This window comes from Pelobates fuscus, chromosome 8, assembly GCF_036172605.1.
Source record: "Pelobates fuscus isolate aPelFus1 chromosome 8, aPelFus1.pri, whole genome shotgun sequence".
Classification (NCBI taxonomy): domain Eukaryota; kingdom Metazoa; phylum Chordata; class Amphibia; order Anura; family Pelobatidae; genus Pelobates; species Pelobates fuscus.
This window is the reverse complement of record NC_086324.1, coordinates 4,641,205-4,710,229: the sequence shown is the minus strand read 5'-3', so window position 1 is coordinate 4,710,229 and position 69,025 is coordinate 4,641,205. Positions and strand designations below refer to the sequence as shown.

Sequence of the window (69,025 nt, the reverse complement as noted above, 5' to 3'; positions counted from 1 at the left end):
AATTCAATGGGACTGTATTCCGACCCTCCTATTGTCAGAGACCTAAAAGTAGCAATTCAATGGGACTGTATTCCGACCCTCTTACTGTCATAGAACTAAACGTAGCAATTCAATGGGACTGTATACCGACCCTCCTACTGTCATAGAACTAAACGTAGTAATTCAATGGGACTGTATTCCGACCCTCCTACTGTCATAGAACTAAAGGTAGCAATTCAATGGGACTGTATACCGACCCTCCTACTGTCAGAGAACTAAACGTAGCAATTCAATGGGACTGTATACCGACCCTCCTATTGTCATCAAACTAAACGTAGCAATTCAATGGGACTGTATACCGACCCTCCTACTGTCATAGAACTAAACGTAGCAATTCAATGGGACTGTATACCGACCCTCCTACTGTCATCAAACTAAACGTAGCAATTCAATGGGACTGTATACCGACCCTCCTACTGTCATAGAACTAAACGTAGCAATTCAATGGGACTGTATACCGACCCTCCTACTGTCATAGAACTAAACGTAGCAATTCAATGGGACTGTTTTCCGACCCTCCTACTGTCATCGAACTAAACGTAGCAATTCAATGGGACTGTATACCGACCCTCCTACTGTCAGAGAACTAAACGTAGCAATTCAATGGGACTGTATTCCGACCCTCCTATTGTCATCGAACTAAACGTAGCAATTCAATGGGACTGTATACCGACCCTCCTACTGTCATAGAACTAAACGTAGCAATTCAATGGGACTGTATACCGACCCTCCTACTGTCATCGAACTAAACGTAGCAATTCAATGGGACTGTATACCGACCCTCCTACTGTCATAGAACTAAACGTAGCAATTCAATGGGACTGTATACCGACCCTCCTACTGTCATAGAACTAAACGTAGCAATTCAATGGGACTGTATTCCGACCCTCCTATTGTCATCGAACTAAACGTAGCAATTCAATGGGACTGTATACCGTCCCTCCTACTGTCATAGAACTAAACGTAGCAATTCAATGGGACTGTATTCCGACCCTCCTACTGTCATCGAACTAAATGTAGCAATTCAATGGGACTGTATACCTGTAGGAAATTGGCATTCCGTGAGATCTTTGTTTTTCACACCAGTTTCTGAAGAAATCGAATCAGAGTATCTTGCAGTTAAAACCGTATATTTATTCCAATATACATTTCATCCGGAAAATAACAACAGTCTGTTTTTAAAATCATATGGACCAATAAACAATGTATATTCACTTCTAGATCTTATCCAAGCTTGATGGTAAAAGTATTGGTAAAAATTCTATCTGCAAAAGGTTTTTTATATGTTTAAATTCAGTTACATAGGGCGTATACACAAAGACATAAGGTTTGCCTTCTTTAAAATAATTGGTTATCTGAGAAAGAAAGGTGGTAACCCAAATCTCTGATTAAAGCCATACGTTATATTATTTTGGTAAATTACACACACAAAGACTTCTATATACATGATGTAATGAATAATTGCCTGTAGAAATGTGAGTCTTCAAAGGAATTCAGGCTTTCAAGGCTAGGTCAAAGGTTATTATCAACAGGGTCCACAAGTCTCCATCCATCATTCTTGACTAGAGCCATATGTGTATAAATTACAGTATGTTTGTAATATATATGCCTATGTATGACCCCTTAATGTCTGGATATGCTTAGAATAATAACTTATAATATTTCTACATTCCTAAAACACATTGAGTACATTTAAAGTTCATAAAAATATTTATCAAGATCCCCTTTGATGCTTTATGTACATATAATGCATCATAATTTACTCCAATTCCTTGTAAGACTTTAATTTTGTGGTCAGAAATTTACATCTGTATTCAACATCCATCAGTTGAGATCGCATATGATTAATTCTTTTAGACATATAACAACTAAATAAGAATAAAACCATAATGATAATTATCAATATTACCAAAGGATGAGTTATGAAGTGTGTCATACCCATAACTAATCCTGTCTTTTGTCCCCCAAACCACCGTTGCCACCAGGATGTGGTTTCTTCAATATAGTCTTGTTTAATGCTTTTAATCATACCTTGCACTGTATGTATTTGTACTAAAGTGTTATGTACTCCAGTCGCAGCTTTATCAATAACTTGTATTAACTCTTCATTGTTCTTTAACTGCTTATAGAAATCAGCTCCGTAACCTATGCTTACATTATACAAAGTTCGTTGATCATACCTCATAATAGAATCAGTCCTTTTTAGTATGGGCGGTATTATATCATAATATTTACCCCTTATATCCTTGGTAGTTACTGACAAAGCAGGTCTCTTTGTACAGTAACTTCCCGGTGCTAAGCTTACTGTCTCAGAACAATTTTTCTCATGTATTTCTGTTTTTCCTTCTATTTGATGCCAACATACCATGCCTTTATTGTATGTCCATGCAGGCTGAATTGGTATTTTATTTAATTTCATTTGACATGTGTCATTATTTTCCCAGCACCATGATACCTCTTCTAGAACATTAACACCATAAGGGCAGACATAATCACCATCATTTAGCAAACAATTTTCTATATTAAGCATGTACTCTACAGTTTTTACTCCCACTAGGATTTTATCATTTTGCTTATTATCCATTTTTATCCATTTGGAATTCACTATTTTACCCAAATCAATATATTTAAATCTGTTGTAATTAAATCCTCTAGTAGGGAGAAAAATAGCAAAAGCACAATTTTCTATTGTGTCTTCCAGACATCCTAACCATTGTGTATGCCAAAAAGCTCTGTAGTAAAAACTTAATTTAGGCACTTCAAGTGGGACTTCATAAGGCCATTGATGGTTAAAAAGAGCTTGCAAGAATATTTTTGCATTTGTATTGATGTCCATTTGTAAAGCTATACAGCCTAAAGCTAAAGAGGTATCCGTTGCAATCTTTTCCATTCCTACACTGATATTATACTTCTTATTAATGAGATTCTTAATAATGGAAATATCTGTTCTGTAGTTGTTGACAACTGTTTGCATCTGTATCTTAGATAATAACAATGAAGCATCCTGCGATTTGCTACCTGCAGCTGCTAGTGTACTCATTCTAGCTGCTAACGATTCTATATTTACTCCATTTAACATACTTGCTCCTACACCTAAACCACCTAATACTGTGTTATACCACTCACGTTTTCTTCGTGTATTCACTGGTCTCGAGAAAGTGGTGTCTTGTTTTAACCAATAATAGAAATCTTGCTGTATTCCTACTGTATATTCCTGACATTGTGGGAATGTACGTGTAATGTCCCATTCTGACATGTTCAATGAATATGTGTATATACTGAATGAAGCCCCAAATAATACTTTGTGGTCATCATCTTTGTATATTCTAATGGGATCTTTCCCCTCCTGTTCTACAATATTACAATCATCTGTTATTCTTTGTTCTGGAGCCCAATTATCATGAAATGTCATGATCGTGAATGCATATGACAGCGAAACAGTGTGTCCATTCCTATTTATTGTATGTCTCATAACAAAAATAGGTGTCCATAACCATGTAGGTTTTCTAGATTTTGGATGCCAAGGCCACATTGTGATTTGGCCTGCACATTTAGCTGGGTTTTGATAAGTAAATGAGCTGTCTTGTGTTTGTTCGAGTACTTTTACTTTAGCGTTTGTGTAAGGATTAACAAGTGTATCTATTAAGTACATGTAGCAATTTAACCCATCATCATTAATACTTCTCACATTAAACATAGTAAGGGTAAGGGTGTTGTCTATACCAGTAGGTACCACACACCTACTCTCAGTATTATTTTGCCTTATATATGTCCGATCCTTGGTAATATTAATGATTAAATCAATTCGTCCGTCAACTGATAGATATGTCATACATGGTTCCTGGTTATCATGAAACATGAGCATACCAGATATTGCATCCTCAGATGTGTCTGCATTAATGCATCCACAATAATCAACATCAGGAGTCTTACAATATCTCACTTTACAATCATATGGAAATGCTGTACATTTAGTAAAGGTATCTCTGCTTTCACAATCTGGAGTACCTGTATCTTGGGCATTGATTGTACCTAACATTATCATGATTAATAACAGTATTACATTTACAAGAAACCCCAATCGGTTTGATTTAGTCCATGAAGTAATGTCTTCTCCAATCGCATCAATGAGAGCAGTCTTTTTGTCCATAGTGTCTTTTAAAAGTCCACACAGTTTGTCCTTTTTAAAATTAAACAGTCTTTGTCCATGAACAAACATTATTGGTTCTGTAATGAAAAACAGATGGCAGTTTACTATTCTTATACATTTGTGAGTTTACATTGATCAATATGCACAAGAATTGCTTTATTACATTTCCTACCAACTTTTGCTCTTTGAACCTGTAACACAGTTTGTCCTAATTTCTTTAGAATAACATAAGGACCTTCCCAACCTGCTTTCCAGGGACCTGGTGTTCTAAATGATTTTACCATCACCTTGTATCCTGGTTTAAATTTATCTGCATAATTCCCCTGAGTTACATCTTTAACCCATTGTTTGCCAGAAGGGGCCATATTCAAAGCAGCAAACTTCAAAACTGACTGCAGCTGTTCTTGTAATACTTTCAACCATTCAGCATGTTCTGCAGCAACTTTGAAAGTACTTGGAACAAAAGGTTCATTGGGGAAAGTAATTGGCATGGTTCTGCCTGTCATTAACTCATGAGGTGACACTTGCGTTTTAGAGTTTGGAGTTGCACGAATAGACATTAAAACTCCTGGTAAGTGTGTTACCCAACTACTCCCTTTATCCTCAAGCATTTTTTTCAATCTAGATTTCAATGTCCTATTCATTCTTTCCACTATGCCAGCCGACTGTGGATGATATGGGACATGAAATCTTTGTTGGATCCCCAACAATCTACACGTTTCTTTAAGTACTTCTCCAATGAAGTGTGGACCATTGTCAGATTCAATGATTCTGGGAAAACCCCATACAGAAAATACATATTTCCACAGCGCTTTACTTGTTGATAACGCCGTACAATTGGTAAGTGCTATACAATCTACCCATTTGGAGAATATATCAACAATTACCAATCCGTACTTTAGACCTCCTGGAGCTATAGGTAATGGTCCAATAAAATCAATTTGTATAGAGTCCCATGGTCCTTTTGCCAAAGGCACTCTCTGCAATTTTGGTTTCTGACCTTTAGGTCTGGGATTAAATTGAGCACATATGAGACATTCCTGCACTATATTTATACACCATTTTTTCAAATTAGGATGATAAAATTTATTTTGCAGGACCTTAAACAGTTTTTCTGTACCCAAATGCCCCAGTGTACGATGATTGAATACAATCAACTCCTGCAATAAATCACTCGGTACAAATGGTACAAAAGTTTGTGTTTCCTCATGTTTAACCCCGTACAAGCCAGTTTCAGTATCTAAATCCATTGTTTCTCTACTGAAAGCTACATCTTTACTCTGATTTTCTTTCAGATCTTGTAAGGGATCTGCTATTGGTCTTTTACTCACAGTTGCAATCATTATATTTTCTGAATATTGCAACGTTCCTATTAAAGCAGCTTCCTTTGCTCCCTGATCTACAAGTCTGTTTCCTTCTGCCATTTCATCCCCATTTTTCCTGTTTTGATGTGCTTGAACTTTCAAAATAGCACAAGTTAAACCTTTTTTTTCTGCATAGTCAAACAGTTCTGTCAAAATACCTGCATGTTTTAAAGCTTTGTCTTGAGAATCTACCATCCCCCGTTTTCTCCATATTGGGAGATGAAGTGTTAAAGCTTTAACTACATAGCTGCTGTCACTGATTATATTCACTGGGTCATATACTGTTATTTCAAGAGCTTTCCTTACAGCCTCTAACTCAGCTCTCTGAGCAGACATATGGCCTGGCAATTTAAATCTTTGCATTTCTTTTGTTTGATCGTCATATATGGCATAACCTGTGTGATGTGATCCATCAGCATAAAATCTCGTACCATCCACATACAAACAAGGAGCCCCTTGTATTGCTTGTTTCTCAAAAGGAGATTTGGATTCAATTTCCAATTCCTTCTGACAATCATGTGGCGTTCCATGTATTTCTATCAATTCAGGAATAACATATCTTTTACTGCTTTCTACTCTGAGTGGTTTATCTTGTAACTTCAATATCCAATGAGCTACTCTCTGGCTATGTACTCCTAAATCTGGACAATTTTGTAACAGTTTTAAAGGCGTATGGGGGGTTTGTAAAATTATCTGTCCAAATCCTACAATGTGTTGTGTGGCTTCTAAAGCCCAAAATACAGCCATGATCTGTTTTACACAGGAAAACATTCCCCTTTCCACTGGAGACATGATTTTAGAAAAATATCCCAGTATTCGTAAGGAGCCATGTTGCCTTTGCATCAAAACTGCTATTAATGAAGAGACACCTGCGTAACATTGAACAATATATGGTACTGTTTCAATGGGAGCAGCTAGCACAGGCGCTTGTGTAAGAGCATCTTTTAACAGATTCCAACTCTTTTCAGCTTCCTCTGTCCAGAGTAGCTTATCTGTATTGGCACTATCTTTTAGCATATTGTACAAGGGTTTTGCTATCCCTGCCATATCATAGATGAATTCTCTGCTAAAATTTACCAAACCTAAAAATTTCCTTAGGTCAGACACTGTCATTGGCCTTGGCAATTGCTGTAACGCTTTAACCCTTGCTGTTCGTGGGGTTTTACCTTCTGGATCTATATTTACTCCTAGGAAAGCCACACTTTCTTTCAAGATCTGCACTTTAAATGTGTTCAGTTTTAACCCATTATCTGCCAGTGCTTGACAGATATCACACAGTATCTTCTCATGCTCTTTCCTTGTAACTGTTTGAACCAATAAATCATCAACATATTGCAAAATCTTGCTCCCATACCCCAGGGGTTCCAATACTTGAGCCAATGCTTTATGAAAATAAGCTGGCGAGGAGTGGAAGCCCTGTGGCAGCACCTGGAACAGATATTGATGATTTTTAAAGGTAAAAGCAAAACGATACTGACTATCTGGGTGTACTGGTATTGAGAAAAACCCATTGGCTATATCCAGGACAGAAAAATACTTAGCATTGCCGTCTACTTGTGCCATGATATCTGGTGAGGAGGCCACTATATGGGCTGCTGGTGGGGTATACTTATTCACCACTCGCATGTCCACAATTAAACGATAAGAGCCATCTGGCTTGATTATTGGCCAAATGGGGGAATTACATTTGGAATTACCCACTCTCAGAACTCCTTGAGAAACCAATGCCTCTATCACCTGACTCACACCTTCTTCTGATTCTTTTGGAATTTTATATTGTTTTACTGCAGGGGGGTCTGGACCTTCAATGACAACTTGTAAATTCATTCTCCCACAATCTTGTTTAGACTTAGACCACACTGTGGGGTATTTTTCTTTAAGATAGGTTACAAACTCATCATCTTGTTGTATAGAAGGTGGCACTTCACTCTGTTTTACAGCCATGACATGACTATACCATCCTAAATCATTAGGTTTAACAACTCCACCTGATTTGCTCTCACCTGGAGCTTGCCACAAAACCAAATTCAATAAATCCACATACAACTTTTTTTCATTGATAACATCCATTCCCATAATAGTACAGTGGGAGGAGAGGTCGACCCATAAGTCACAATTTATTTTACCTCCTTCAAATTCAATGTCATTATCAATGGATAGAATTGCGTGTGCTTGAGCTCCATTAAAGCTTAGAAGGGAAATTGTTGGTGCTTCAATTTTTAAAGGCAAGCTTTTGTTGGTTAGAGACACTGCAGCTCCTGTGTCTACTAAAAACTCTGTTATATTCCCCTCTAGTGTTCCATAAATATATGGCCGTCCATCTTCACCCAGAGTAATATCAGTAAGATAGACCAGAGAACAACTAGGGGTTACACATCCCTATTTATAGGTGTGGTAAGCAGAATTCACTTCTGGACTTGTAACTGCTTCCACCTTCTTTTCAATGGCATTTAACATCCGTCTACACTCTTCATATGGATTTGCTATATGAGGGGGTTTTGAAGATGTATTTTCGGGTTCTACAGCTGCCACTCTCAGTTGATTCTTATAGCCTGGCACAATGCCATTTTCTCTACCTTTCACTGGGTAAGATTTTTCTTCATTTTTAGGACAATATCTTTTAACATGACCTTCTTGGTTACATTTATAGCATACCATAGGATTACTCTGATTAACCCTATAGTATCTATCATGGGATGGGGCCGAATAATTTCTAGTACCTTGGTAATTTTGTGGTTTACTCATAGACCTCCCTCTAAAATTACCATTCCTATTATCATTTTCATATCTTCCTCTACCTTCTTCACGAGACACATAGTTAATAGGGGCCAGACCTGCTGAAGTATCCCTAGAGAAGAGTGTGTCTGTGAAAGCAAAAATCTTAGCTGTTTCTGTGTTTTTCTTTTGCAACAATTGCAAAGATTTCATTATTTCAGTAGCAGCAAAATCAACTGTGGGTGAATCAAAAGCTCTTAATTTTATCTCATTTGGCAACCCTGCTATTCTAGAGACAAATTCAGTAACACTCTGCTTATGTTGTTCTTTAGACATAGCAGACGGTTCTGTATCAGTAATTAAATTCCATGCCTTATTCCACAAATTAGCACAAACACGTATATCATCATTTTTCTCCATTTTAAATGAATCAAGAGTAGAAAATTGAAAATTCTCCACACCAGTTGCACACTGTACCACCATTAGCAATCTTTGTGTATTATTTGGAAACAATTCTTCCAATTCAACTCGGGGCTTTTCACTTGACTTCCCTTCCAACATATCAATGAGTTTAACTTTAACCCATTCACTTAATGAGGTTGGCAGCCAGATCAAAAGACCTCTTGTGGCTACCACATCATCAAATTGTCTTTTATTCATTTCACCTTCAAAAACACTCATATTGTAAAAAGGTCCTCTCTTCTCCTCATATTTAGGCAAATCCTTAATCAATTTAGCTAATTTGAGAATATCCAACTGACCCTTTCCTTGTACATTTCCCAATTTATTTTCTATTTCACTTCTCGCCTGCCCGTTTTCACAACTTAACCTTTGAGCTATTTCATTTTCACTTTCCTCTTTCAAAGTAAAATCCAAATCTTTCTGATTTGTAGCTTTCCACAAAATATCTGTAGCATTCCCCAGATTAGTAATTTGTCTCTGCAATTTGTCAAAATTAGTAACATTTATGTCTAACTCTTTAGACATGTGAGACAGGGTTTGGTGAGTTCTATCTAACAGATCAGTCTGATTCCTAAGCATCTCTTTCATTATAGTAATATCTTCACTTACTTCATCCTCACTAAATCTTTTCAACAATCGCCGAGAATCTTCTATTTGAGTTTTTGCTTCAGTTAACGTGGAGTCTAAGTCACTATCAAAAGAAAGCCTTGGGGGCAATCTCCCTTCTGTTAACAGCTTTTGAGGAGATTTCACAGTTTTGCTGGGGGGGGCTAGGGAAATAACTAGTCCTTGTGACAACACATACATTTTTCAGTTGTTTTAACAAAACATCTCTTTTTTGTTTTGTTGTACTACACACATAACAATTACTGGTCTTTTTAAGTTGACACCATTCATTCATTGCATCATTAGTTTCCAAAAAGCTCTTTGCCAGTAATGCAACTTTTTGACTTTCCTTCTTAAATACATTGCTGTGCTCAATCTCACTTAATCCGTCTAACAATTTCAATAAACAATCATCCCAAATATTTTCAGGATTAACCCCTTTTACAGAAAGATCACTATTAGACTTGGCAGCAATCTTTTGCAACCACTCCATAATTAACTTAAACAGTTAAAACTATTTGTTTAACAAAACAATATATATGTGAGAGCACTTTTTACATATGATTTAAAACAGACACATACCCATTAAGTATTTCGGCTCCACAGATATGGCCACTTTCTGATAGAAAAATACTTTCTGGAGTATGTAGTTATTTCTTGAGAATCCTCCGAAATGCAATCTTCGATCTGCAAGTCGTCACAAATTACTTAATAAAGTGTGGATAAAAAGGATCCAAATTGTCCATCTCAATTATTTATCTTCATATATATATATATATATATATATATATATTTATTTTCCTCCAGCGCTGGAAATACACATTAGCCGCGTTCGAACGTCTTCTCCCCTGCTTCACCTCTGTCTTCGCATCAGATCTGGGATGTTTAAAAAAAGTCTTTGGGATGCCCTCCTGCTGTTTCAATCACTTGTATTTCTTCCTGTTTCAAGCCGGGTAGTACAGCTTTTTCTTCAAGTTACAATTTCAGCTTTTCTTCAGTGATTTTCTTATCTTCTTGTCTTCTTGTAGCTTGTAGCAGAACACCTAAATATTAAGTCAGTAATAATTCAGACTTAAATCAAAGTTGTTGTTGTTGTTGGTGTTGGTGCCCGCATTCTCCACCATTAAATGTAGGAAATTGGCATTCCGTGAGATCTTTGTTTTTCACACCAGTTTCTGAAGAAATCGAATCAGAGTATCTTGCAGTTAAAACCGTATATTTATTCCAATATACATTTCATCCGGAAAATAACAACAGTCTGTTTTTAAAATCATATGGACCAATAAACAATGTATATTCACTTCTAGATCTTATCCAAGCTTGATGGTAAAAGTATTGGTAAAAATTCTATCTGCAAAAGGTTTTTTATATGTTTAAATTCAGTTACATAGGGCGTATACACAAAGACATAAGGTTTGCCTTCTTTAAAATAATTGGTTATCTGAGAAAGAAAGGTGGTAACCCAAATCTCTGATTAAAGCCATACGTTATATTATTTTGGTAAATTACACACACAAAGACTTCTATATACATGATGTAATGAATAATTGCCTGTAGAAATGTGAGTCTTCAAAGGAATTCAGGCTTTCAAGGCTAGGTCAAAGGTTATTATCAACAGGGTCCACAAGTCTCCATCCATCATTCTTGACTAGAGCCATATGTGTATAAATTACAGTATGTTTGTAATATATATGCCTATGTATGACCCCTTAATGTCTGGATATGCTTAGAATAATAACTTATAATATTTCTACATTCCTAAAACACATTGAGTACATTTAAAGTTCATAAAAATATTTATCAATACCGACCCTCCTACTGTCAGAGAACTAAACGTAGCAATTCAATGGGACTGTATTCCGACCCTCCTATTGTCATCGAACTAAACGTAGCAATTCAATGGGACTGTATTCCGACCCTCCTACTGTCATCGAACTAAATGTAGCAATTCAATGGGACTGTATACCGACCCTCCTACTGTCAGAGAACTAAACGTAGCAATTCAATGGGACTGTATACCGACCCTCCTACTGTCAGAACTAAACGTAGCAATTCAATGGGACTGTATTCCGACCCTCCTACTGTCATCGAACTAAACGTAGCAATTCAATGGGACTGTATTCCGACCCTCCTACTGTCATCGAACTAAACGTAGAAATTCAATGGGACTGTATACCGACCCTCTTACTGTCATCGAACTAAACGTAGCAATTCAATGGGACTGTATTCCGACCCTCCTACTGTCAGAGAACTAGTAGTAGAGTCTGTAGCAGTAGAACTAGAATGACAGTAGGAGGGTCGGAATACAGTCCTATTAAATTGCTCGGTTTAGTTCGATGACAGTAGGAGGGTCGGAATACAGTCCTATTAAATTGCTCGGTTTAGTTCGATGACAGTAGGAGGGTCGGAATACAGTCCTATTAAATTGCTCGGTTTAGTTCGATGACAGTAGGAGGGTCGGATTACAGTTCCATTGAATTGCTACGTTTTCTATGACAGTGAATTTAAATGGTCATGGTGGTAGGAGTCAGTATGTGCCATGGATCAGCTTAAAACACAGCACATACTGACATATTGTAAACTGTGTGCGGGGGGGGGGGCTTGTTGCACCCCTAGCACATGTGACTTAAGTTAATTCTCTAGATCAGTGGTTCCCAACCCAGTCCTCAAGTACCCCCTACCAGGCCAGGATTTAAAGAATACCCAGTTGTGTCTAAGGTATTTTTAGAAAGAATGAAACACTTTAGACACAACCGGGTAATCTGCCTACTAGGGGGTACTTGAGGACTGGGTTGGGAACCCCTGCTCTAGATGAACTCGACTAATCATAACTTTACCCTACATTTTGCAATTTGGTTTTCAGTCCATTATTTTGTTATTAGTTGTAGTCTGTAAGGACGGTGAGATTGGGTCTTTAAGGGGGACAAAGGGATTCGGTATGTGAAGGAGGGATTTGGTATGTAAGGAGGACAGTAGGATTAAGTCTTTGGGTCTGTGAGGACGGTGCAATTGAGTTTGTGGGAAGGATGGTGGGAATGTGACAATAACAGTGGGATTGGATTTGTGAGGACAGTAGGACTGTGGAATTGGGTCTGTGAGGAGGACAGTGGGATTAAGTCTTTGAGGAGGACGGTTGGTTTGTGTTTGTGAGGAGGATGGTGGGATTGAGTCTGTGAGGAGGGTGGTGGGAATGTGAGAAGAAAATTAGGACTGTGGGATTGGGTCTGTGAGGAGGACAGTGGGATTAAGTCTCGGAGGAGGACGGTTGGCTTGTGTTTGTGAGGACTGTGGGATTGGGTCTGTGAGAAGGGTGGTGGAACTGTGAGAAGGACACACCATTGTGTGGCAGTCACTGCAAGCCTGAATGGAATGGAGACACCCCCCACCCTACCCTTTCACATTGGAAAGAAGCTAATGATCTGCAGTTCAGTGGGTCACCAGACTCTCTTAGTGTACATAATCATGGTCTCATAATGCAAGAAAAACGCTAATTCCAAACAATACACACCTAATGGGCAAGCTGGATCTTCCAAACGGGAAGATGGCTGCCCCCACGAGCTAACTCACATTCCTGCAAACAAATTCAGTTGTTTCATTCCCACCCATGAACTCCCCAGGAACACACACACGCATTATTCCTTCAGATTTTTATTTGTACTTTGACACAGTGTTAAAATTACATTTTACTAAGAGTATGCAAAGTAACACTTACATGGTAATCCTGTTCATCCAAAATAACACAGTAGCCCTTAACCATTTGAGTGCAATATATATATTGCCCACCTCTGTCTCACAAGGCTAATTCTTTTCACGTCTGCAGTTAATCACAATCCTGCCAATCAGCAGAGGTGGTAAAACAGGTAAAGATAAGAGGAGATAAGTCATCCGGCCAACTTAAGACACAAGGATCAGACCCCGTGTGACCAGCACCAGACCCAAGGATCAGACCCCGTGTGACCAGCACCAGACCCAAGGATAAGAGCCTGTGTGGCCAGCCTCAGACCCAAGGATCAGACTCCACGTAGCCAGTTTGGACCCAAGGATCAGATCCCATGTGGCTTGCCTGAGTCCCAAGGATTAGATCCTGTGTGGCCAGCCTCAGACCGAGGCTTAGATTCTATGTGGCCAGTTTAGATTCAATGATCAGACCTTGTGTGGCCAGCCACAGACCCAAGGACCAGACCCTGTGTGGCCAGTTTAGACCCAAGGACCAGACCTTGTGTTTCTTGCCTCAGTCCCAAGGATCAGATCCTGTGTCACTTGCCCCAGACCCAAGTATCAAACACGGTGTGGTATGCCACAGACACAAGGATTGGACCATTCATGACCTGACTAGGACTAGATTCAGGCCCTTATGGTTTACCACAGACTAACAGAGCCCACACCCACCAGGCCTGCCACAGACTCAAGGATTGGACACCCCATGGCTTAGCAAAGACCCAAGAATCAAGACCAGTTTACGATACTGCACAAAACTTCTGGAGGCTGTAATCAAACTGTGCTTTTCATAAAATGAGAAGCATACACCTGTCCTTTTTATTGCAATAGGGTAAAAGACAGAAAATACTCATTGTGTCTGGTAGTGACCGGGTTAAACTCAGACATAAGTTAGGCTGCAGTATTGATTGCAATAAAGAGAGCGTTGGAATGAGAGAGAGCTTGTGCACACTCATTATTCCCTGAGAATACGATCTTAGTGTTACCACGCTCCATGTGCACAGTCTGGAAAGTAACACTGAGGTAGCGTTGGATAAGACCGGGATAGTTTCTCTGCAGAGGGATACGGCGCCATATGAACATGGAACGCACAACTGAATCATGTCAACAAAGCAGCGAATTACAGCAAGGAAGGAATACACTCACAGGGTTATTCGATACAATGTGGACTCATTTCAAGGTCTAAAATCGGTAAACTGAAAACTATGCCGGCTAATATAAACTATAATTCAAACTTTATTTCGATGTGAACAATCCTGACTAAATATAATTCACACGAAAATAAAAATGCACTAGCAGCCGGGGCTGGGCCTCCCTGGGGGGGAATCTACGGAGAAAAGCAATAAAAGGCGCCCTTGTGGTGACTCCTTACTCCATCTTGGCTGCACACGGACTGTTCTCAGGAGTTCACGCAGCATTGTATTCTCTACAGCAGTGATGGCTATCATTGGCACTCCAGAGGTTTGTGAACTACATTCCCCATGATGCTCCACCAACAAGGACCATCACAGTTGTCTAGCATAGCCTCACAGAATACCTATGGGCTGCCTTGTTCTCCCCTGACGGTTTTGACTTTATTGCTGATGTTTATCATTAGTTGTGCTCTGTTGATTACCATTAGCTTGAAATAAACAGTAATCCTGCACATGAACTACATCTTATATCAAGATTCATTTTTTCCTATTTTGAAACAGATTGTTTTATTTGCTGCCCCGGGTAGCTGGGCATTGGACACGTTTCTCTGCCGGCGCTAGCTGCCATTAGTACTGGTACCAGGTGACATACAGTGTTACATAGGGATAGGAGGGGAAAGCAGACGTTTGGCACAGTTATTGCACATTTTATAAAATAAATATTGCATTTATAATAAATAATGCCGTATCAGAGCCATGTTAACATCGTATTTACAAACAGCCTAATTAACCGTAAAAATGGGAGCCGACCATAAATCGAAAATGGGAACAGTATCGCAGAATGAGCGGTTTTTAATAAAACAAATAATAAAACAAAGGACAGAAAGAGACAGATTCTACCCATTTCTTCTGCTGTTTTTTTGGCCTGTGTTAATTTATGGCATTTGTGAAATCTTAGATCTTAAAGAACACTTTAACATCACAAATAAATACTTATATAAATATTTATTTTTAAAGTTAAAATATTCCCGGGACATTGTGTTTCCAGTGCTGGGCCAGCTCCTCCTATTCGAATATCATCCGTTCAGCCCCAGCCCATGTTTACCATCGGGAAAGCAATAAAGACCCACTGGGCTCAGTTAGCAAGCCGCTTCTCTCAGAGCAGCACTGAATTCAATGCTTCGCTATAAAACGCACTTACAGTGGTTGGATTCGTCTGGCCAATCATTTAAAATTAGTGTTTCTAGTGGCCGCCACACTGATGTCACTGAAGGCGTAACTGCCGTTTCTCAGACATTTTATTTTGCCAGTCTGCAGGGAGAGGATTTAGGCTACACAACCACTTCAGTAAGAGGTGGTGGTTTTGGTGCCTAGAGTGTCCATTTAATGCTTCCAACTCCAATTATATTGATCCATTTTAGTACCTTGTAAAATCAGTCTTACAAATGATTATTAATCACCCCTTCCGAATCAAATAATTCCTGGTCAGCATTTATAAGGGGTAACAAATAACTTGATGGAGTGAATTATCTCTGTACACAAAGTGCATACTTAAACACATACAAACATATACATACACACACAAACATGTACATAACATTAGGACACAGACACTATGCAATGGGGATCTTTCTTGATGACACCCTAATATATGGAGATAATATCTTAATAATCATAGGTTTCCAGCACCAGAAAAGAAAGTGCGCTAAACAGACTAGAACATAAGTTACATTTAACTTAAACCAAAGTACTGACTAGACGCCAGAGGCCGCCGGCGCTGTAACCGATCTCTCTCTGCCTAGAATGACAGTAAATATATCTATTTAGTGAAACCATCATAATTAAAGCAGGATGGTAATCCCAGCGGTCAGACGTAGTGTGCCGTCACATCGTCCTGCTTTGATGTACTCCTAGACAGCTCCATGATAAAGAAAAAGTAATCAGTCTGGATATCAATAACAAAATTGTCCATGGGATACGGAGAATCTTCCACGGTAGGAGGTTTAAAAGTCCAGCTAAAATCAATCCCAAGATCGATTATTTTTATCCCCATCGCAGAAACAGAACATCTTAAGTTAGCAGCTAATATCCCTTAAAAAAAATAAAAAATAATCACATTATGTAGGAACGTGTCCAGATTGACTGCAGTGATGGCCAATATCAGTCAGTCACCCAGAGGAGAAAGTGCCCGGTTTGAGAAGTATTCCTGTGCTCAGCGACAGGTCATTGCGTGCTGAGGTAACAGAGTAACATGGGACGGCCATCGCAAACTCTCATCCAGTGCGAGCCGAGACAGGAGCATTGTGGCTTCTCATTCACTTATAGACGCAGAGAAAGAACCCTGCCAGCAGGGGGAGCAGATTGAGCATCAGAAGCCACAGGGTAACAACCATGTTTGAAGAACGAGAGCAAAGATCTGAAATATCAGAGAGAAATAAAAGGTTAAATGATTAATAGTTGGGATCTGCCAGGTGCCGCTCCTGTGACTCTCCCCTTTTGGTACTAAGAACCAGGATCTAAACCATGCAATGCAGGACCAGCATCTACCGATCTCTCCCAGATACTGACCTGCACCGTCAGACTTGGCTCAGACAGAGCGATTACAGCTGCAAACCGCTTGACTACTAACCAGGGCAATCCAGCCAACCACTACAGTGCGCTGTCACGTTTATGGTGCTTGAAGTGTTTTCTTTAAAGGTGTTAAAGCAGTTTTGGTGTATAGAACATGCCCCTGCAGTCTCACCGCTCAATAAGCTTCCATTTAGGAGTTAAACCACTTTGTTTATGCAGCCGTAATCACATAAAGAAAAATCCGTTTGGTGGCGCTTTGTACATTGCAATGTTAACCAGCAGTTTAGTGCGGGATGTAAATCTCACATTCACCAAAACAGCTGACAAACTAAATATGAGATGCATTAACCTCACCCAGCGGTGTGACTCGAGTCCTGTTGTCGAGAGGGGGATCTCGTTCTGGGGGGCAGGTGTCACAGAAATCCCAACAAGACGGACAAATAAGGTCCCCCCCATATAGCCACCCGTTCATCTGGACGCTGACAGTCAGGATCTGGCCTGCTCGGGTACACAGGTGGCGGGAGTCTTGCACCCAGACTTCCAGTCCTTCCGAAGAGCAGCAAACCTGCATGGATTACATCCAACAGAGAGAAAGGATCCTTTAAAATATAACATCCTGCAAATCAGCATCGGTCAAGAATTCAGGAGACAGACAGGCATTTCTTAGGTCCCAAGCCTAGCGGTCCAGGAATGCTCAGCCATACAGCCAATAGCAGCTAGACCTACTTTGCTACTCAGGAACGTAGCTTGGACTGGGCAGCGCAAATCTCCCCCTCACCATCGGGCAATGGATGTGTCTCTCTGCCAACCTTTACAGGAACACACTAAGTGTGAAGATCACTACATCTTAATGTAGTGGTTTTGGTACACAATGTAAAAAAGGTTTAAAAAGAAAAACAGAAAAAAGGTTTTGCCAGGACAAGTCTACCCTGCCTGTCCGGAGCCACTTTGAAAATTAAAGGACCACTATAGGCACCCAGACCACTTCAGCTTAATGAAGTGGTCTGGGTGCCAGGTCCATCTAGGTTTAACCCTTTTTGCTGTAAACATAGCAGATTAAGAGAAACTGCTATGTTTACATTAGGGTTAATCCAGCCTCTAGAGGCTCTTATTGACAGCCGCTAGAGGCGCTTCTCACTGTGATTTTCACAGTGAGAAGACGCCAGCGTCCATAGGAAAGCATTGAGAATGCTTTCCTATGGACTGGTTGAATGCGCGAGCGGCTCTTGCCGCGCATGCGCATTCAGCCGATGACGGCGAAAAGGAGGAGGAGAGTTCCCCACACCAAGGGAAAAAGGTAAGATTTAACCCCTTCAACTCCCTAGAGCCCGGCGGGCCCAGAGGGTGGGGAGGGCCCTAGAGACCCAATAGTGCCAGGAAAATGTGTATGTTTTCATGGCACTATAGTGGTCCTTTAAAGGTCTTCACATTTGGTGGCATCACGGAACCAGTAATGTAAAAGCAAAAAATTACATCCCACCATTAAAAACAAACAGTGTCCCTTTAAAGCGTAGTGCATAAGGTGCTTCAATCCTATGGATGCAATCCCCTGGTTTTTATATTGATGCAATTTGCAAAAACGCTGCACACTTATAGGCTGTCCCACCTTCAGGAGTACTGATATCGCACGAGAGCACACTCACCCTCGGCATATGATTGCAGTAATTAGACAGGTTCTTTACAACATATGACCAAGGTTAGGGTACAGGGCACTCTACCTGGTAGCAGCCACTTCCCCAGTCGGGGTAGCTCATCCTTCGTAAACATTGCTCCATAACGAAGGCAGATCTCTGCTCCAGGCAGGCCGACTCGGGCCCATATCTCTCGGCACCAAAGTTCCTTGAAGGTGCTGAAAGCAAAGTCTGATATTACTAATTATTTCTAATGTGCACTAACATAATAAAAATATATCCATTCCATGACCGTTGTACAGTAAACACTGGTAATTACCGCTGGCATGGGAAATCCAGTTCACTGTTACATAATGTTTGGTAAAGAATGTTCTATGGCAGTATAACTCCTGCCTGAGAACATTCTATGTCAATATAGCTCCTCTCTTGAGAACGTTCTGTCAGTATAACTCCTTCCTGAGAACATTCTATGTCAGAATAACTCCATCCTAAGAATGTTCTGTCAGAATAACTCCTGCCTGAGAATATTGTATGTCAGTATAACTCCTGCCTGAGAACATTCTATGTCAGTATCACTCCTTCCAGAGAACATTCTATGTCAATATAGCTCCTCTCTTGAGAACATTCTATGTCAGTATAACTCCTTCCTAAGAATGTTCTATGTCCCTATAACTCCTGCCTGAGAATGTTCTATGTCAGAATAACTCCTGCCTGAGAATGTTCCATGTCAGTATAGCTCCTGTCTGAATGTTCTAGGTCAGTATAACTCCTCTCTGAATGTTCTAGGTCAGTATAACTCCTCTCTGAGAACGTTCTATGTCCCTATAACTCCTGCCTGAGAATGTTCTAGGTCAGTATAACTCCTTCCTGAGAATGTTCCATGTCAGTATAGCTCCTGTCTGAACGTTCTAGGTCAGTATAAATCCTCTCTGAGAACGTTCTATGCCAGTAGAACTCCTCTCTGAGAACGTTCTATGTCCCTATAACTCCTTCCTGAGAGCATGCTATGCCAGTAATACTCCTCTCTAAGAACGTTCTATAACCGTATATCTCATGTTTGAGCTCGTGCGTTACATACCCGGCTGGTTGTTGGAGATGGTGCAGTCAGAACTTCGCTGAAACTCCCCACTCAGATGCCAGCTGAACTCCTGTGTGAAAGGGCAAAAGTCTGCGATTTCCACAGCACCACCATAATATGGTAAATCGTCAGGGTCCACGCCGGGAATGTGATCAAAATACTGGAAATAAAATGGAACGGTTTATAGAGAGCCGCAAGCTGTGGTCTCTGTTACAGAAATCATGGTTACAGATTACCTGGTATTCCTGGGGAAGAGGCTTATTAAATTTCTGCAGGTTACATATGGCCACAGCCTTCTTGTCCTGTCTGCAGGTAAGTTTTAACGGGTTTGTTCTCAACGTGTCACAGAACGGGCTCACACTCTGCTTCCTATTGTCAGACACAAGCATGGAATCGGATTTAAAGCCATGCCGCTGAGATGCTTGCATGTCATGTTGTAGATTGGCAGGAAAAACGGTTAACATTTTCCAACTCTGCCATTCTTGCCTAAAATTTCATATCCCAATAATTTCTAGGTCAATGAATAATTTGCAATTGAATTGCAATTGAACAGAATGACTTTACATTACTTACACAAACACTTAATCCCATCCAAGACACAGACACATATGGAATAAAATCTATATTTTTGTGTCATTCTTGCATGGAAACATCTGAAACGAGAATTCTATACCTGCTTTTTGGAATCAGATCTTTTTGTTACACTTGCAAACTCTCAGACTTACTTTTCACTTTGCTGGTGGATCCAGAATTTGCAGCTTTTCATGGCAAAGTCGCAGCCTTTCCCACGGCCCCAGTCTAGACGCTCAGCCATGCTATAATTGGCCCTGTACCAGCTGGAGAGAGAGTCTGGGGTCAGCAGATATCGTAACCAGTACAATCTGCGATCAATAAGTATACACAGCACATTCAATGTGACTATGGGGAATTAATCATCACATACACCGACAGGTGATAGTTTATAATATAAAGGAAAATCAGGACTGTGACATAGTGATTTATGCAGAGGTACACCTTACCTGAAGGCTATAACCAAATCAAGGACATGTTTGGACATACGAAACGTCATTTTTCTGAAACCACACAGCTCAATGAAATCCATTACAGAACGATCAAAACTCTGCAGCAGATCAATTAGTCTCTCTCAAGCCCTGAATGCAATTTATCTTTACAGTCAGTCTGTCTAGCGGCAGATAATGATTTATACAGACCCCTAGTGCAGGATAATTAAAACATCTCACCCTGTGTCCTCCATCAATGCCAACGTGATCCTTGAAAACACCCGATTCTGGGTGTGGGACCCGGTCATGGCTTCATTCTGAGAGGAACATGGCAGGTTTAGTGCTAAGTCCAATCAGGTACCAATTGACAGAATAGTTAGCATTTTGCATTTTGCATTTTACAGAAAGTGTTCAGGATATGCTGGGGCCATTCACCAACCTCCAGCAAGCGCTTCTCCCAGTGGTTCATTTCGGTGCCAATGCCTCCTTGGTTCTCAAGTTCCATTCCCTCCAGAATTGGGCAGTTAAAGTGCTTTCTCACCTCTTCCTGTGGGGGAAAGCCAATACATTAGTCTGACGCTAACCGTAGAGATCCCATCACACATGTGTCGGTTTACACTTAGCAAGAAGCAATTCTTACAGTGACTCTAGGGGTGACTAACACGAAAACATTATGTCGAAGCAAATTAGGGCCACGAACGTCCCAAATCCTTGACACTGTGCGAACGACCTTATCGCTCCATTGATAAACGCCCAGGCTATAAGAAAACAGATGTTAGTCCTCTGCATCACGTTATGGAAGAAGATTTGTAATATCCCACCGTGTAATCAGCTCCAAAACTAAAACTGGCACCAACTTTCAGCTACAAAGTGATCAAATTACACCAAAGAAACCCAGCTGAACTTCAGATTGAGAAATGAGTGTAGCCATCCATTGTTCCTTTACTCACACTAGGTAAGTGCTGCTCACCTATCGTTAAATAGTGGGAGGCCATTTGCGTTTCGGTCAGTGAGGGGTCTGCCATCATCATTGTAGTAAAATGCAAAGAGACCAGCAGAAAATCCCTGGGAACGAAAACACAGGCGTTTAACAAATCGACTGTCACATTAGAAAAATACCATCTAAGCCGTGACTTGTAGTTTGGATTTTCACATGATGTGTTGTAAAACTTTTCAAATGATTTGTGTACTGAAGTCCCCAGTCCCCTAAAGTCTATGGCAATGTTTGTAGATCGTTTACCTCCTCCAACACGGAGGGAACTGGCTGAGAGCACACTTGCTAAGCATTGATTTTCTAAGCCAGCACAGCACATACTGAGAGGAACACTCCAAGCACCATCACCACTGTGGACACATGGTGGTCAAAACGTTTTAGGATGGTCTGACAACTTACCTGTTCCATTCAAAAAAAGCACTGGCACCCAGAGGACCCAGGTAAGTTGTAAAACTGCATTTAAAGTAACAGCATGGTTCAATCATCTATAGATAAGGAGCCTTAGCAACCAGGCACTGCTCTCTCTCTCTCTCTACCCCAGAGCCTTTCCCAGCACTCTCCCTTTCTCCATTCTGTGACAGTCCGTCATGGTGAGTTCCTCTCTCTCTCCACCCCAGAGCCTGTCCCAGCACTCTCCCTTTCTCCATTCTGTGACAGTCCGTCATGGTGAGTTCCTCTCTCTCTCCACCCCAGAGCCTGTCCCAGCACTCTCCCTTTCTCCATTCTGTGACAGTCTGTCATGGTGAGTTCCTCTCTCTCTCCACCCCAGAGCCTGTCCCAGCACTCTCCCTTTCTCCATTCTGTGACAGTCTGTCATGGTGAGTTCCTCTCTCTCTCCACCCCAGAGCCTGTCCCAGCACTCTCCCTTTCTCCATTCTGTGACAGTCCGTCATGGTGAGTTCCTCTCTCTCTCTCCACCCCAGAGCCTGTCCCAGCACTCTCCCTTTCTCCATTCTGTGACAGTCCGTCATGGTGAGTTCCTCTCTCTCTCCACCCCAGAGCCTGTCCCAGCACTCTCCCTTTCTCCATTCTGTGACAGTCCGTCATGGTGAGTTCCTCTCTCTCTCCACCCAAGAGCCTGTCCCAGCACTCTCCCTTTCTCCATTCTGTGACAGTCCGTCATGGTGAGTTCCTCTCTCTCTCCACCCCAGAGCCTTTCCCAGCACTCTCCCTTTCTCCATTCTGTGACAGTCCGTCATGGTGAGTTCCTCTCTCTCTCCACCCCAGAGCCTGTCCCAGCACTCTCCCTTTCTCCATTCTGTGACAGTCCGTCATGGTGAGTTCCTCTCTCTCTCCACCCAAGAGCCTGTCCCAGCACTCTCCCTTTCTCCATTCTGTGACAGTCTGTCATTGTGAGGTTCTCTCTCTCTCCACCCCAGAGCCTTTCCCAGCACTCTCCCTTTCTCCATTCTGTGACAGTCTGTCATGGTGAGGTTCTCTCTCTCTCCACCCCAGAGCCTGTCCCAGCACTCTCCCTTTCTCCATTCTGTGACAGTCTGTCATGGTGAGGTTCTCTCTCTCTCTACCCGGAGCCAGTCCCAGCACTCTCCCTTTCTCCATTCTGTGACAGTCTGTCATGGTGAGTTCCTCTCTCTCTCTCCACCCCAGAGCCTGTCCCAGCACTCTCCCTTTCTCCATTCTGTGACAGTCATTCATGGTGAGGTTCTGTCTCTCTCCCCACCCCAGAGCCTGTCCCAGCACTCTCCCTTTCTCCATTCTGTGACAGTCTGTCATGGTGAGGTTCTGTCTCTCTCCACCCCTGAGCCAGTCCCAGCACTCTCCCTTTCTCCATTCTGTGACAGTCCGTCATGGTGAGTTCCTCTCTCTCTCCACCCCAGAGCCTGTCCCAGCACTCTCCCTTTCTCCATTCTGTGACAGTCATTCATGGTGAGGTTCTGTCTCTCTCCCCACCCCAGAGCCTGTCCCAGCACTCTCCCTTTCTCCATTCTGTGACAGTCTGTCATGGTGAGGTTCTGTCTCTCTCCACCCCTGAGCCAGTCCCAGCACTCTCCCTTTCTCCATTCTGTGACAGTCTGTCATGGTGAGGTTCTGTCTCTCTCCACCCCTGAGCCAGTCCCAGCACTCTCCCTTTCTCCATTCTGTGACAGTCTGTCATGGTGAGGTTCTGTCTCTCTCCACCCCTGAGCCTGTCCCAGCACTCTCCCTTTCTCCATTCTGTGACAGTCCGTCATGGTGAGTTCCTCTCTCTCTCCACCCAAGAGCCTGTCCCAGCACTCTCCCTTTCTCCATTCTGTGACAGTCTGTCATGGTGAGGTTCTCTCTCTCTCCACCCCAGAGCCTTTCCCAGCACTCTCCCTTTCTCCATTCTGTGACAGTCTGTCATGGTGAGGTTCTCTCTCTCTCCACCCCAGAGCCTGTCCCAGCACTCTCCCTTTCTCCATTCTGTGACAGTCTGTCATGGTGAGGTTCTCTCTCTCTCTACCCGGAGCCAGTCCCAGCACTCTCCCTTTCTCCATTCTGTGACAGTCTGTCATGGTGAGTTCCTCTCTCTCTCTCCACCCCAGAGCCTGTCCCAGCACTCTCCCTTTCTCCATTCTGTGACAGTCATTCATGGTGAGGTTCTGTCTCTCTCCCCACCCCAGAGCCTGTCCCAGCACTCTCCCTTTCTCCATTCTGTGACAGTCTGTCATGGTGAGGTTCTGTCTCTCTCCACCCCTGAGCCAGTCCCAGCACTCTCCCTTTCTCCATTCTGTGACAGTCCGTCATGGTGAGTTCCTCTCTCTCTCCACCCCAGAGCCTGTCCCAGCACTCTCCCTTTCTCCATTCTGTGACAGTCATTCATGGTGAGGTTCTGTCTCTCTCCCCACCCCAGAGCCTGTCCCAGCACTCTCCCTTTCTCCATTCTGTGACAGTCTGTCATGGTGAGGTTCTGTCTCTCTCCACCCCTGAGCCAGTCCCAGCACTCTCCCTTTCTCCATTCTGTGACAGTCTGTCATGGTGAGGTTCTGTCTCTCTCCACCCCTGAGCCAGTCCCAGCACTCTCCCTTTCTCCATTCTGTGACAGTCTGTCATGGTGAGGTTCTGTCTCTCTCCACCCCTGAGCCAGTCCCAGCACTCTCCCTTTCTCCATTCTGTGACAGTCCGTCATGGTGAGTTCCTCTCTCTCTCCACCCCAGAGCCTGTCCCAGCACTCTCCCTTTCTCCATTCTGTGACAGTCATTCATGGTGAGGTTCTGTCTCTCTCCCCACCCCAGAGCCTGTCCCAGCACTCTCCCTTTCTCCATTCTGTGACAGTCTGTCATGGTGAGTTCCTCTCTCTCTCTCCACCCCTGAGCCAGTCCCAGCACTCTACCTTTCTCCATTCTGTGACAGTCCGTCATGGTGAGGTTCTGTCTCTCTCCACCCCTGAGCCAGTCCCAGCACTCTCCCTTTCTCCATTCTGTGACAGTCTGTCATGGTGAGTTCCTCTCTCTCTCTCCACCCCTGAGCCAGTCCCAGCACTCTCCCTTTCTCCATTCTGTGACAGTCTGTCATGGTGAGTTCCTCTCTCTCTCTCCACCCCTGAGCCAGTCCCAGCACTCTCCCTTTCTCCATTCTGTGACAGTCTGTCATGGTGAGTTCCTCTCTCTCTCTCCACCCCTGAGCCAGTCCCAGCACTCTCCCTTTCTCCATTCTGTGACAGTCTGTCATGGTGAGTTCCTCTCTCTCTCTCCACCCCTGAGCCAGTCCCAGCACTCTCCCTTTCTCCATTCTGTGACAGTCTGTCATGGTGAGTTCCTCTCTCTCTCTCCACCCCTGAGCCAGTCCCAGCACTCTACCTTTCTCCATTCTGTGACAGTCTGTCATGGTGAGGTTCTGTCTCTCTCCACCCCTGAGCCAGTCCCAGCACTCTCCCTTTCTCCATTCTGTGACAGTCTGTCATGGTGAGTTCCTCTCTCTCTCTCCACCCCTGAGCCAGTCCCAGCACTCTCCCTTTCTCCATTCTGTGACAGTCTGTCATGGTGAGTTCCTCTCTCTCTCTCCACCCCTGAGCCAGTCCCAGCACTCTCCCTTTCTCCATTCTGTGACAGTCTGTCATGGTGAGGTTCTGTCTCTCTCCACCCCTGAGCCAGTCCCAGCACTCTCCCTTTCTCCATTCTGTGACAGTCTGTCATGGTGAGTTCCTCTGTCTCTCTCCACCCCTGAGCCAGTCCCAGCACTCTCCCTGTTTCTAGATAGGAGCAGTAAGCCAGAGTGAGTTTCCAGGTCAGATAGTTATCAAGCAGTGTCCCTTACCAAGGCGTGAATAATTTCATGCTTTACTGTGGATAACATGCCAACAAACTCCTGTGGTTGAGTAGAGATCATGTTTGGGCATAGATTGGCGTAACCAGCGATGGGCCTGACAGGGAAGAAACAGAATGATTTCACGGCAAGACCGATAGAATCAAATAAACTTTACTAGTCCTAGTTAGAACACTGCCACTACTAGTTTAAAAAAAACTGTACTAGTACTGACCCCACTGTTAAAAAAGTGACACTCAGGGTTTAACACTTTACTAGTACTAGTTAAATACTACCACTACTAGTTATAAAACCTTACTAGTTAAATGCTGCCACTACTAGTTATAAAACCTTACTAGTTAAATGCTGCCACTACTAGTTATAAAACCTTACTAGTTAAATGCTGCCACTACTAGTTATAAAACCTTAAATACTGCCACTACTAGTTATAAAACCTTACTAGTTAAATGCTGCCACTACTAGTTATAAAACCTTACTAGCTAAATACTGCCACTACTAGTTATAAAACCTTATTAGCTAAATACTGCCAATTACTAGTTATAAAACCTTACTAGTTAAATGCTGCCACTACTAGTTATAAAACCTTACTAGTTAAATACTGCCACTACTAGTTATAAAACCTTACTAGTTAAATGCTGCCACTACTAGTTATAAAACCTTACTAGTTAAATACTGCCACTACTAGTTATAAAACCTTACTAGTTAAATGCTGCCACTACTAGTTATAAAACCTTACTGGTTAAATACTGCCACTACTAGTTATAAAACCTTAAATACTGCCACTACTAGTTATAAAACCTTACTAGCTAAATACTGCCACTACTAGTTATAAAACCTTAAATACTGCCACTACTAGTTATAAAACCTTACTAGTTAAATACTGCCACTACTAGTTATAAAACCTTAAATACTGCCACTACTAGTTATAAAACCTTACTAGCTAAATACTGCCACTACTAGTTATAAAACCTTAAATACTGCCACTACTAGTTATAAAACCTTAAATACTGCCACTACTAGTTATAAAACCTTATTAGCTAAATACTGCCAATTACTAGTTATAAAACCTTACTAGTTAAATACTGCCACTACTAGTTATAAAACCTTAAATACTGCCACTACTAGTTATAAAACCTTACTAGTTAAATACTGCCACTACTAGTTATAAAACCTTACTAGTTAAATACTACCAATACTAGTCAAATCCTTACTGGTTAAATACTGCCACTACTAGTTATAAAACCTTACTAGTTAATACTACCAATACTAGTCATAAAACTGTACTAGTACTAGTTAGCACACTGCCACTCAGGGTCTAACACTTTACTAGTGCTGGTTGTAATACTTTCCGTGAATCCATCTGATGGCAGCTAACTGTTTGTTTAGACTATTTACTTACCGGTCCATCTCTGCTTCAAGCTGGCAGTACGCGGCATACGCCACAATATTCTCCTGGCGACAACGGTCTGTGGTCATCGCGCTGACATAAAGAACAAAATCTGCATCCTGCACACCTTCAACATCTGGGGCCCCAGAGGGCCCACAATGCCACTCAGTATCACTGCACATCATGCATTGCTAAAGAAAGGAACCAAAAAGACATGAAGAAATAGTCAGCGAGGCGCTGGGTACACGGGTGGGGTCAGACTGGGGAGGCGCTGGGTACACGGGTGGGGTCAGACCGTCGAGGCGCTGGGTACACGGGTGGGGTCAGACTGGCGAGGCGCTGGGTACACGGGTGGGGTCAGACCGGCGCGGGCTGGGTACACGGGTGGGGTCAGACCGGCGAGGCGCTGGGTACACGGGTGGGGTCAGACCGGCGAGGCGCTGGGTACACGGGTGGGGTCAGACCGGCGAGGCGCTGGGTACACGGGTGGGGTCAGACCGGCGAGGCGCTGGGTACACGGGTGGGGTCAGACCGGCGAGGCGCTGGGTACACGGGTGGGGTCAGACCGGCGAGGCGCTGGGTACACGAGTGGGGTCAGACTGGCGAGGCGCTGGTTACACGGGTGGGGTCAGACTGGCGAGGCGCTGGGTACACGGGTGGGGTCAGACTGGCGAGGCGCTGGGTACACGGGTGGGGTCAGACTGGCGAGGCGCTGGGTACACGGGTGGGGTCAGACTGCAGAGACAATGAATACAGTTTATGTGTGTTAATTTAATACCTGCAGGTGTTCCTCAGGTACTATAACTGGTCCACACCGCGTCTGCTGGGCACAGCCGCCATGACAGTATCTGCGAGGATCGTGCATTCGCTTCAGATACTGATTGTTTATACACTGCCTGCATCCAAGCAAACACAAAGAAACACAAGGAAATCCTACTGAAAATTAGAGTAGTAGATACATGGAACAGATTCCAGTGAAATAATACAGGTAAACATTGATATAGAAAGGGTAGTTCGAATATAAATCTCCCTCTACTTTTTTCCCAAAGGCGAGGGGAAATCATGGCTAGTTAATGTGTCACAGACCCCTGCTGTCTGTGAGGAAAGCAGCAGCGTATTATGTGCATTAAGCAACAGAGCTGACAGTTTATAGAGATTACCAAACTCTGGCCGTCACTTACCTCCCCAGATCTATACTGTGCAGCAAGAACTTCAAACGCTCATCGCTGCTCCCAGAATGCAACAGATTCATAGTGGGAGAGACCAAGAGTAAGTTCCTCTCTCTTCCTCACGTGCAGAATCATTAATGAAGCGTTACTATAAAGGTACTGATCCCCAAACTTCAGCGCAATAACATTTTAAATCAGGGCTCATTACACGAGTACCTCTGCATGGCCATTTCAATAGGATCTGCGTATTAGAACATTTACAGGGGCGGCTCCCAGTGGTCCACACATTACAACCGAGGTGCTTTCGGGTTCATTTAATGAAAGCTTACCTGCTTAGTAATATAGATCCACTCGGCCGGCGAACTTGAAAGGTCTTTTCTAAATATGAAATAGCTTGAGGGAAGAGTTTGTTCTGCGGACACATAACATGATTACTAGGGTGTACCCAGTCACAGCTACTGCCAGACGCACATCATCTGTGTATAATTAATCCATACATTATTACACAGCTTATATAGTATTGGACAATAGTGACTTTATCAACTAAATAAAGTGCTCTACGTGCAATTAGTATAATTATTATTTTATTTACTTTATCTGTGTAATTAAATACACGTCCCTTTAGGATATTAAACCCCAAGATTTCCTCAACATAATCTTCACAATTGGTCAATGTATATAAATGGGGAAAATCCTATTAGGGAAAGAAATAGTTTACAGTGTTTAAATGGAAGACAAATGGCCACTCACAATTGTAGGATGTTAAATAGCCTTCAGTATCTGGGTAAATTCAGGTCTGTTCGAAATAGGACGACTATTTTATGCTGATGTAAGTTAATAAATACATTCTGTCTTGGTTGCCTTATAACTGGATACTTGCCTGTTTCTTTCTACAACTTGGAGAGACCAATCTTCCAGGATCTTCAACAGACCTGAATTTACCCAGATACTGAAGGCTATTTAACATCCTACAATTGTGAGTGCCCATTTGTCTTCCAGTTAAACACTGTAAACTTGCACGACGTTGTGCCATTTCTTTCCCTAATAGGATTTTCCCCATTTATATACATTATTACAATCACATAGCTAGCTCCACGATATTCCCCCTGAAAAATACCGGCATTTCATTAATTTGATGGAGAGCCAGTACAAGCAGTAGCTGAACTCACAAACATTGCAGTGTTACTATATGTACCAAGATCCGTCCCCACCAATATGCGAACACTGTGGTTAAATCACACATCTTGATTTAAAAACATACAGCTTCCTCTAAGGATACCCCAGAAAGTATCCCTTTAACCCCTTAAGGACGGAGCCAATTGTACACATTGTGGTTACAACAAAATCAAAACAAAACCTGCACTTTGACTATAACCGTAATTCACCTCTTTCATATGAAGTGCACCCACACTTATTAGATATCGAGTTTAGAAACAGGGATTTCATTACATATCAAATATTTATATATAGAAAACATTTTTATACGAAAAAAGTGTGAGAAATTAAGAAATGTTATTTTTCTGCATTTTTAACCATACAGGTTTTATAGTGTTTTGGAAAGTGAGAATCAAATAAAGCATGTTCCCTTTTTCAGTTCATACACATTAAAATTTGTCAAACTGGTTATGTTGTCTTTGAGACAGTGTGGTAGCCCAGGAATAGAAAGTAACCCCATCACGACATACCACTTGAAAAAGTAGAGAACCTAAGGTATTCAAAATGGGGTAAAATCCTTCTTTGTAAGTAGCCACTTAGTCACAAACACTGGCCAAATTTAGTGTTCATTTGTGTTTTTATAATTTTTTTACACTGGGCTTGCAAATTAAATTCTCTGGACTTTCCTGCTGCCGTGTAGCGATACAGATAGTCTCCTGGCACTCGCCCTGCAGGTTTCTGTACATCTAGAAATCTGCTGCCGTGTAGCAATACAGAAAGTCTCTCGGAACTCGCCCTGCAGGTTTCTGTACATCTCGAAATCTGCTGCCGTGTAGCGATACAGAAAGTCTCCCGGCACTCGCCCTGCAGGTTACTGTACATCTAGAAATCTGCTGCCGTGTAGCAATACAGAAAGTCTCTCGGAACTCGCCGTGCAGGTTACTGTACATCTAGAAATCTGCTGCCGTGTAGCGATACAGAAAGTCTCCCGGCACTCGCCCTGCAGGTTTCTGTACATCTAGAAATCTGCTGCCGTGTAGCGATACAGAAAGTCTCTCGGAACTCGCCCTGCAGGTTACTGTACATCTCGAAATCTGCTGCCGTGTATCAATACAGAAAGTCTCCCGGAACTCGCCCTGCAGGTTACTGTACATCTAGAAATCTGCTGCCGTGTAGCGATACAGAAAGTCTCCCGGCACTCGCCCTGCAGGTTTCTGTACATCTAGAAATCTGCTGCCGTGTAGCGATACAGAAAGTCTCCCGGCACTCGCCCTGCAGGTTACTGTACATCTAGAAATCTGCTGCCGTGAAGCGATACAGAAAGTCTCCCGGCACTAGCCCTGCAGGTTACTGTACATCTAGAAATCTGCTGCCGTGAAGCGATACAGAAAGTCTCTCGGAACTCGCCGTGCAGGTTACTGTACATCTAGAAATCTGCTGCCGTGTAGCGATACAGAAAGTCTCCCGGCACTCGCCCTGCAGGTTTCTGTACATCTAGAAATCTGCTGCCGTGTAGCGATACAGAAAGTCTCTCGGAACTCGCCCTGCAGGTTACTGTACATCTAGAAATCTGCTGCCGTGTATCAATACAGAAAGTCTCCCGGAACTCGCCCTGCAGGTTACTGTACATCTAGAAATCTGCTGCCGTGTAGCGATACAGAAAGTCTCCCGGCACTCGCCCTGCAGGTTTCTGTACATCTAGAAATCTGCTGCCGTGTATCAATACAGAAAGTCTCCTGGCACTCGCCCTGCAGGTTTCTGTACATCTAGAAATCTGCTGCCGTGTAGCGATACAGAAAGTCTCCCGGCACTCGCCCTGCAGGTTACTGTACATCTCGAAATCTGCTGCCGTGTATCAATACAGAAAGTCTCCTGGCACTCGCCCTGCAGGTTACTGTTCATCTAGAAATCTGCTGCCGTGAAGCGATACAGAAAGTCTCCCGGCACTAACCCTGCAGGTTACTGTACATCTAGAAATCTGCTGCCGTGAAGCGATACAGAAAGTCTCCCGGCACTAACCCTGCAGGTTTCTGTACATCTCGAAATCTGCTGCCGTGTATCAATACAGAAAGTCTCCCGGAACTCGCCCTGCAGGTTACTGTACATCTAGAAATCTGCTGCCGTGAAGCGATACAGAAAGTCTCCCGGCACTAGCCCTGCAGGTTACTGTACATCTAGAAATCTGCTGCCGTGTAGCGATACAGAAAGTCTCCCGGCACTCGCCCTGCAGGTTACTGTACATCTAGAAATCTGCTGCCGTGAAGCGATACAGAAAGTCTCCCGGCACTAGCCCTGCAGGTTACTGTACATCTAGAAATCTGCTGCCGTGAAGCGATACAGAAAGTCTCCCGGCACTAGCCCTGCAGGTTACTGTACATCTAGAAATCTGCTGCCGTGTAGCGATACAGAAAGTCTCCCGGCACTAGCCCTGCAGGTTACTGTACATCTAGAAATCTGCTGCCGTGAAGCGATACAGAAAGTCTCCCGGCACTCGCCCTGCAGGTTTCTGTACATCTCGAAATCTGCTGCCGTGTATCAATACAGAAAGTCTCCCGGCACTAACCCTGCAGGTTACTGTACATCTAGAAATCTGCTGCCGTGTATCAATACAGAAAGTCTCCCGGAACTCGCCCTGCAGGTTACTGTACATCTAGAAATCTGCTGCCGTGTAGCGATACAGATAGTCTCCTGGCACTCGCCCTGCAGGTTTCTGTACATCTAGAAATCTGCTGCTGTGTAGCGATACAGAAAGTCTCCCGGCACTCGCCCTGCAGGTTACTGTACATCTAGAAATCTGCTGCCGTGAAGCAATACAGAAAGTCTCCCGGCACTCGCCGTGCAGGTTTCTGTACATCTCGAAATCTGCTGCCGTGTAGCGATACAGAAAGTCTCCCGGCACTCGCCCTGCAGGTTACTGTACATCTAGAAATCTGCTGCCGTGTAGCAATACAGAAAGTCTCCCGGCACTAGCCCTGCAGGTTACTGTACATCTCGAAATCTGCTGCCGTGTATCAATACAGAAAGTCTCCTGGCACTCGCCCTGCAGGTTACTGTACATCTCGAAATCTGCTGCCGTGAAGCGATACAGAAAGTCTCCCGGCACTAACCCTGCAGGTTACTGTACATCTAGAAATCTGCTGCCGTGAAGCGATACAGAAAGTCTCCCGGCACTAACCCTGCAGGTTTCTGTACATCTCGAAATCTGCTGCCGTGTATCAATACAGAAAGTCTCCCGGCACTCGCCCTGCAGGTTACTGTACATCTAGAAATCTGCTGCCGTGAAGCGATACAGAAAGTCTCCCGGCACTAGCCCTGCAGGTTACTGTACATCTAGAAATCTGCTGCCGTGAAGCGATACAGAAAGTCTCTCGGAACTCGCCGTGCAGGTTACTGTACATCTAGAAATCTGCTGCCGTGTAGCGATACAGAAAGTCTCCCGGCACTCGCCCTGCAGGTTTCTGTACATCTAGAAATCTGCTGCCGTGTAGCGATACAGAAAGTCTCTCGGAACTCGCCCTGCAGGTTACTGTACATCTAGAAATCTGCTGCCGTGTATCAATACAGAAAGTCTCCTGGAACTCGCCCTGCAGGTTACTGTACATCTAGAAATCTGCTGCCGTGTAGCGATACAGAAAGTCTCCCGGCACTCGCCCTGCAGGTTTCTGTACATCTAGAAATCTGCTGCCGTGTATCAATACAGAAAGTCTCCTGGCACTCGCCCTGCAGGTTTCTGTACATCTAGAAATCTGCTGCCGTGTAGCGATACAGAAAGTCTCCCGGCACTCGCCCTGCAGGTTACTGTACATCTCGAAATCTGCTGCCGTGTATCAATACAGAAAGTCTCCTGGCACTCGCCCTGCAGGTTACTGTACATCTAGAAATCTGCTGCCGTGAAGCGATACAGAAAGTCTCCCGGCACTAACCCTGCAGGTTACTGTACATCTAGAAATCTGCTGCCGTGAAGCGATACAGAAAGTCTCCCGGCACTAACCCTGCAGGTTTCTGTACATCTCGAAATCTGCTGCCGTGTATCAATACAGAAAGTCTCCCGGCACTCGCCCTGCAGGTTACTGTACATCTAGAAATCTGCTGCCGTGAAGCGATACAGAAAGTCTCCCGGCACTAGCCCTGCAGGTTACTGTACATCTAGAAATCTGCTGCCGTGAAGCGATACAGAAAGTCTCCCGGCACTAGCCCTGCAGGTTACTGTACATCTAGAAATCTGCTGCCGTGTAGCGATACAGAAAGTCTCCCGGCACTAGCCCTGCAGGTTACTGTACATCTAGAAATCTGCTGCCGTGAAGCGATACAGAAAGTCTCCCGGCACTCGCCCTGCAGGTTTCTGTACATCTCGAAATCTGCTGCCGTGTATCAATACAGAAAGTCTCCCGGCACTAACCCTGCAGGTTACTGTACATCTAGAAATCTGCTGCCGTGTATCAATACAGAAAGTCTCCCGGAACTCGCCCTGCAGGTTACTGTACATCTAGAAATCTGCTGCCGTGTAGCGATACAGATAGTCTCCTGGCACTCGCCCTGCAGGTTTCTGTACATCTAGAAATCTGCTGCTGTGTAGCGATACAGAAAGTCTCCCGGCACTCGCCCTGCAGGTTACTGTACATCTAGAAATCTGCTGCCGTGAAGCAATACAGAAAGTCTCCCGGCACTCGCCGTGCAGGTTTCTGTACATCTCGAAATCTGCTGCCGTGTAGCGATACAGAAAGTCTCCCGGCACTCGCCCTGCAGGTTACTGTACATCTAGAAATCTGCTGCCGTGTAGCAATACAGAAAGTCTCCCGGCACTAGCCCTGCAGGTTACTGTACATCTCGAAATCTGCTGCCGTGTAGCGATACAGAAAGTCTCCTGGCACTCGCCCTGCAGGTTACTGTACATCTCGAAATCTGCTGGGAGGACAGGGCCAGGTACACGTGGATTTGGGCCCCTGGCTGGGTACTGTTAGGCAGGATAGAGGGGCAGCTGCCGTCCACCCCGCTCACCGCCGAGAAGGCCCAAACTGGGACGTTGAAGATTTCTCCTCCAGGGGACTAAAACTCAAGGAGCCAGCCTCGCCCTGCATCCAGTGTCCCCTTTGCACTGTTAGTCTGCATTTAGGTCGAAAATCATGTTTTAAAGGCTTCGAGATTGGCAAGTTGCAAGAGCTGATCTTGCTTGCGACTGTCCTGCTCGACGGCCATGCCCCCCCCCCCCCCCCCGTCCCTTCTCTCTTTCTGTCTCAGATCTCTTTGTTCTGCCCCTCTTTATTCTGTCCATTCTCTGGACCAAATCCCGCGAATCCCATGACGTCCAAGAGATCGCGAAAACTCAGACTGAGTTCATTGCACGTCCGTCTGCATTCTCGCGATCTCTTGGCACCCAGTGAATCCCCAAGCGCCGCTCAGGACCGTGGCGTTCAAAGATCCAGAGATCCTGAGCGGCGCTCGGGGACTCACTGGGGGCCACAACAGGTAAATTAGCCAAATTACCAGTGGAGTCGTATTAAATGTGAATACGGGCCACAATTGGCTCGTGGGCTGGACTTTGGACATGACTGCTATAGAGATTTTATATATATAAAAAAGTTCCTTCTCCTTTAACGTCCTCAATTGATCCTCGGTGGGAATATTTCCAGCTGTGACCTATAAATCTATGAACCCGAGCCCTAATTTGGATGCAACAGCTACGATAATGATCACGGATACTAGGCCAATGCTACCTGGTATATTATTCAGAATCAGACACGGTTATACAGCATTTATTTCTAAACTCTGTAGAACATAATAAAAAATAATTTGCTTGACTTACTCTGACAAGTCTTCTTTTTACTGGAATAAGACTGAAATGGAAAACGAAGTTACTGTGAGATCAATTGTCAGATTTTGGCACAATATCCTGAATGGCGTTATACGGCTCTCTCATAGCTTTCTATACGCTCATGCAGCTGAATGGCTGAGCACAAATACAATCATTTTTCAAACAGAGCCGTCATTCAAATCAATAACACAATCGGACATTATTCTTCTAAGAAACAGTTAGCTTTAAGGTCAAATGGCAAAACGGTCACTAAAGTGAGAATTAGAGTGAATTTACAGTGAAGGCCAGAGCAGCCAAACCTAAATAACCCGACAAAGAATTTTTCCAATATTTATTAAAAATTTACTGTGGCAGAAATGCCTCTACCACGTGTTCTTGGAGGGGCCTGCCAAAAGACTACGGGCGCTTTAAAAACGTATGAGATTTATGTACTTTTGTACTCCAGAAAGAGAGACCGACCGTTAGCCCTGATTCCCTGGAATGGTTTTGGACATAGGACCATGTGCACAGTTGGTCAAAATTATGACTTCCATGGAAATCCCGAACCCCTGAACCGATCTGGATTATTTTGGGATATGTTGGCCCCCCAGATCGGGGCTATCAGGGGATATGACGTTTGTGGGGTTTCCATGGGATATTGTTAAATTTATGTTTTCTGTGCCTGGAGATAATTGAGTTTAGTACAGTTCCTGGCTCAATAATCTATCAGGCACAGGGGAGGGATTATCCTGTTTTATATGGGAGTGTCCTGTACCAGAGAGCCAATGTAATTACAGTGTGTACTTTGTCACAGTCCCCTCTCAGGTCTAGTGGGGAATGCCCCTGGAAAAAGTATCCGGAAACACCTTGCATGGGGACTTGCATATAATGCCATTTGTGGCTGCCATTAAACAGTTCTACTTCACCATCAACACAGAGCCTAGTCTCATGCTTGTAGGGAACAGCTATACCACTAGCTCTTGTAAGAGCTATCCTGCTATACTCTCTGGAGTAGAAGTGTGCCCACTGGAAGCTGGATCCCTGACATAGGTCCAGGGTGGGTGGAGGAGGGCGAGACCCCAGCCAAGCTGCGGCAGCTAAGGGTCTGCAGTGGCTATGGTGCCTGGTGGAGTGCTTGAAGTACTAGGAGATACTAGGAAGCATCGATTGGCAGAGGCACCCAGTTGGGGTGCCAGGCGGTTCGTCACATTCACCTTGAATTCTCACTTTAGTAAATAACCCTTGTACGATGCCGATACTTACTCATCGATGCTCTTATCGTAAACGGTTTTCACCCGAAGCTGATGATCTGTGTGTCTTTTCAAAATGTGGTTTGTTTTCTGGTGAACTTTGTACAGAACCTGGAGAAGAAGAAACAATATTTAATAAAAAAGAAGTTTCCATATTTTTGTGTCTCCTACCTCCCCCATGTCTCCAGATCTAGCTCTGACACCCCCCACCCCCATTTCTACCCCACATCCCTAGATGTTTCTGCCTTTCCAGGTTTCCCCCACGTCCCCCGATCTCTGTCTGTCCCCCCAGTTTCTCCCCCATGTCCCCAGATGTCTCTCTGCCCCGCAGTTGCTCCCCCATGTCCCAAGATGCCTCATTGCCCCGCAGTTACTCCCCCGTGTCCTCAGATGTCTCTCTGCCCCACAGTTGCTCCCCCATGTCCCCAGATGCCTCATTGCCACGCAGTTGCTCCCCCATGTCCCCAGATGTCTCTCTGCCCCGCAGTTGCTCCCCCATGTCCTCAGATGCCTCATTGCCCCGCAGTTGCTCCCCCATGTCCTCAGATGTCTCTCTGTCCCCCAGTTTCTCCCTCCATGTCACTCTCCCTCCATGTCTCTCTGTCCCCCATGTCTCTCTGTCCCCCATGTCTCTCTGTCCCCCATGTCTCTCTGTCCCCCATGTCTCTCTGTCCCCCATGTCTCTCTGTCCCCCATGTCTCTCTGTCCCCCATGTCTCTCTGTCCCCCATGTCTCTCTGTCCCCCATGTCTCTCTGTCCCCCATGTCTCTCTGTCCCCCATGTCTCTCTGTCCCCCATGTCTCTCTGTCCCCCATGTCTCTCTGTCCCCCATGTCTCTCTGTCCCCCATGTCTCTCTGTCCCCCATGTCTCTCCCCCCTTGTCTCTCTGTCTCTCACTCCCCCCTTGTCTCTCACTCCCCCCTTGTCTCTCACTCCCCCCTTGTCTCTCTCCCCCCCATGTCTCTCTCTCCCCCCCATGTCTCTCTCTCCCCCCATGTCTCTCTCACCCCCCCATGTCTCTCTCACCCCCCCATGTCTCTCTCACCCCCCCATGTCTCTCTCACCCCCCCCATGTCTCTCTCACCCCCCCATGTCTCTCTCACCCCCCCATGTCTCTCTCACCCCCCCCATGTCTCTCTCACCCCCCCATGTCTCTCCCCCATGTCTCTCCCCCATGTCTCTCTCTCCCCCCATGTCTCTCTCCCCCATGTCTCTCTCCCCCATGTCTCTCTCCCCCATGTCTCTCTCCCCCATGTCTCTCTCCCCCATGTCTCTCTCCCCCATGTCTCTCTCCGTCTCTCTCTCCCCCATGTCTCTCTCCGTCTCTCTCTCCCCCATGTCTCTCTCTCCCCCATGTCTCTCTCCGTCTCTCTCTCCCCCATGTCTCTCTCCGTCTCTCTCTCCCCCATGTCTCTCTCTCTCCCCCCCATGTCTCTCTCTCTCCCCCCCATGTCTCTCTCTCTCCCCCCCCATGTCTCTCTGTCTCTCTCTCCCCCCCCCATGTCTCTCTGTCTCTCTCTCCCCCCCCATGTCTCTCTGTCTCTCTCTCTCCCCCCCATGTCTCTCTGTCTCTCTCTCTCCCCCCCATGTAACTCTCTCTCTCCCCCCCATGTCATTCTCTCTATCCCCACCATGTCTCTCTGTCTTTCCCCCCATGTCTCTCTGTCTTTCCCCCCATGTCTCTCTGTCTTTCCCCCCATGTCTCTCTGTCTTTCCCCCCATGTCTCTCTGTCTTTCCCCCCATGTCTCTCTGTCTTTCCCCCCCCATGTCTCTCTGTCTCTCTCTCTCCCCCCCATGTCTCTCTGTCTTCCCCCCCCATGACTCTCTGTCTTTCCCCCCCATGTCTCTCTGTCTTTCCCCCCCATGTCTCTCTGTCTCTCTCTCTCTCCCCCCCATGTCTCTCTCTCTCCCCCCCATGTCTCTCTGTCTCTCTCTCTCCCCCATGTCTCTCTGTCTTTCCCCCCCATGTCTCTCTGTCTCTCTCTCTCTCCCCCCCCATGTCTCTCTCTCTCTCCCCCATGTCTCTCTGTCTCTCTCTCTCCCCCATGTCTCTCTGTCTCTCTCCCCCCCCATGTCTCTCTGTCTCTCTCCCCCCCCATGTCTCTCTGTCTCTCTCCCCCCCATGTCTCTCTGTCTCTCTCCCCCCCCCATGTCTCTCTGTCTCTCTCCCCCCCCCATGTCTCTCTGTCTCTCTCCCCCCCATGTCTCTCTCTCCCCCCCCCATGTCTCTCTCTCTCCCTCACTCCCCCCCATGTCTCTCTCTCTCCCCCCCATGTCTCTCTCTCTCTCTCCCCCCATGTCTCTCTCTCTCTCTCCCCCCATGTCTCTCTGTCTCTACCCCCCCTCCCCGTCCTGTCACCTCGTGTGTCTCGGGGGGTCGGTGCCGGCAGGTCCTGGAGGCGGCGGGGCGGGCGGACAGGATGACCAGGGCCCCCAGTGTGAGGAGACAGGCCGGGGACACACAGGACCAGTCAGCCGCTCTACTGAACCCGGCCGCCATCTTACTCCACCCAACCGGGTTACCAGGGCGTCACTTCCGGGAAGCTCGTTACCATAGCAACCGCCCTTTCCGCAGACAACAGTGCAGCCACTGGGGGCGCTAGAGGGGGGGGCAGTAATTAACATGGGGGAGGGGGTTACCTGGAGCAGTAATTAACATGGGGGAGGGGTACCTGGAGCAGTAATTAACATGGGGGGGGGGGTTACCTGGAGCAGTAATTAACATGGGGGGGGGGGTACCTGGAGCAGTAATTAACATGGGGGGGGGTTACCTGGAGCAGTAATTAACATGGGGGGGGGTACCTGGAGCAGTAATTAACATGGGGGGGTTACCTGGAGCAGTAATTAACATGGGGGGGGGTTACCTGGAGCAGTAATTAACATGGGGGAGGGGTTACCTGGAGCAGTAATTAACATGGGGGGAGGGGGTTACCTGGAGCAGTAATTAACATGGGGGAGGGGTTACCTGGAGCAGTAATTAACATGGGGGGGTTACCTGGAGCAGTAATTAACATGGGGGGAGGGGGTTACCTGGAGCAGTAATTAACATGGGGGGAGGGGGATACCTGGAGCAGTAATTAACATGGGGGAGGGGGTTACCTGGAGCAGTAATTAACATGGGGGGGGGGTACCTGGAGCAGTAATTAACATGGGGGGGGTACCTGGAGCAGTAATTAACATGGGGGGGGGGTACCTGGAGCAGTAATTAACATGGGGGGAGGGGTTACCTGGAGCAGTAATTAACATGGGGGGGTTACCTGGAGCAGTAATTAACATGGGGGGGTACCTGGAGCAGTAATTAACATGGGGGAGGGGGTTACCTGGAGCAGTAATTAACATGGGGGGAGGGGTTACCTGGAGCAGTAATTAACATGGGGGGGTTACCTGGAGCAGTAATTAACATGGGGGAGGGGGTTACCTGGAGCAGTAATTAACATGGGGGAGGGGGTTACCTGGAGCAGTAATTAACATGGGGGGGTTACCTGGAGCAGTAATTAACATGGGGGGAGGGGTTACCTGGAGCAGTAATTAACATGGGGGGGTTACCTGGAGCAGTAATTAACATGGGGGAGGGGGTTACCTGGAGCAGTAATTAACATGGGGGAGGGGGTTACCTGGAGCAGTAATTAACATGGGGGGGTTACCTGGAGCAGTAATTAACATGGGGGGAGGGGGTTACCTGGAGCAGTAATTAACATAGGGGGGGTTACCTGGAGCAGTAATTAACATGGGGGGGTTACCTGGAGCAGTAATTAACATGGGGGGGGGGGTTACCTGGAGCAGTAATTAACATGGGGGGGGTACCTGGAGCAGTAATTAACATGGGGGAGGGGGTTACCTGGAGCAGTAATTAACATGGGGGGGGGTTACCTGGAGCAGTAATTAACATGGGGGGGTTACCTGGAGCAGTAATTAACATGGGGGGTTACCTGGAGCAGTAATTAACATGGGGGAGGGGGTTACCTGGAGCAGTAATTAACATGGGGGAGGGGTTACCTGGAGCAGTAATTAACATGGGGGGAGGGGGTTACCTGGAGCAGTAATTAACATGGGGGGGTTACCTGGAGCAGTAATTAACATGGGGGGAGGGGGTTACCTGGAGCAGTAATTAACATGGGGGGAGGGGGTTACCTGGAGCAGTAATTAACATGGGGGAGGGGGTTACCTGGAGCAGTAATTAACATGGGGGGGGGTACCTGGAGCAGTAATTAACATGGGGGGGGGGTACCTGGAGCAGTAATTAACATGGGGGGGGGGGTACCTGGAGCAGTAATTAACATGGGGGGAGGGGTTACCTGGAGCAGTAATTAACATGGGGGGGTTACCTGGAGCAGTAATTAACATGGGGGGGTACCTGGAGCAGTAATTAACATGGGGGAGGGGGTTACCTGGAGCAGTAATTAACATGGGGGGAGGGGTTACCTGGAGCAGTAATTAACATGGGGGGGTTACCTGGAGCAGTAATTAACATGGGGGAGGGGGTTACCTGGAGCAGTAATTAACATGGGGGAGGGGGTTACCTGGAGCAGTAATTAACATGGGGGAGGGGGTTACCTGGAGCAGTAATTAACATGGGGGGGTTACCTGGAGCAGTAATTAACATGGGGGGAGGGGGTTACCTGGAGCAGTAATTAACATAGGGGGGGTTACCTGGAGCAGTAATTAACATGGGGGGGTTACCTGGAGCAGTAATTAACATGGGGGGGGGTTACCTGGAGCAGTAATTAACATGGGGGGGGTACCTGGAGCAGTAATTAACATGGGGGGAGGGGGTTACCTGGAGCAGTAATTAACATGGGGGGGGTTACCTGGAGCAGTAATTAACATGGGGGGAGGGGGTTACCTGGAGCAGTAATTAACATGGGGGGAGGGGGTTACCTGGAGCAGTAATTAACATGGGGGGGGTACCTGGAGCAGTAATTAACATGGGGGGAGGGGGTTACCTGGAGCAGTAATTAACATGGGGGGGAGGGGGTTACCTGGAGCAGTAATTAACATGGGGGGGGGTTACCTGGAGCAGTAATTAACATGGGGGGAGGGGGTTACCTGGAGCAGTAATTAACATGGGGGGGAGGGGGTTACCTGGAGCAGTAATTAACATGGGGGGAGGGGGGTTACCTGGAGCAGTAATTAACATGGGGGGGGGGGGTTACCTGGAGCAGTAATTAACATGGGGGGGGGGTTACCTGGAGCAGTAATTAACATGGGGGGAGGGGGTTACCTGGAGCAGTAATTAACATGGGGGGGGGTTACCTGGAGCAGTAATTAACATGGGGGGGAGGGGGTTACCTGGAGCAGTAATTAACATGGGGGGAGGGGGTTACCTGGAGCAGTAATTAACATGGGGGGGAGGGGGTTACCTGGAGCAGTAATTAACATGGGGGGAGGGGGTTACCTGGAGCAGTAATTAACATGGGGGGGAGGGGGTTACCTGGAGCAGTAATTAACATGGGGGGAGGGGGTTACCTGGAGCAGTAATTAACATGGGGGGAGGGGGTTACCTGGAGCAGTAATTAACATGGGGGGAGGGGGTTACCTGGAGCAGTAATTAACATGGGGGGGAGGGGGTTACCTGGAGCAGTAATTAACATGGGGGAGGGGGTTACCTGGAGCAGTAATTAACATGGGGGGAGGGGGTTACCTGGAGCAGTAATTAACATGGGGGGGGGGTTACCTGGAGCAGTAATTAACATGGGGGGAGGGGGTTACCTGGAGCAGTAATTAACATGGGGGAGGGGGTTACCTGGAGCAGTAATTAACATGGGGGAGGGGGTTACCTGGAGCAGTAATTAACATGGGGGGAGGGGGTTACCTGGAGCAGTAATTAACATGGGGGGGGGGTTACCTGGAGCAGTAAATAACATGGGGGGAGGGGGTTACCTGGAGCAGTAATTAACATGGGGGGGGGGTTACCTGGAGCAGTAATTAACATGGGGGGGGGGTTACCTGGAGCAGTAATTAACATGGGGGGAGGGGGTTACCTGGAGCAGTAATTAACATGGGGGGGGGGTTACCTGGAGCAGTAATTAACATGGGGGGGGGGTTACCTGGAGCAGTAATTAACATGGGGGGGTTACCTGGAGCAGTAATTAACATGGGGGGGGGGTTACCTGGAGCAGTAATTAACATGGGGGGGGGGTTACCTGGAGCAGTAATTAACATGGGGGGAGGGGGTTACCTGGAGCAGTAATTAACATGGGGGGGGGGGTTACCTGGAGCAGTAATTAACATGGTGGGGGGGGGGTTACCTGGAGCAGTAATTAACATGGGGGGGGGTTACCTGGAGCAGTAATTAACATGGGGGGGGTTACCTGGAGCAGTAATTAACATGGGGGGAGGGGGTTACCTGGAGCAGTAATTAACATGGGGGGGGGAGTTACCTGGAGCAGTAATTAACATGGGGGGGGGTTACCTGGAGCAGTAATTAACATGGGTGGGGTTACCTGGAGCAGTAATTAACATGGGGGGAGGGGGTTACCTGGAGCAGTAATTAACATGGGGGGGGGGTTACCTGGAGCAGTAATTAACATGGGGGGGGGGTTACCTGGAGCAGTAATTAACATGGGGGGAGGGGTTACCTGGAGCAGTAATTAACATGGGGGGGGTTGTTACCTGGAGCAGTAATTAACATGGGGGGGGTTACCTGGAGCAGTAATTAACATGGGGGGGGGGTTACCTGGAGCAGTAATTAACATGGGGGGGGGTTACCTGGAGCAGTAATTAACATGGGGGGGGAGTTACCTGGAGCAGTAATTAACATGGGGGGGGGTTACCTGGAGCAGTAATTAACATGGGGGGGGGTTACCTGGAGCAGTAATTAACATGGGGGGGAGTTACCTGGAGCAGTAATTAACATGGGTGGGGGTTACCTGGAGCAGTAATTAACATGGGGGGGGGTACCTGGAGCAGTAATTAACATGGGGGGTGGAGTTACCTGGAGCAGTAATTAACATGGGGGGGTTACCTGGAGCAGTAATTAACATGGGGGGGGTTACCTGGAGCAGTAATTAACATGGGGGGGGGGGTACCTGGAGCAGTAATTAACATGGGGGGGGTTACCTGGAGCAGTAATTAACTGGGGGGGGAGTTACCTGGAGCAGTAATTAACATGGGGGGGTTACCTGGAGCAGTAATTAACATGGGGGGGGTTACCTGGAGCAGTAATTAACATGGGGGGTTACCTGGAGCAGTAATTAACATGGGGGGGGGAGTTACCTGGAGCAGTAATTAACATGGGGGGGGTTACCTGGAGCAGTAATTAACATGGGGGGGGTTACCTGGAGCAGTAATTAACATGGGGGGGGGTTACCTGGAGCGGTAATTAACATGGGGGGGAGTTACCTGGAGCAGTAATTAACATGGGGGGTTACCTGGAGCAGTAATTAACATGGGGGGTACCTGGAGCAGTAATTAACATGGGGGGGGGTTACCTGGAGCAGTAATTAACATGGGGGGAAGGGGTTACCTGGAGCAGTAATTAACATGGGGGGGTTAACTGGAGCAGTAATTAACATGGTGGGGAGGGGGTTACCTGGAGCAGTAATTAACATGGGGGGAGGGGGTTACCTGGAGCAGTAATTAACATGGGGGGAGGGGGTTACCTGGAGCAGTAATTAACATGGGGGGGTTACCTGGAGCAGTAATTAACATGGGGGGGTTACCTGGAGCAGTAATTAACATGGGGGAGGGGGTTACCTGGAGCAGTAATTAACATGGGGGGGAGGGGGTTACCTGGAGCAGTAATTAACATGGGGGAGGGGTTACCTGGAGCAGTAATTAACATGGGGGGGGTTACCTGGAGCAGTAATTAACATGGGGGGTGGGTTACCTGGAGCAGTAATTAACATGGGGGGGTTACCTGGAGCAGTAATTAACATGGGGGGGGTTACCTGGAGCAGTAATTAACATGGGGGAGGGGGTTACCTGGAGCAGTAATTAACATGGGGGGGTTACCTGGAGCAGTAATTAACATGGGTGGGGTTACCTGGAGCAGTAATTAACATGGTGGGGAGGGGGTTACCTGGAGCAGTAATTAACATGGGGGGAGGGGGTTACCTGGAGCAGTAATTAACATGGGGGAGGGGGTTACCTGGAGCAGTAATTAACATGGGGGGGGTTACCTGGAGCAGTAATTAACATGGGGGGGGTACCTGGAGCAGTAATTAACATGGTGGGGAGGGGGTTACCTGGAGCAGTAATTAACATGGGGGGAGGGGGTTACCTGGAGCAGTAATTAACATGGGGGGGTACCTGGAGCAGTAATTAACATGGGGGGGGTTACCTGGAGCAGTAATTAACATGGGGGGGGTACCTGGAGCAGTAATTAACATGGGTGGGGGGGGTTACCTGGAGCAGTAATTAAGATGGGGGGGTTACCTGGAGCAGTAATTAACATGGGGGGTTACCTGGAGCAGTAATTAACATGGGGGGTTACCTGGAGCAGTAATTAACATGGGGGGATTTAACCTATGTACACACTTCAGAGCTACCTGCCAGTACACCTATGAGAATAACTTCGGCCCTCTAACATGCAAATATACACTTGATCGCATCTTATCCACTACAGACTTAGGGGAATGTAGATTACTTAATTCGCTCAGCTATGGGGTGCACACCGGACACCGATAAAGTCCGTATACCGGACACCGATATAGTCCATATACCTGACACCGATATAGTCCATATACCTGACACCGATATAGTCCATATATCTGACACCGATATAGTCCATATACCGGACACCGATATAGTCCATATACCTGACACGGATATAGTCCATATACCTAAAACGGATATAGTCCATATACCTGACACGGATATAGTCCATATACCTGACACCGATATAGTCCATATACCGGACACCGATATAGTCCATATACCTGACACCGATATAGTCCATATACCGGACACCGATATAGTCCATATATCTGACACCGATATAGTCCATATACCGGACACCGATATAGTCCATATACCTGACACCGATATAGTCCATATACCGGACACCGATATAGTCCATATATCTGACACCGATATAGCCCATATACCTGACACCGATATAGTCCATATACCGGACACCGATATAGTCCATATACCGGACACCGATATAGTCCATATACCGGACACGGATATAGTCCATATACCGGACACGGATATAGTCCATATACCTGACACGGATATAGTCCATATACCTGACACCGATATAATCCATATACCTGACACCGATATAGTCCAGATACCTGACACCGATATAGTCCATATACCTGACACCGATATAGTCCATATACCTGACACCGATATAGTTCATATACCTGACACCGATATAGTCCATATACCTGACACCGATATAGTCCATATACCTGACACTGATATAGTCCATATACCGGACACAGATATAGTCCATATACCTGACACCGATATAGTCCATATACCGGACACCGATATTGTCCATATACCGGACTCTGATATAGTCCATATATCTGACACTGATATAGTCCATATACCGGACACCGATATAGTCCATATACCGGACACCGATATAGTCCATATACCTGACACCGATATAGTCCATATACCTGACACCGATAGTCCATATACCGGACACTGATATAGTCCATATACCGGACACTGATATAGTCCATATACCGGACACCGATATAGTCCATATACCGGACACCGATATAGTCCATATACCGGACACCGATATAGTCCATATACCTGACACCGATATAGTCCATATACCTGACACCGATATAGTCCATATACCGGACACCGATATAGTCCATATACCGGACACCGATATAGTCCATATACCGGACACGGATATAGTCCATATACCGGACACGGATATAGTCCATATATCTGACACGGATATAGTCCATATACCGGACACCGATATAGTCCATATATCTGACACAGATATAGTCCATATACCGGACACAGATATAGTCCATATACCTGACACCGATATAGTCCATATACCGGACACAGATATAGTCCATATACCAGGCACAGATATAGTCCATATACCTGACACGGATATAGTCCATATACCGGAAACCGATATAGTCCATATACCTGACACCGATATAGTCCATATACCTGACACCGATATAGTCCATATACCTGACACCGATATAGTCCATATACCTGACACCGATAGTCCATATACCGGACACAGATATAGTCCATATGCCGGACACAGATATAGTCCATATACCTGACACCGATATAGTCCATATACCGGACACAGATATAGTCCATATACCGGACACAGATATAGTCCATATACCGGACACCGATATAGTCCATATACCGGACACCGATATAGTCCATATACCGGACACCGATATAGTCCATATACCGGACACCGATATAGTCCATATACCGGACACGGATATAGTCCATATACCGGACACCGATATAGTCCATATACCTGACACGGATATAGTCCATATACCTGACACCGATATAGTCCATATACCTGACACCGATATAGTCCATATACCTGACACCGATATAGTCCATATACCTGACACCGATATAGTCCATATACCTGACACCGATATAGTCCATATACCTGACACCGATATAGTCCATATACCGGACACAGATATAGTCCATATACCTGACACCGATATAGTCCATATACCGGACACCGATATTGTCCATATACCGGACTCTGATATAGTCCATATATCTGACACTGATATAGTCCATATACCGGACACCGATATAGTCCATATACCGGACACCGATATAGTCCATATACCTGACACCGATATAGTCCATATACCTGACACCGATATAGTCCATATACCGGACACTGATATAGTCCATATACCGGACACTGATATAGTCCATATACCGGACACCGATATAGTCCATATACCGGACACCGATATAGTCCATATACCGGACACCGATATAGTCCATATACCGGACACCGATATAGTCCATATACCTGACACCGATATAGTCCATATACCTGACACCGATATAGTCCATATACCGGACACCGATATAGTCCATATACCGGACACCGATATAGTCCATATACCGGACACCGATATAGTCCATATATCTGACACGGATATAGTCCATATACCGGACACCGATATAGTCCATATATCTGACACAGATATAGTCCATATACCTGACACCGATATAGTCCATATACCTGACACCGATATAGTCCATATACCGGACACAGATATAGTCCATATACCAGGCACAGATATAGTCCATATACCTGACACGGATATAGTCCATATACCGGAAACCGATATAGTCCATATACCTGACACCGATATAGTCCATATACCTGACACCGATATAGTCCATATACCTGACACCGATATAGTCCATATACCTGACACCGATATAGTCCATATACCGGACACAGATATAGTCCATATACCGGACACAGATATAGTCCATATGCCGGACACAGATATAGTCCATATACCTGACACCGATATAGTCCATATACCGGACACAGATATAGTCCATATACCGGACACAGATATAGTCCATATACCGGACACAGATATAGTCCATATACCGGACACCGATATAGTCCATATACCGGACACCGATATAGTCCATATACCGGACACCGATATAGTCCATATACCGGACACCGATATAGTCCATATACCGGACACGGATATAGTCCATATACCGGACACCGATATAGTCCATATACCTGACACGGATATAGTCCATATACCTGACACCGATATAGTCCATATACCTGACACCGATATAGTCCATATACCTGACACCGATATAGTCCATATACCTGACACCGATATAGTCCATATACCTGACACCGATATAGTCCATATACCTGACACCGATATAGTCCATATACCGGACACAGATATAGTCCATATACCTGACACCGATATAGTCCATATACCGGACACCGATATTGTCCATATACCGGACTCTGATATAGTCCATATATCTGACACTGATATAGTCCATATACCGGACACCGATATAGTCCATATACCGGACACCGATATAGTCCATATACCTGACACCGATATAGTCCATATACCTGACACCGATATAGTCCATATACCGGACACTGATATAGTCCATATACCGGACACTGATATAGTCCATATACCGGACACCGATATAGTCCATATACCGGACACCGATATAGTCCATATACCGGACACCGATATAGTCCATATACCGGACACCGATATAGTCCATATACCTGACACCGATATAGTCCATATACCTGACACCGATATAGTCCATATACCGGACACCGATATAGTCCATATACCGGACACCGATATAGTCCATATACCGGACACCGATATAGTCCATATATCTGACACGGATATAGTCCATATACCGGACACCGATATAGTCCATATATCTGACACAGATATAGTCCATATACCTGACACCGATATAGTCCATATACCTGACACCGATATAGTCCATATACCGGACACAGATATAGTCCATATACCAGGCACAGATATAGTCCATATACCTGACACGGATATAGTCCATATACCGGAAACCGATATAGTCCATATACCTGACACCGATATAGTCCATATACCTGACACCGATATAGTCCATATACCTGACACCCATATAGTCCATATACCTGACACCGATATAGTCCATATACCGGACACAGATATAGTCCATATACCGGACACAGATATAGTCCATATGCCGGACACAGATATAGTCCATATACCTGACACCGATATAGTCCATATACCGGACACAGATATAGTCCATATACCGGACACAGATATAGTCCATATACCTGACACCGATATAGTCCATATACCGGACACAGATATAGTCCATATACCGGACACAGATATAGTCCATATACCTGACACCGATATAGTCCATATACCGGACACCGATATAGTCCATATACCGGACACTGATATAATTCATATATCTGACACTGATATAGTCCATATACCGGACACACAGACTACCTTTGCTGACTATGACCACTGTACCGAAGTTGGAAACACAATTGGAAGAGGTTAGGAGGAGATACCTAAACTTAGTGTGTCGAGTCCGCTGTCTCACTATAGTTAGTGGGGAAGGGATCGGTGGCACTTGGTGGCACATTTTGCCTCGCGGTCCATCCGACCTTGAAACCCTTCTTCATCCAATACACTGCTATATCTTTATAGCTCCCCCCCTCACCCCCCTACGTGAGCCTCGCGACTGGGGAGTCTCTCATGGACTCGGGCTTCTTCCCTGCACCGCCTGAGCGGCTAGAGCATCGGTAGCCTTCATACAGGAGACTAGAATGGCCCGACTCTCCGGGATTTGAGAGATCCACTCGGGTTCTTTGTGAACCCTTAAGATGCCAAGAGGGCAGGAGAGGTTACCCTGTCCGCACCCAATGTACACTGACCTGTATACACTCCCCAAACACGAAGCAACATGGGTTCTTAACATGTACCGTGTCATCCCTGGAAACGTTTCTAGAAAGTCTAATCCTTGTCGCCGGTGATCGAGAATTGATACATCTCCCCCAGAAGCAGTCCGCAATTCAGGGCTAGCAGACAGTTGGTGTGTATCCCATCCCGAGACTTAAGACGATACAGAAGAATAGACTACCTATTTGTAGCTTAGGAGTTTCTTACACCCCCCCCCCCCACCCCCCCAAAAAAAATTCAAGTACATAAATTCTAAAAAAACAAAAAATGGAAACAGAGATGGGTCTGTTAGTTAAAGGAACACTAACATATATTCCTAACCCTATAGTGCTAAAACCGCCATTTAGGTGGCTGCCCCCCACTTAGCATCCTTAACCCCTTAAGGACCAAACTTCTGGAATAAAAGGGAATCATGACATGTCACAACGGGTTAAACTAAATTAAAACTATTTCCAGCACTGCGCAGGTTTGCCGGTATTGGCCCCGCTCCCTTGGTGACATCATCAGAATTGCCAATTTTTAAACAATCCATTGCTTTCCCATGGGGAAAGCATTGGACTGGCAAAAGAATCGGCAGGGGGGCGGGGCCAAACACTGTTTTGGCCAATCAGCACCTCCTGAAACAATGCATCTCTATGAGGAAAATTCAGTGCATTGCAGTGCATTTTTTCTCGCCATTAAATGGTCTTTCTAAAGATTCCATTATTTTCATCATATCATAAGTTACTATAAACAAATTATAAAATATGATGAAACTTTTTTAAAAATACGGAAAATGTTATCATACTTACCATAATTTTCTTTTCCTGGCTATTATTCATGGCAGCATCACTTATGGGTAGCTCCGCCCCAATCAGGAACAGGACAGGACAAAATCAATTAATCCAGACCAGGCTGGGTATAAAAGGTCCCTCCTCCTTCTATCCCACAGTCTAGTCCCAAAGCTAATTCCAAAAACATGCTGATGCTGCCATGAATAATAGCCAGGAAAAGAAAATTACGGTAAGTATGATAAAATTTTCCGTATTCCTGGCTAATCATGGCAGCATCACTTATGGGTAATACCCAAGCTTCACCATAGGGTGGGAAATAAACAGAAACTCCAAACCAGATAATGCTGAAAAAAGTTTAATTTAGATAGATTCCACCGAGGACAGAACACCTCTACCAAAGGCCGTAGAGGAAGAAGCCAAATCCAGTCTGTAGTGTTTGATGAAAGTGAGAGGAGAAGACCACGTAGCTGCCTTACAGATGTCGTCAGATGGAACTTCTGCCCAATTAGCCCATGAAGTTGCTAAAGCCCTTGTAGAGTGAGATTTGATCTTGCTAGGAGGAACAAGGTCTTTCAACTGATAAGCCTTGACTATGGTATTGGAAATCCAACGTCTCAAGGTGGAAGTAGAGGCTGCCTCCCCTCTCCTGGGGCCAATCGGAAGAACAAACAGCTGTTGAGACTTCCGAAATTGAGTAGAAACTTCTATGTACTTAAGAAGGCACTGCCTGACATCCAATTCATGAAGTTTCACTTCCTCTGGAGTAGAAGGAGATGGATAAAAGGAAGGAATAACAATTTCCTGTAATATGTGGAAATTCGAGACTACTTTAGGCAGAAACTCTTGTCTAGGTCTCAAGATCACCCTGTCGTGGAATACTTGAAAGTGATTTTCATCACAGGAAAATGCATGAATTTCAGACATGCGTTTTGCCGTAGTAACACCCACCAGAAATAATGTCTTATATGTTAATAAGACCAGGCCCAGCTCATCTAATGGAGCAAAGGGGTTTTCAGACAACGCCTCCAGTACCATAGGTAAATTCCACGGAGGAGAGTAGTTCCTATTAGGAGGCCTTATACTGATGGTAGCTTTAACCCCTTAAGGACCAAACTTCTGGAATAAAAGGGAATCATCATATGTCACACATGTCATGTGTCCCTAAGGGGTTAAAGAATCTGGCAATTAGAGCATCTGATGCCCAGGACTTGTTGCAGAGAGCAGATAAAGCCGAAGCTTGGACTTTAAGAGTGCTAAGACTCAGTCCCTTATCCAGACCTGTATGAAGAAAGTGTAGAATATTGATGTTAGAAGGTTGAAGAAAATCCACACTATTAACTTGAGACCAGGAACGGAATACTTCCCATATCCTATGGTAGCAGGAAGAGGTTGATACCTTTCTGGATTTAAGGAGTGTAGACACCACAGCTTCTGAGATCCCCTGAGCTAGAAGTCTCTCCTTTTCAAGAGCCATGCCCCCAATTTTAGCTGGCTGGGGTTGGGATGAACTGCTGGTCCCTGAGTCAAGATGTTTGGGCTGAGAGGAAGAGGCCAAGGAGGTTCCAAGCTCATCTTGTTTAGAAGGGGAAACCAAGGTCTGCAAGGCCAGATTGGGATTATGGCAATGACCTTGAGGCCTTCCTTCCATACTTTCCTCAGTAGTCGGTAAATCATAGGTAGGGGAGGGAACGCGTACCCCAGATCGAATTCCCATGGAAGAGACAGGGCATCCTGTCCTACAGCACGATGATCTGCATGAAGGGAGTAAAACCTCTTCACCTGAGTATTCTGGTATGAAGCCATCAGGTCGATCTGGGGTACACCCCACCTCAGGGTGATCAAGTGAAAAATCTTTGGGTGCAGGAATTCCCATGGAAGAGACAGTTCCTGCCAGCCAGTCTTTACCCAGAATGAAGAAGGTAAGGGGAACAGACAACAAACTGACCAAGGAAATAGTTAGTTGAGCAGAGAATATTTGACAAGACTCAGACCTTTACTCTCCCAGGGAAAAACTCCATAAAATTTAGAAGAAAGAGATATACAAATTAAAACTTACCCTGGCTTCTCCAAAACACTGACCTCAGATCAGGGGGCGGGGGGGGGGGGGTTGGATGTCATAAGGGGAATTTTTTAAGGCAACAGCCGACCCCACATCACGATCTATAAGATTAATTTCTCCCATATAGTACAGATACTAATCTGTACTAAACTCAGTTAGTCCTGCCCGTGCAGGCTGTTTACTGAGTTCTTCAGATGAAGAGAGGCTGAACTTCATCTGGAGGCCCATGGTACACATGGGAAGGTGGCCCAAAATAAAATATCCTGTGTGTCCTGGAAGGACAGGAAAAAAGACTGTGGGATAGAAGGAGGAGGGACCTTTTATACCCAGCCTGGTCTGGATTGTAACGGATCGCCTGGCACCCCGACTGGGTACCTCCGTTAATGGATGCTCCTAGCGCTTCCTGAGGCCTCCAAGCACTCTAGCCGACACCACAATCACCGAATCAGAGAAGCATATGAATCCTCTCAAGCATAGGACTGATGTAGACCGTTGAATAGGACCCATACGAATAGGCTTGCACTCCTAGCAGTCAACTGGAACAGCATGCAATAAATCCTTTCCCCCAATAATGAGACGACACATCACTTTGAGGGTAAAACAGGAACTCTGGACTGGCTCATCCAGCCCGGCTTTTATTTCCATCTCACACATACAGGCCACACCCAGGGGGAGGCATAAAATAACCAATGACATAGATGTTACCTCCCACACATCCCCTCCCCTTAGTGTGACACATAATCCCATTATTCATACAGTGTAAAATATACTTTTTACACAATATTTATAACTTCAAAACCATACATCACATTCACACAAAATTACATATCCACAATCAATCCATTCAGGGGAACAACATATTAAAAAATGGCATGGATCAGACCAGAGGTTCAAAAGTTACTAAAAGTATCTTTTAAAACCCCTAGCTTTCCAGGGCCTTCTCTGTGCTGGAGAAGTAATCCAATTATCTCCCAGCACAGAGACAGACTCCATTAAGCACATGGGGACACAAAAACAGTAAAACACTTTAAAATACATAAATTCACCTTTTACACATAACACACAGACATTTCACCTATCCCCAGATAGCTGGGATCTGCGCGCACAAAACTACCGAATAGCGCGCAGATCCTACTCACACAGTACAATTGCCATGGAGCTAAAGTCTTTCCCATAGTCTTTCATTATGAATAGGCTCCATGGTATAGCTATCTGGGGTATCACATTCCCATAAAGTCTGGTCCATAGTCCAAAGGCAAGAGGCGGGCAATCGGCCCCCTCCAAGGACACGTGGCGAGGTCGGTTTCGCCACAATCCCAAAAAGTCCCAATATGTCCATCGATGATTTTAAAAGGGCCAGTTGCAGCAATATAAAGTACAATATGCCCCAAATAACCCAGGGGCCATAGTCAGCAGGTAGGAGGCTAGCAAACAGGCTTCTCCAGGGCCAAGTGGCGAGGTTGGTTTCGCCACATTTCTCCCCTTTTCCAAACAGACTAACAGGGTACCTGACCTCTTGCCGGTCAGTGCCCTTGTTAGTCCAGCAGCCCACCCACAAGACAGAAACAGCAGTACAGCCCACCCGCAATAAATGGTTACTACACCTGGGTAAGGGAGAATCTTGTCCATGTCCAGGTGCCTTACCACGGCTGTGTGGGGGACTGGTAGGCTGCCTTGGTGGGTTGCTGAGGGGGCAGAGACCAGCGGTACTCTGTCCTGGTGCCAGCACTACCACGGGAGTAGTCTGGTTGGAGCCTGGTTGCTGGAGACCGACTGTCTCCTCTTTAGCTGCACAGCTCTGCTGCTGGAGACCGACTGTCTCCCCTTTGGATACATAGCTCCGCTGTTGGAGGGGGAGACCGACTGTCTCCCCTTTGGCTAAGCAGCCTTGTTGCTGGGGGACAGGACTGACTGTCCTTACCCCCTGTGCTGTAGGTGCAGAGACCACAGTCCCATCTGCACAGTTGTGGGGCTTACAGTCTCCCCCTGGTACATTAAGCTGCCGCTGGGGAGAGGTGGTAACCAGCTCCTCTCCCATTAGAACACTCTGCCGCTGGGGAGAGGTGGTAACAATCTCCTCTCCCATGCATACTTTCAGTCTTTGTGGAGGGAGACCGACTGTCTCTCCTCCCAATGCAGTGTCCTGCTGCTGGGGAAAGGAGACTGGGCTCTCTATTCCCTGCTGGACACTCTGCCGCTGGGGAAAGGAGACTGGGCTCCCAATTCCCAACAAATCACACTGCCGCTGGGGCGGGAGGACGGCCCCTTCAGCTCCCTGTAACTTGGGCGCAGAGACCACGGTCCCATCTGCGCTGGTGTGGGGCTTACTGTCTCCCCTTGGTGCGCTAAGCTGCCGCTGGGGAGAGGGGGTAACAAACTCCTCTCCCTTACACACTTTCAGCTGCTGGGGAGCAGGGCTGACGCTCTGTACTCCCTGTAGGCAGGGCGCAGAGACCACGGTCCCATCTGCGCTGGTGAGGGGCTTACTGTCTCCCCTTGGTGAGCTGCGCTGCCGCTGGGGAGAGGGAATAACAAACTCCTCTCCCTTACACACCTTCAGCCGCTGGGGAGAGGGGATAACAGGCTCCTCTCCCTGCACCGTAGACTGCCGCTGGGGAGCAAGAACGGCACCTTCAGCTCCCTGTAACGCACACTGCCGCTGGGGATCTGGGCCGACTGCCCAGCATCCCTGTAGGGCCGGTAGAGAGACCGCAGTCCCATCTCCACCTGCCATCTGTGGGTCTTCCCAGGACCAATCCGTGAGGCCCCTCAACATTTGTGAGTAAGGGCCACCTGCTTCCCCACCTGGCAACTCTGGCTGCTGCTGGGGATCTGGGCCGGCTGCCCAGCATCCCGGTGGGCCCGGTGGAGAGACCTTGGTCCCATCTCTACCTGCCTGTTGTGGTTCCTCACAGGACCAGTCTATGAGGACCCCCACTTCGGGTTCCTCCCGCCGCCTCGGGGAAAGACGGCTAACCTCCTCGGATGCAGCCTCTACTCGGCTGCTGTAACGCTCCTGCTGCTGAGCATACTTCCTCTCTTTTGCCAACCGGAATTCTCGGTCCAGCCTTGTGTTTCGCTCAGCCATGACCTGGTTCCAGATCACCCGGCGTGTCTCCATGGGTATATCATCTCCATACTCGGCCACTCGCTGCCTCACCTCGGCCAGCCAATCATCTCCAGAGCCAGAACCTTCCATACTTGTCTGCTCCCATGGGCGCTGCACGACTGCTAGCGTTGCCCTCAATTTGTAAATCCAAACAGTGTCTCTGAGCTGCTTTACCTCACACTAGGACGCCATCCCACCGCTGCCACCAATGTAACGGATCGCCTGGCACCCCGACTGGGTACCTCCGTTAATGGATGCTCCTAGCGCTTCCTGAGGCCTCCAAGCACTCTAGCCGACACCACAATCACCGAATCAGAGAAGCATATGAATCCTCTCAAGCATAGGACTGATGTAGACCGTTGAATAGGACCCATACGAATAGGCTTGCACTCCTAGCAGTCAACTGGAACAGCATGCAATAAATCCTTTCCCCCAATAATGAGACGACACATCACTTTGAGGGTAAAACAGGAACTCTGGACTGGCTCATCCAGCCCGGCTTTTATTTCCATCTCACACATACAGGCCACACCCAGGGGGAGGCATAAAATAACCAATGACATAGATGTTACCTCCCACACATCCCCTCCCCTTAGTGTGACACATAATCCCATTATTCATACAGTGTAAAATATACTTTTTACACAATATTTATAACTTCAAAACCATACATCACATTCACACAAAATTACATATCCACAATCAATCCATTCAGGGGAACAACATATTAAAAAATGGCATGAATCCGACCAGGGGTTCAAAAGTTACTAAAAGTATCTTTTAAAACCCCTAGCTTTCCAGGGCCTTCTCTGTGCTGGAGAAGTAATCCAATTATCTCCCAGCACAGAGACAGACTCCATTAAGCACATGGGGACACAAAAACAGTAAAACACTTTAAAATACATAAATTCACCTTTTACACATAACACACAGACATTTCACCTATCCCCAGATAGCTGGGATCTGCGCGCACAAAACTACCGAATAGCGCGCAGATCCTACTCACACAGTACAATTGCCATGGAGCTAAAGTCTTTCCCATAGTCTTTCATTATGAATAGGCTCCATGGTATAGCTATCTGGGGTATCACATTCCCATAAAGTCTGGTCCATAGTCCAAAGGCAAGAGGCGGGCAATCGGCCCCCTCCAAGGACACGTGGCGAGGTCGGTTTCGCCACAATCCCAAAAAGTCCCAATATGTCCATCGATGATTTTAAAAGGGCCAGTTGCAGCAATATAAAGTACAATATGCCCCAAATAACCCAGGGGCCATAGTCAGCAGGTAGGAGGCTAGCAAACAGGCTTCTCCAGGGCCCCGTGGTGAGGTTGGTTTCGCCACATGGATTAATTGATTTTGTCCTGTCCTGTTCCTGATTGGGGCGGAGCTACCCATAAGTGATGCTGCCATGATTAGCCAGGAAACACACTTTTTCGAACTTTGAACCCCAAAATCTGTTACACTTCTACAACCGCCAAAAAACACCCATGCTAAAGAGTTTCAAAATTTTGTCCTGAGTTTAGAAATACCCAATGTTAACCTGTTCTTTGTTCTTAGTTTTTTTTGGAAAGTTATAGGGCAATAAGTACAAGTAGCACTTTGCTATTTTCAAACCATTTTTTCTCAAAATTGCCGCAAGTTACATTGTAACACTGATACATGTCAGGAATCCCTGAAAAACCCTTCACATGTATATATTTTTCAAAGGAAGACAACCTAAGGTATTAAACTTGGGGTATTTTGACTCTTTTCATGCAACCATTTTACCACCAATCTATGCCAAATTAAAAAATAATAATAATAATAATTGGTGATTTTTTTGATACACATAGCAATTTAAGAATACATGTATGGAGAACTTTAAGGGTTACTGCAAAAGAACACCCCAATATGTGTTCAGCAACATCTCCCGAGTACAGTGATACCACCCATGTATAGGTGTGTTGGGTTCTCAGGGGGCTAAAAGACCTTATTTGAAGGGTGCGCATTCAAGTTTTCCAACTTGGAATTTTCACAGCTGGTCATCATGCACCCATCTCTTATTTAAGACATTTTTGAAGCTGGCCTATGTAATTTACCCCCATCAAACCATATATATATTTTTTAAAGTAGACAACCCACGGTATTCAAAATGGGGTAGCCACTTAGTAAAAACCCTGGCCAAAATGAACGTTTATATTTGCATTTTTTACACATAAACTGCAATTTCACCGATGATATTATCAGTATAATACATATTACTGCACTAAAACACTCATATTTGTATAGAGTTTATGTCTCACAGGTACCACACTACCCCTCAAGTATAGGTTTTATGGTGATTTGAAAAGTTACAGGGTCAAACATAAGATTTGCCAATTTCTATTTTTGTAAATGGCTATTTGCCAGATTGGCTATGCTGCCTTTGAGACGGTATGGCAGCCCAGAAACGAAAATTAACCCCGCCATGATGTACCATTTGAAAAAGTAGACAGCCCAGGGTATTCAAAATGGGGTATGTCTAGTCTTTTGTAGTAGCCACTTAGTCACAAACACTGGCCAAAGTTAGCATTTATATTTGTGAAGGGGTTAGACAGCAATTGGATAAATACTTCCCAAAACATAACATACAGGAATATTATTTCTAATTAGTGGGGTAATAGCTCATTGATCCAATTACCGGAGAAGATAGTAGAGGAATTCCATCAATTCTATTCGACCCTCTACAATCTAAAACAAAATCCTGACTCAGGAGAAAACCTGCGACACTAAACCCTAATAGATTCTTAGTTACGAAGACATATAAGCTGCTCTCTGTTTTGTGAGTGGCTTGAAGACCTAGATGCTCCTGTCAATTTTCAGGGTGACACTTCCCTGTGGGAACCTTGGAATCCTCGTTGAAAACAAATGGAGATGAAGAGAAGTATAAATAAATTTAAAAAAGGAATTTACCAATAAAATGAAATTAAAACGGAGTATTAAAACTCCACAAAATGAAAGAATGATACAAATTAGAAATATCCATGTAGCAGGATTTCACCAAGACACGTTTCGCCGTGCGGGCTTTTTTCTCCATTCTTCCCGGTTCCTTTTTAAACGCCATGTGGCTCCTCCTTCTTTTTACGTGTTTCCTGTGTTACTTTTCGTTCTGCCTCCAATAGGACTCATTTCGAGATGGTAGTCTTTTGTAGTAAGTCCTATAGAAACTACATTTCCCACAATACCTCTTCCATCACTTCCGGTTGCTCGGATCTCGGCATGATGTATTCAGAGGTGTGGGAGTATATGTGTGTATAGCATTACAGACAAAAGAAAACGGATACATATAAAATAATTAGTAACATATAATCCATAGGATGTTACTCTCTGAAATAAGGAAAGCTATAGTTAGTCTATTTGTAAACCATTAAGAACAATAATTAGCAGAAATATTAACAGAAAATAAAATGTGTCTTTATATATTTAGAATACAGAATTAAAAAGCTTGTATTCCAAAACATAAATTTAAAATGAATACTATAAACAATGACATAGTTTGAAATCCTCGTTTAAGCCCTGTGGGCTTAGAGTGTTAAGATTAAAGATCCATTTCATCTCACACTTCCCTAATGTTTTTATATTGTCATCCCCTCGCCAATTATATTTTACTTTTTGAATTGCCATACATGTTAAGAATTGTGGATCACGGTTATGTATTTCTTTAAAATGTCTGGACACGCTATGTTTTTGATAACCCTTTTTTATGTATGTCACATGTTCATCCATTCTTACGTTTAGAGGACGTTTTGTTCTTCCTACATGGCATGTGACATGTGCAAGTTAAAAGGTACAGTATATACTCGAGTATAAGTCGAGTTTTTCAGCAAATTTTTTGTGCTGAAAAACCCCAACTCGGCTTATACTCGAGTCACTGTCTGTATTATGGCAATTTGCATTGCCATAATACAGACCGGGGGCGAGGGGGGCTGGCAGAGCTGTACTTACCTTTCCTGCAGCTCCTGTCAGCTCTCTCCTCCTCCGCGCCGTCCGTTCAGCACCTCGGTCAGCTCCCAGTGTAAGTCTCGCGAGAGCCGCGGCTCTCGCAAGACTTACACTGGGAGCTGACAGAGGGAGCTGCACGGACAGCGCGGAGGAGAAGGGAGCTGACAGGAGCTGCAGGACAGGTAAGTACAGCTCTGCCAGCCCCCCTCTCCCCCCCACTGAACTACCAATGACACTGGACCACCAGGGAAGGAGCCCCCCTCCCTGCTATGTATCAAGCAGGGAGGGGGAACGAAAAAAAAATATAATAAAAAAATTAAAAATTAATAATTCAGTTAAATAATAAATAATAATAATAAAAAAATATAATAATATTAAAAAATAAAATAATAATTAATAAAATAATTAATAATATATCAAAATGCCCACCCCCACCAACACATACACAAACACACACTGCATCACACTTCATTCATATACACACACACTGAACTCACACACACTGCATTCATACACACACACTGCATTCATACCCACACACTGCACTCATACACACACACTGCACTAATACATACACACTGCACTCATAGATACACGCACTGCACTCATACACACTCACTGCATTCATTATATACACACACTGGAAATAAATATTCAATTCACCAGAGCTGGCCATAGCTCTCTTGAATGTGAGTTCTCTACATTTTGTTACCTATCACACCCTGAACTTTCATACTATACCATTAGTCGCCTCTACCTCTCTTGTATTTACATATACGGAACGGTCTACACCAGACGCATCCACAGAGGAACTCTATCAAGTACAATAACCAAAAGAGTGAGCGCTAGAGTCCCATACAGACAATATGGCAGCGTTTAAAAATACAATGCACAACAAAATGTGTGAAAAGCACAATAATAGTTACCAAAAAAACGCGCTAAATCGATCTGTAAACATAAAAAACACACATAATAGTGCAGACCATCTGGTAATAATAATATAAGAAATAGGAGTGATAGGAGAAAAACTCACATGTCCCAGAGCCCTATCACCCCTGGCTCTGGGTTTGTAAGGCTCTTTGGAAGAGGGGATATCCCCACACTGCAGGATCTTCCACAGAATGTATCAGCTGGTGATTCCGTTTTGCTGTGTGTAGGAAAAAGAAGGGCAGGACCTCCAATTGAATAATATCACAATTCAGTTTATTTGTACAAAAGAAGTTAAAAACCCTTACTTGGGATGTGGTGGGTATAAACTCGCAGAGTCACCCACATAAAAGCATAAGACAAATATATCCGAAAACGCTTCCTGGTTGCAGTCCGGTCACGTGATCGCTTCCGGGTCCGCCCTCCAATGACGTCCGTGTGACGCGTTTCGCCCGCCTCCACAGGCTTCTTCCGACGACGTCAGGGGGTTCCAGTCTTCCTTTTGAGTTCACAGTGCCGCCCTTCTCTTGCTCCATTGGCTGGGGGGCGTGGTTTCACACGATCTGTTTCTATCACTGTTCACTCCGTATTCGATTACACACATATGGAATTCATTCTATTAAGTTAAACTTAACCCCTTGCAGCAGCCAGATGGCTGCATCCTAACACACATTAAAAACAAAAAAAAAAAAATCCCCAAAATGCTATACTTCACAATTCCTACTCTGAGCAGTGGTATTTCAAATGCAAACGTGGGACATATCCAGATTATTCAGATTAGTAGTTCTAAAGAAGTTTTTCCCAAAGAGACATCTTCTGATTGTATTACATTCTATACTTATAGGTATATACAGTAAATATCTACATAAGGTTAATGAAAAGTTGGTACCAAATTCATAAAGATTAAAGTTAATGAAGGGAGAGGACATAGACTTTTACAATATTGTCAATAAAGGGAGAGGACATGAACTTATACAATATCATCTCTACCAGATAGAATCAATGCTCATTTTAAAGACACTCTATCCATATATTTAATCCAAAGTTGAAAATATAATAATGAACATAATAAAATAAAATAAAATAAAATAAAATATGATAGAGATGCCTGTCAAGTGAAGGACAAGAAAACATAGAGAATTATTTACAAAAAATGACAAATTATTTACAAAAAATGACAAACTTCAAATTCTCCGTTTAGACCTCTAGGGAACAGCGATTTTAATTTAAACACCCACCTCATTTCTTGTTTTGACAATTTATTGTCTAGATTCTCACCCCTCCAATTTCTACTGACTCTTTCTATCCCAATAAATTGTAATTTAGTGACATCTCCCTGATGTTTGTGAATAAAATGGGAGGACAGGGGATGTTCCTTAAAACCTCTTCTTATATTGCGCACATGCTCCTCAATGCGAATATGCACTTGTCGAGTAGTTTTGCCGACATAGTGCATATTGCACGGGCATGTGAGGACATAGATACAGTTAGTGGTGTGACAAGTAATCAATTGTTTTACACTGTACGTTTGTTGTGTATTCCCTCCTACCAATTCTCTTTTGACACATTTAGGGGCTCCCGTGGTCCTGCACGCCAGGCAGTATCCACATTGGAAAAAACCAACCTCTTGCTTTAAAAAATTCTTATTTTGGTTTTCTTGTTTAAAGCTGCTCTTCACTAGGTGGCTCTTAATACTGGGAACCCCCCTATAGATGATCCTTGGTTTTTTTGGGACTATACTTTCCAACAGGGGGTCTTCCTTTAAAATAAACCAGTATTTTTGGATTATGTTGTTCAGATCCCTATTCTTCCCTGAATAATCAAAGATCAAAGGGACTTCGTCACTCTTGGTATTCCTTTTGTTTTTGATCCTCTTACTTGACTTATCCAGTAGCTTTTTCCTCTCTATTTTTCCCACCTCCTTATGGGCCTTATCCAATAAAGTCCTGGGGTACTGTTTAACTGCAAATTGTTCTACCAGCTTATTGATTTGGATCTCACAGGTTTCCTCATTGGTGCAATTCCTTTTTAGCCTTAACATCTGTCCTTTGGGAATGTTATCCAACCACGGACCATAGTGGCAGCTGTCATAGAATATGAAGCTGTTCACGTCCACCTTCTTGAAGAAGGTTTCTGTCTGTATTTGATGATTGGAAACAAAAATATGTAGGTCCAAAAAATTGACCTGGCTATCGCTATGATCCATAGTAAGCTGGATTCCCCATGAATTAGAATTTAGATGTATCAAGAATGCAGTTAATTCCTCCACAGAGCCTCTCCATATCCAAAACAGATCGTCAATGTAACGGCGATAGGTGACCAGGTTCCGCACCCAGCTATGGTCACTATAAATATAGGACTCCTCCCAATACGACATAAAGAGGTTCGCATAGCTGGGTGCGAACCTAGTCCCCATCGCCGTCCCAAGGATCTGTAAATAAAAAGAGTCTAGAAAGTGGAAATAATTGTTGGTCAGTATAAGATGGATGCCTTCTAGAATGAATGCTTGTTGGTCCACAGATAAACTGGAGGTGGACAAGAAAAATTTAACAGCCTCCTTGCCCCTAGAATGCGGAATGATCGAGTAGAGTGATGACACATCCGCCGTTACGAGGATGTCCCCATCCATCCACTCGATCCCTTCCAATATTTGGAGAACTTGGCTGGTATCTCTCAGATAGGCCTTTGTTTCTTTAACTAAAGGTTGCAGACATAAGTCTATGTATTCCGACAGGGGTGCTGACACTGAACCAATCCCAGAGATGATGGGCCTCCCTGGTGGTCTAGTTTCGTGTTTATGAATCTTTGGTAGAAAATAGTATACAGGTATCTTGGGGTAGGTGACAACCAAATATTCATACTCTGTTTTAGAGATGACCTCTAATGATAAACCCTTATTCAAGAAGCTTAAAAACAAATCCTTCTTCTCATTAGTAGGGTCACCTTTTAGTTTCTCGTATGTGACGCCATCGTTCAATTGCCTCAATGATTCCTCTATATAATATTCCCTATCCATAAGAACAATGCCACCCCCCTTGTCGGCCGGTTTGATGATCACCTCTTTATTTTCTCTCAAGTCAGCCAGAGCCTGTTGTTCTTCCTTACTTAGATTCATTCTGTTCTTATTAATTCTTACATCAGAATACAATCAGAAGATGTCTCTTTGGGAAAAACTTCTTTAGAACTACTAATCTGAATAATCTGGATATGTCCCACGTTTGCATTTGAAATACCACTGCTCAGAGTAGGAATTGTGAAGTATAGCATTTTTGGGATTTTTTATTTTTTTGTTTTTAATGTGTGTTAGGATGCAGCCATCTGGCTGCTGCAAGGGGTTAAGTTTAACTTAATAGAATGAATTCCATATGTGTGTAATCGAATACGGAGTGAACAGTGATAGCAACAGATCGTGTGAAACCACGCCCCCCAGCCAATGGAGCAAGAGAAGGGCGGCACTGTGAACTCAAAAGGAAGACTGGAACCCCCTGACGTCGTCGGAAGAAGCCTGTGGAGGCGGGCGAAACGCGTCACATGGACGTCATTGGAGGGCGGACCCGGAAGCGATCACGTGACCGGACTGCAACCAGGAAGCGTTTTCGGATATATTTGTCTTATGCTTTTATGTGGGTGACTCTGCGAGTTTATACCCACCACATCCCAAGTAAGGGTTTTTAACTTCTTTTGTACAAATAAACTGAATTGTGATATTATTCAATTGGAGGTCCTGCCCTTCTTTTTCCTACACACAGCAAAACGGAATCACCAGCTGATAAATTCTGTGGAAGATCCTGCAGTGTGGGGAAATCCCGTTTTCCAAAGAGCCTTACAAACCCAGAGCCAGGGGTGATAGGGCTCTGGGACATGTGAGTTTTTCTCCTATCACTCCTATTTCTTATATTATTATTACCAGATGGTCTGCACTATTATGTGTGTTTTTTATGTTTACAGATCGATTTAGCGCGTTTTTTTGGTAACTATTATTGTGCTTTTCACACATTTTGTTGTGCATTGTATTTTTAAACGCTGCCATATTGTCTGTATGGGACTCTAGCGCTCACTCTTTTGGTTATTGTACTTTTAGTCCACTATATTAGCCTGGTGCTGTATTGTGTTCTGTTTTTGTGAGCCTGCTGGGAAATCCACTATGTCTATATTTGAGGCAAGGAGTAAATACTGTTCCAATTTGGATAACATTTTCGGGGAGGAGATAATTTGTGATACTCCCAATATCCCTAGAACAATACCTGAACTATGTAAGGATTTACAAAAACTACTCACTAAGGAACTAAAAATTAAGTGGGAAATTGCCACACTGGAACAGTATATTAAAGAGGAAATGGTACCAAGGGGGTTACGATTTAATAAAACACCCACCTTTGATAGAGATAGTGAGGAATTTATGGAGGAATGGGATCAATATCTGAATGTAATATCTATAGGCCTCATTAAAATTATCATCAAGAGGAGACAGCTGAATCTCAGGGAATTAGACGTAAAGATAAGAGCTATTAAAGAACTTTTACAGCCTTTTTTGGAGTCTAGAGAGATGGCAAAACACTCAGAGGAGATTGTGGAAGATATGAATAAAATAGAAAGAGAGGTCATTTTGATTAAAAAGAAGAAATACCAGAGAGACAAATCTGATTATATGGGTGTAACGGACCGTTTCACTTACAAGAGGATAAAACCCAGTTTAGGCGATAATCCCCTTTCCAGATGCACAGGCAGCTACTGCAAACACCACTCTCCCGACTGGAACCACACGAACACTGGAACAGCTGAACAAGAAAAGCAGACATCGGCTTACACTCTTGGCAGTCAGCATACAATCCCATTCCCCCAAAGACCGAGACGACACATCGCTTTGAGGGTTAAGCAAGACTCAAGACTGGGACACCCAGTCTGGCTTTTATTACAACCAAGTACATACAGGACACTCCCAGGGGGAGGATGAAATTAACCAATCACATGGATGTACCTCCCACACATTTCCTCCCCTTAGATTAACACTTAACACAATTATACTGTACACCTTTTTCCCCAATTCCTGGATGTACCCCAAATACATATGCTACACCTCCAAAACAGGTATCCCCGGATAGCCCTTATTCAGGGGGACAACATATGCAAGAATCAGCCCATTCGGATAAATGGTTCAGGAGTTATGGGACTTTAAAGTATTGACCGACCGCATGGGTAAAGTATCCGAAAACAGTTCCATGCATTTTGGCCCTGCGGTCGGTCACAAACAAGGGAATGAAAACAGGCGAATTGCCTGTGTTATAGAGCCTGGAGAGGGTTTGAATGAATTCCCTTGTTTATGGGGTTCTTTCTACCGAACGGCGGGTCATTCGGTAGTTTCCATACGAATTTCTGGAAGTATGGAGGTCTCAGCGGTGGTTGCCTAGTCAAGTGTCCGATTTTAGTTCCAGACACTCGACGGCAAAACACCGCTGTTCGGTAGTTTAAGATGGCAATACAATAGAAACAAATACCAATACAGAAGGAGGAGGAGATCTTTTAGTGGTGACAGACAGAATCAAAAGAAATATAATTATAGTCAACAATGGAGGACAAATGGTCAAGGAGGGGAGACCCCAATCAGGAAGCATGAAAGACAGCTTCCGAATAGACCCACTAGAGATCTAAGTAGTGATGGAGCAGTTGAGAGAAACCAAAAAACAGGGTCAGAATCCAATGTTTGGAAATCAGTTTCCCATGGATTAAATCGGAAACCAGTGGACTCTATGGAGTCAAATGGACATAAGACCAGGGATATGACCCAGGGACGAGAAGGACATCCAAAGGATTTTTTAGATTGGGAACACAAAAGAAAAGAGAGAATAAAACTAAACCTCCCAAGTTCCCCATTAAAAAGAAGAATAGAAAGAGAGGAACAAGAGGTGGAAATAAGATACAGAGAAGGAAAAAGGGGAAGGATATAGAAATTAAAGGAATATACAACCTTTCGAAACTTACACTAAACACAATGCAAAGTAGAGTACTAGCTAGGGGGATAAAATTCTGCCCAACAGCTAATGTGGACCATTTTTCGGTCTATATAGACCTTAAAAAATTCGTTAGAAAATTGTGTTTAAAACGTTTTTTTCGGGAGAAGGTGGACACTACTGATGAATTGAGAGGAGATGTACAATTCAAAGGGCACAATCTCACCTCACTTAAAAAGAAATCCACCTTCTTTCCGAAAAGTTGTAAGACGAAATCAATGGATGCTTTTGAGGAGTTGGTAATGCGGGAGGTGGAACGCATAAAAAGAATTAATAAGAACAGAATGAATCTAAGTAAGGAAGAACAACAGGCTCTGGCTGACTTGAGAGAAAATAAAGAGGTGATCATCAAACCGGCCGACAAGGGGGGTGGCATTGTTCTTATGGATAGGGAATATTATATAGAGGAATCATTGAGGCAATTGAACGATGGCGTCACATACGAGAAACTAAAAGGTGACCCTACTAATGAGAAGAAGGATTTGTTTTTAAGCTTCTTGAATAAGGGTTTATCATTAGAGGTCATCTCTAAAACAGAGTATGAATATTTGGTTGTCACCTACCCCAAGATACCTGTATACTATTTTCTACCAAAGATTCATAAACACGAAACTAGACCACCAGGGAGGCCCATCATCTCTGGGATTGGTTCAGTGTCAGCACCCCTGTCGGAATACATAGACTTATGTCTGCAACCTTTAGTTAAAGAAACAAAGGCCTATCTGAGAGATACCAGCCAAGTTCTCCAAATATTGGAAGGGATCGAGTGGATGGATGGGGACATCCTCGTAACGGCGGATGTGTCATCACTCTACTCGATCATTCCGCATTCTAGGGGCATGGAGGCTGTTAAATTTTTCTTGTCCACCTCCAGTTTATCTGTGGACCAACAAGCATTCATTCTAGAAGGCATCCATCTTATACTGACCAACAATTATTTCCACTTTCTAGACTCTTTTTATTTACAGATCCTTGGGACGGCGATGGGGACTAGGTTCGCACCCAGCTATGCGAACCTCTTTATGTCGTATTGGGAGGAGTCCTATATTTATAGTGACCATAGCTGGGTGCGGAACCTGGTCACCTATCGCCGTTACATTGACGATCTGTTTTGGATATGGAGAGGCTCTGTGGAGGAATTAACTGCATTCTTGATACATCTAAATTCTAATTCATGGGGAATCCAGCTTACTATGGATCATAGCGATAGCCAGGTCAATTTTTTGGACCTACATATTTTTGTTTCCAATCATCAAATACAGACAGAAACCTTCTTCAAGAAGGTGGACGTGAACAGCTTCATATTCTATGACAGCTGCCACTATGGTCCGTGGTTGGATAACATTCCCAAAGGACAGATGTTAAGGCTAAAAAGGAATTGCACCAATGAGGAAACCTGTGAGATCCAAATCAATAAGCTGGTAGAACAATTTGCAGTTAAACAGTACCCCAGGACTTTATTGGATAAGGCCCATAAGGAGGTGGGAAAAATAGAGAGGAAAAAGCTACTGGATAAGTCAAGTAAGAGGATCAAAAACAAAAGGAATACCAAGAGTGACGAAGTCCCTTTGATCTTTGATTATTCAGGGAAGAATAGGGATCTGAACAACATAATCCAAAAATACTGGTTTATTTTAAAGGAAGACCCCCTGTTGGAAAGTATAGTCCCAAAAAAACCAAGGATCATCTATAGGGGGGTTCCCAGTATTAAGAGCCACCTAGTGAAGAGCAGCTTTAAACAAGAAAACCAAAATAAGAATTTTTTAAATCAAGAGGTTGGTTTTTTCCAATGTGGATACTGCCTGGCGTGCAGGACCACGGGAGCCCCTAAATGTGTCAAAAGAGAATTGGTAGGAGGGAATACACAACAAACGTACAGTGTAAAACAATTGATTACTTGTCACACCACTAACTGTATCTATGTCCTCACCTGCCCGTGCAATATGCACTATGTCGGCAAAACTACTCGACAAGTGCATATTCGCATTGAGGAGCATGTGCGCAATATAAGAAGAGGTTTTAAGGAACATCCCCTGTCCTCCCATTTTATTCACAAACATCAGGGAGATGTCACTAAATTACAATTTATTGGGATAGAAAGAGTCAGTAGAAATTGGAGGGGTGAGAATCTAGACAATAAATTGTCAAAACAAGAAATGAGGTGGGTGTTTAAATTAAAATCGCTGTTCCCTAGAGGTCTAAACGGAGAATTTGAAGTTTGTCACTTTTTGTAAATAATTTGTCATTTTTTGTAAATAATTCTCTATGTTTTCTTGTCCT

The 69,025-nt window shown here is 44.7% G+C and overlaps 1 protein-coding gene across 1 annotated transcript; it reads right to left on the bottom strand.

The window, feature by feature from the left end:
* Positions 1 to 13,827: 13,827 nt before the first annotated feature.
* On the bottom strand, positions 13,828 to 39,015 carry LMLN (leishmanolysin like peptidase). Its single transcript, XM_063429161.1, has 17 exons — positions 38,819 to 39,015; positions 36,472 to 36,569; positions 35,221 to 35,251; positions 28,592 to 28,674; positions 27,872 to 27,989; positions 27,106 to 27,284; positions 25,698 to 25,803; positions 21,438 to 21,532; positions 21,108 to 21,225; positions 20,907 to 21,014; positions 20,708 to 20,784; positions 20,192 to 20,302; positions 19,703 to 19,835; positions 19,467 to 19,626; positions 18,476 to 18,606; positions 17,112 to 17,322; positions 13,828 to 16,602 (listed from the first exon to the last, which is right to left on the bottom strand). Exons 1-17 carry the CDS (start codon positions 38,957 to 38,959, stop codon positions 16,502 to 16,504), a joined length of 2,001 nt encoding a protein of 666 aa, XP_063285231.1. The 5' UTR covers positions 38,960 to 39,015; the 3' UTR covers positions 13,828 to 16,501.
* Between the last annotated feature and the right edge of the window lie 30,010 nt (positions 39,016 to 69,025).

Excerpts from the sequence above, each read along its gene's own strand:
- LMLN (XM_063429161.1), bottom strand. The coding sequence starts at position 38,959 with ATGGCGGCCGGGTTCAGTAGAGCGGCTGACTGGTCCTGTGTGTCCCCG. Across the intron at positions 27,990-28,591 it reads GGATCTATATTACTAAGCAG|GCAGTGTATAAACAATCAGT; the intron begins GTAAGCTTTCAT and ends GCTTGGATGCAG. Across the intron at positions 17,323-18,475 it reads GGGGAAGTGGCTGCTACCAG|GTTTGCTGCTCTTCGGAAGG; the intron begins GTAGAGTGCCCT and ends TAATCCATGCAG.